Source organism: Bufo bufo, chromosome 1 (assembly GCF_905171765.1).
Source record: "Bufo bufo chromosome 1, aBufBuf1.1, whole genome shotgun sequence".
Classification (NCBI taxonomy): domain Eukaryota; kingdom Metazoa; phylum Chordata; class Amphibia; order Anura; family Bufonidae; genus Bufo; species Bufo bufo.
Window position 1 is genome coordinate 31,573,051 of NC_053389.1, and position 72,089 is coordinate 31,645,139.

The following is a 72,089-nucleotide window of genomic DNA, read 5'->3' on the forward strand; positions in this document are numbered from 1 at the left end:
ATACAAGATGAGATACGGCCTCTAGCTTGGATACAAGATGAAATACGGCCTCTATCCTGGATAAAAGATGAGATACGTCCTCTAGCCTGAATACAAGATGAAATACAGCCTCTAGCCTGGATACAAGATGAAATACGGCCTCTAGCCTGGATACAATATTAGATACGGCCTCTAGCATGGATACAAGATGAGATAAGGCCTCTAGCCTTGATCCAATATGAGATACGACCTCAAGCTTGGATACAAGATGAGAAAAAAATCTCTATCCTGGATACAAGATGAGATACAGCCTCTAGCCTGGATAAAAGATGAGATACGGCCTCTAGCCTGAATACAAGATGAAATACGGCCTCTAGCCTGAATACAAGATGAGATACGGCCTCTAGCCTGAATACAAGATGAGATACGGCCTCTAGCCTGGATACAATATTAGATACGGCCTCTATCATGGATACAAGATGAGATAAGGTCTCTAGCCTTGATCCAATATGAGATACGGCCTCTAGCCTGGATACAAGATGAGAAAAAAACCTCTATCCTGGATACAAGATGAGATACAGCCTCTAGCCTGGATGCAAGATGGGATACGGCCTCTAGCCTGGATACAAGATGAGATACGGCCTCTAGTCTGGATACAAGATGAGATATGACCTCTAGCCTGGATTCAAAATGAGATATAGCCTCTAGCCTGGATACAAGATGAGATACGGCCTCTAGCCAGGATACAAAATGAGATACGGCCTCTAGCCTTTATACAAGATGAGATATGGCCTCTAGCCTGGATACAAGATTAGATATGGCCTCTAACCAGGATACAAGATAAGATATGGCCTCTAGCCTGGATACAAGATTAGATACGGCCTCTAGCCTGGATACAAAATTAGATACAAACTCTAGTCTGAATACAAGATGAGAATCGGCCTCTAGCCTGGATACAAGATGAGATACGGCCTCTAGCCTAGTAACAAAATGTGATATACGGCCTCTAGCCTAGATACAAGATGAGATACGGCCTCTAGCCTGGATACAAGATGAGATACAGCCTCTAGCCTGGATACAAGATGAGATATGGCCTCTAGCCTGGATACAAGATGAGATACGGCTTATAGCCTTGATACAAGATGAGATACGGCCTCTAGCCTGGATACAAGATGAGATACGGCCTCAATCCTCGATACAAGATGAAATATGGCCGACAGCCTGGATACAAGATGAGATATATGGCCTCTATCCTGGATACAAGATGAGATACAGCATGTAGACTGGATACAAGATGTGATTCTGCCTCTAGCCTGGATACAAGATGATATACGGCCTATAGAATGGATACAAGATGAGATACGGGCTCTAGTCTGGATACAAGATGAGATACGGCTTATAGCATGGATACAAAATAAGATACTGCCTCTAGCCTGGATTCAAAATGAGATACGGCCTCTAGCCTGGATACAAGATGAAAAACGGCCTCTAACCTGGATACAAGATGAGATGTGGCCTCTAGCCTGGATACAATATGAGATACGGCCTCTAGCCTTGATAGAAGATGAGTTAAGGCCTCTAGCCTGGATGCGATATGAGATACAGCCTCTAGCCTGGATACAAGATGACATAAAACCTCTATCCTGGATACAAGATGAGATACGGCCTCTTTCCTAGATACAAGATAAGATTCGGCCTCTAGCCTTAATATAAGATGAGATATGGCCTCTAGACTGGATTCAAGATGAAATACAGCCTCTAGCCTGGATACAAAATTAGATACAAGCTCTAGTCTAAATACAAGATGAGATAAGACCTCTAGCCTGGATTCAAGATGAGATACGGCCTCTAGCCTGGATACAATATTAGATACAGCCTCTAGCATGGATACAAGATAAGATAGGGCCTCTAGCCTTGATCCAATATGAGATACGGCCTCTAGCCTAGATACAAGATGAGAAAAAAGCCTCTAGACTGGATACAAAATGAGATATGGCCTCTAGCCTGGATACAAGATGAGATACGGCCTCTAGCCTGAAAACAAGATGGAATACGGCCTCTAGTCTGGATACAAGATGAGATATGGCCTCTAGCCTTGATACAAGATTAGATACGGCTTCTAGCCTGGATACAAGATGAGATATGGCCTCTAGCCTGGTTACAAGATGAGATACGGCCTCTAGCCTGGATACAAGTTGAGATATGGCCTCTAGTCAGGATACAAGATGAGATATGGCCTCTAGCCTGGATACAAGATGAGATACGGCCTCTAGCCTGGATACAAAATGAGATATGGTCTCTAGCCTGGATACAAGATGAGATACGACCTCTAGCCAGGATACAAGATGAGATACGGCCTCTAGCCTGGATACAAGATGAAATATGGCCTCTAGCCTGAATACAAGTTGAGATATGTCCTCTAGCCTGGATACAAAATTAGATACAACCTCTAGTCTAAATACAAGATGAGATAAGACCTCTAGCCTGGATACAAGATGAGATACAGCCTGTAGCCTGGATACAATATGAGATACGGCCTCTAGTATGGATACAAGATGAGATAAGGCCTCTAGCCTGGATACAATATGAGATACGGCCTTTAGCCTGGATACAAGATGATATAAAACATGTAGCCCGGATACAAGATGAGATTCTGCCTCTAGCCTGGATACAAGATGAGATACGGCCTCTAGCCTGGATTCAAGATGAGATACGGCCTCAAACCTGGATACATGATGAGATACGGCCTCTAGTCTGGATACAAGATGAGATATGACCTCTAGCCTGGATACAAAATGAGATATGGCCTCTGCCTGGATAGAAGATGAGATATGGCCTCTAGCCTGGATACAAGATGAGATACGGCCTCTAGCCTGGATACAAGATGAGATAAAACCTGTAGCCTGGATACAAGATGAGATACAGCCTCTAGCCTGGATGAAAGATGAGATACGGCCTTTAGCCTTAATACAAGATGAAATACGGCCTCTAGCCTGGATACAAGATGAGATACGGCCTCTAGCCTGGATACAATATTAGATACGGCCTCTAGCATGGATACAAGATGAGATAGGGTCTCTAGCCTTGATCCAATATGAGATATGGCCTCTAGCCTGGATACAAGATGAGAAAAAAAACTCTATCCTGGATACAAGATGAGATACAGCCTCTAGCCTGGATGCAAGATGGGATACAGCCTCTAGCCTGGATACAAGATGAGATACGGCCTCTAGTCTGGATACAAGATGAGATATGACCTCTAGCCTGGATTCAAAATGAGATATAGCCTCTAGCCTGGATACAAGATGAGATACGGCCTCTAGCCTTGATACAAAATGAGATACGGCCTCTAGCCTTTATACAAGATGAGATATGGCCTCTAGCCTGGATACAAGATTAGATACGGCCTCTAACCAGGATACAAGATAAGATATGGCCTCTAGCCTGGATACAAGATTAGATACGGCCTCTAGCCTGGATACAAAATTAGATACAAACTCTAGTCTAAATACAAGATGAGATAAGACCTCTAGCCTGGATACAAGATGAGATTCGGCCTCTAGCCTGTATACAAGATGAGATACGGCCTCTAGCCTAGATACAAAATGAGATACGGCCTCTAGCCTAGATACTAGATGAGATACGGCCTCTAGCCTGGATACAAGATGAGATACGGCCTCTAGCCTGGATACAAGATGAGATATGGCCTCTAGCCTGGTTACAAGATGAGATACGGCTTATAGCCTTGATACAAGATGAGATACGGCCTCTAGCCTAGATACAAGATGAGATACGGCCTCAATCCTCGATACAAGATGAAATATGGCCTACAGCCTGGATACAAGATGAGATATATGGCCTCTATCCTGGATACAAGATGAGATACAGCATGTAGCCTGGATACAAGATGTGATTCTGCCTCTAGCCTGGATACAAGATGATATACAGCCTATAGAATGGATACAAGATGAGATACGGCCTCTAGTCTGGATACAAGATGAGATACGGCTTATAGCATGGATACAATATAAGATACTGCCTCTAGCCTGGATTCAAGATGAGATACGGCCTCTAGCCTTGATAGAAGATGAGTTAAGGCCTCTAGCCTGGATGCGATATGAGATACAGCCTCTAGCGTGGATACAAGATGACATAAAACCTCTATCCTGGAAACAAGATGAGATTCGGCCTCTAGCCTGGATTCAAGATGAGATACAGCCTCTAGCCTTGATACTAAATTAGATACAAGCTCTAGTCTAAATACAAGATGAGATAAGACCTCTAGCCTGGATACAAGATGAGATACGGCCTCTAGCCTGGATACAATATTAGATACGGCCTCTAGCATGGATATAAGATAAGATATGGCCTCTAGCCTTGATCCAATATGAGATACGGCCTCTAGCCTAGAAACAAGATGAGAAAAAAACCTCTAGCCTGGATACAAAATGAGATATGGCCTCAAGCCTGGATACAAGATGAGATACGGCCTCTAGCCTGAAAACAAGATGTAATACGGCCTCTAGTCTGGATTCAAGATTAGATACGGCTTCTAGCCTGGATACAAGATGAGATATGGCCTCTAGCCTGGATACAAGATGAGATACAGCCTCTAGCCTGGATACAAGTTGAGATATGGCCTCTAGTCTGGATACAAGATGAGATACGGCCTCTAGCCTGGATACAAGATGAGATACGGCCTCTAGCCTGGATACAAAATGAGATATGGTCTCTAGCCTGGATACAAGATGAGATACGACCTCTAGCCTGGATACAAGATGAGATACGGCCTCTAGCCTGGATACAAGATGAAATATGGCCTCTAGCCTGAATACAAGTTGAGATATGTCCACTAGCCTGGATACAAAATTAGATACAACCTCTAGTCTAAATACAAGATGAGATAAGACCTCTAGCCTGGATACAAGATGAGATACGGCCTCTAGCCTGGATACAATATGAGATACGGCCTCTAGTATGGATACAAGATGAGATAAGGCCTCTAGCCTGGATACAATATGAGATACGGACTTTAGCCTGGATACAAGATGAGATAAATCATGTGGCCTGGATACAAGATGAGATTCTGACTCTAGCCTGGATACAATAAAGAAGGAAAGACCGGCACTCGCGATGATGATGAATGTTGCGTTTATTCAGTCACATATTAACCTCCTCAGGACCGCCGTACGCAGGATTGCGTCTTTGCGGCGGCCCTGCTCTTCTGGGTGGACGCGCCGGCGCGTCCTCTCGCGAGACGCGAGATTTCCTGTGAACGCGCGCAAACAGGCGCGCGCGTTCACAGGATCGGAAGGTAAGAGAGTTGATCTCCAGCCTGCCAGCGGCGATCGTTCGCTGGCAGGCTGGAGATGTGATTTTTTTAACCCCTAACAGTTATATTAGACGCTGTTTTGATAACAGCGTCTAATATACCTGCTACCTGGTCCTCTGGTGGTCCCCTTTGTTTGGATCGACCACCAGAGGACACAGGTAGCTCAGTAATATGTTGCACCAAGCACCACTACACTACACCCCCCCCCCTGTCACTTATTAACCCCTTATTCACCCTTGATCACCCTTGATCACCCCATATAGACTCCCTGATCACCCCCCTGTCATTGATTACCCCCCTGTCATTGATCACCCCCCTGTAAAGCTCCATTCAGATGTCCGCATGATTTTTACGGATCCACTGATAGATGGATCGGATCCGCAAAACGCATACGGACGTCTGAATAAAGCCTTACAGGGGCGTGATCAATGACTGTGGTGATCACCCCATATAGACTCCCTGATCACCCCCCTGTCATTGATTACCCCCCTGTCATTGATCACCCCCCTGTAAAGCTCCATTCAGATGTCCGCATGATTTTTACGGATCCACTGATAGATGGATTGGATCCGCAAAACGCATACGGACGTCTGAATAAAGCCTTACAGGGGCGTGATCAATGACTGTGGTGATCACCCCATATAGACTCCCTGATCACCCCCCTGTCATTGATCACCCCCCTGTCATTGATCACCCCCCTGTCAGGCTGCATTCAGATGTCCGTATGATTTTTACGGATACATGGATCGGATCCGCAAAACACATACGGACATCTGAATGGAGCCTTATAGGGGGTGATCAATGACAGGGGGGTGATCACCCCATATAGACTCCCTGATCACCCCCCTGTCATTGATCACCCCCCTGTCATTGATCACCCCCCTGTAAGGCTCCATTCAGACATTTTTTTGGCCCAAGTTAGCGGAAATTATTATTTTTTTCTTACAAAGTCTCATATTCCACTAACTTGTGTCAAAAAATAAAATCTCACATGAACTCACCATACCCCTCACGGAATCCAAATGCGTAAAAATTTTTAGACATTTATATTCCAGACTTCTTCTCACGCTTTAGGGCCCCTAGAATGCCAGGGCAGTATAAATACCCCACATGTGACCCCATTTCGGAAAGAAGACACCCCCAGGTATTCCGTGAGGGGCATATTGAGTCCATGAAAGATTGAAATTTTTGTCCCAAGTTAGCGGAAAGGGAGACTTTGTGAGAAAAAAATAAATAAAATCAATTTCCGCTAACTTGTGCCAAAAAAAAAAAATTTCTATGAACTCGCCATGCCCCTCATTGAATACCTTGGGGTGTCTTCTTTCCAAAATGGGGTCACATGTGGGGTATTTATACTGCCCTGGCATTCTAGGGGCCCTAAAGCGTGAGAAGAAGTCTGGGATCCAAATGTCTAAAAATGCCCTCATAAAAGGAATGTGGGCTCCTTTGCGCATCTATACTGCAAAAAAGTGTCACACATCTGGTATCTCCGTGCTCAGGAGAAGTTGGGGAATGTGTTTTGGGGTGTCATTTTACATATACCCATGCTGGGTGAGAGAAATATCTTGGCAAAAGACAACTTTTCCCATTTTTTTATACAAAGTTGGCATTTGACCAAGATATTTATCTCACCCAGCATGGGTATATGTAAAATGACACCCCAAAACACATTCCCCAACTTCTCCTGAATACGGCGATACCACATGTGTGGCACTTTTTTGCAGCCTAGGTGGGCAAAGGGGCCCACATTCCAAAGAGCACCTTTCGGATTTCACAGGTCATTTTCCAACTTACAACACATTAGGGCCCCTGGAAAATGCCAGGGCAGTATAACTACCCCACAAGTGACCCCATTTTGGAAAGAAGACACCCCAAGGTACTCCGTGAGGGGCATGGCAAGTTCCTAGAATTTTTTATTTTTTGTCACAAGTTAGTGGAAAATGATGATTTTTTTTTTTTTTCTTACAAAGTCTCATATTCCACTAACTTGTGACAAAAAATAAAAACTTCCATGAACTCACTATGCCCATATAGCCAATACCTTGGGGTGTCTTCTTTCCAAAATGGGGTCACTTGTGGGGTAGTTATACTGCCCTGGCATTCTAGGGGCCCAAATGTGTGGTAAGGAGTTTGAAATCAAATTCTGTAAAAAATGACCAGTGAAATCCGAAAGGTGCTCTTTGGAATATGGGCCCCTTTGCCCACCTAGGCTGCAAAAAAGTGTCACACATCTGGTATCTCCGTATTCAGGAGAAGTTGGGGAATGTGTTTTGGGGTGTCATTTTACATATACCCATGCTGGGTGAGAGAAATATCTTGGCAAAAGACAACTTTTCCCATTTTTTTATACAAAGTTGGCATTTGACCAAGATATTTCTCTCACCCAGCATGGGTATATGTAAAATGACACCCCAAAACACATTCCCCAACTTCTCCTGAATACGGAGATACCACATGTGTGACACTTTTTTGCAGCCTAGGTGGGCAAAGGGGCCCATATTCCAAAGAGCACCTTTCGGATTTCACTGGTCATTTTTTACAGAATTTGATTTCAAACTCCTTACCACACATATGGGCCCCTAGAATGCCAGGGCAGTATAACTACCCCACAAGTGACCCCATTTTGGAAAGAAGACACCCCAAGGTATTCGCTGATGGGCATAGTGAGTTCATGGAAGTTTTTATTTTTTGTCACAAGTTAGTGGAATATGAGACTTTGTAAGAAAAAATAAAAAAAACATCATTTTCCGCTAACTTGTGACAAAAAATAAAAAGTTCTATGAACTCACTATGCCCATCAGTGAATACCTTAGGGTGTGGGGTGTTTGTACTGTCTGGCCATTGTAGAACCTCAGGAAACATGACAGGTGCTCAGAAAGTCAGAGCTGCTTCAAAAAGCGGAAATTCACATTTTTGTACCATAGTTTGTAAACGCTATAACTTTTACCCAAACCATTTTTTTTTTACCCAAACATTTTTTTTTTATAAAAGACATGTAGAACAATAAATTTAGAGCAAAATTTATATATGGATCTCGTTTTTTTTGCAAAATTTTACAACTGAAAGTGAAAAATGTCATTTTTTTGCAAAAAAATCGTTAAATTTCGATTAATAACAAAAAAAGTAAAAATGTCAGCAGCAATGAAATACCACCAAATGAAAGCTCTATTAGTGAGAAGAAAAGGAGGTAAAATTCATTTGGGTGGTAAGTTGCATGACCGAGCAATAAACGGTAAAAGTAGTGTAGTGCAGAAGTGTAAAAAGTGGCCTGGTCTTTCAGGGTGTTTAAGCACTGGGGGCTGAGGTGGTTAAGGACATATAGTGACGCGTTTCAGCACAACACGTGCTTTCTTCAGACTATACAATAAACTCCTATCACACCTCTTTTATACACAGAGAGAGGGAGGAGTAACAAAACAAAAGGGAAATGACATCATACTATGTAGCTCCACCCACCTCAGGGCTGACACAGGTGAAGTAATGAAAGATGCAATAAACCCAAAAAAAATAATAAAAAATCAATGTGAATACATTGATGAAAGAATGGAACAGTTGATAACAATTCAGGAATCAAGTCCGCTGAAAGAGACAAATGAAATATATATTATTATAATCTAAATTCTTATAATAAGAATAATATAGTCAAGAACTAAGTGAAACTGGAAATATTGTACTCGCGATTGAGCCCCCTTGGATCCACAGTTTGTAACCGGTGGATCCAATAAGCCTCACGCTTTAAAAGCAAACTATTCCTGTCGCCGCCACGGCGAGGTAAAGATACACTCTCAATCACTTGAAACCGCAACTGCGATATCGCATGACGCTTCTCATGGAAATGATGTGGTAGGGGTAACAGCAAATTCTCAGTGCGGATAGTGGACTTATGCTTACTTAGTCTATCTTTAATCCGCATTGAGGTTTCCCCTACATAGACCAAACCGCAGGGACATTTCAAAATATAAATGACATTTTTGCTGTCACATGTGAACATGCCTTTAATAGGAATTTGTTCTCCAGAATGAGGGTGGGTCAAGGTTGAACCTCTAATGACACTTGAACAGTTGTTACAATTTAAACACGGAAATGTGCCCTGACGCGGAGTAGTCAGTGTGGTTTGTCTGACTATAGGTTTGTTAGTGCCTATGTCTGCTCTAATAATTTTGTCACGAATATTATCCGCTCTTTTGAAACACATCATTGGAGAATTTAGAAATATCTCCATATGAGGATATGATCTGGACATAATGTGCCAATGCATATTGATTATGCCCCTTATTCTCTGTGTCCAAGGATGGTACTTCACTATTAATGGGATACGTGGTGGTTTAATAATCTTCTGTCCCTGCGGTTGATCTAACTTGTGCTTTTGAGATTGTAATAAGTGTAGGGGATAGCCTCTGTTGAGGAACTTTTTCGTCATCTCTTGCAACCTGATTTCGCAGGTGTCAGGATCAGTCACGATCCTTTTAACCCTCTAGTACTGTGAAAAAGGAATCGCCTTCTTGATTGCTGGGGGATGGCTACCAGTGTAGGTAAGTAGACTATTTCGATCTGTATCCTTGATATATAAATCAGTATACACTGTACCGTCGTCCTTGCGCTTCACCCATGTGTCAAGAAAGGATATTTGTTGAAAATCAAAGTGTATGGTAAATTGAAGTTCACTCCAAATGGAGTTAAGATGACTGTTAAATTCCATGAGGGATCGAAAGTCGCCTCGCCATACGCAAAACACGTCATCTATAAATCGACGCCAAAATATGCAATGCTTTAAATATAAAGAATTGGAATAAACAAATTCACTTTCAAACGATGACATATAACTGTTTGCGTACGGCGGCGCGACGTTCGATCCCATCGCGGTCCCGCGGCGCTGTTGAAAATAGCATCGTAATTTTCCTCTAACACTAGTTTTAAAAGTGTCAGAAAAAAAATCCTTCTGTGCTGATGTATAATGACTGGTATTTAATAGTCTGGATGCTGCCTCTAAACCCTTTTCGTGAGTAATGGAAGTATAGAGGCTGCATACATCAAAAGTGACCAGTATGCAGTCTCTATCTAGGTGAAGGGGACGTATTTCACTCAAGAAATGTCCTGTGTCTCGTAGGTATGAAGGAGATAACATGGTCAAAGGTGTGAGTACTTTCTCCAGAAAAATGGCTGGGGGAGAGAGGATTGAATCAGAGGAGGCCACAATAGGGCGTCCCGGTGGTCTGGTCATGGACTTGTGTATTTTCGGAAGGGTGTAAAACACCGGTGTAATAGGATGCTGATTTATCAAAAATTCACTCAATTTATTATCTATGATACCATCCTCTCTCGCCTCAGTCACTAAAATGTCATTTATATTTTGAAATGTCCCTGCGGTTTGGTCTATGTAGGGGAAACCTAAATGCGGATTAAAGATAGACTAAGTAAGCATAAGTCCACTATCCGCACTGAGAATTTGCTGTTACCCCTACCACATGATTTCCATGAGAAGCGTCATGCGATATCGCAGTTGCGGTTTCAAGTGATTGAGAGTGTATCTTTACCTCGCCGTGGCGGCGACAGGAATAGTTTGCTTCTAAAGCGTGAAGCTTATTGGATCCACCGGTTACAAACTGTGGATCCAAGGGGGCTCAATCGCGAGTACAATATTTCCAGTTTCACTTAGTTCTTGACTATATTATTCTTATTATAAGAATTTAGATTATAATAATATATATTTCATTTGTCTCTTTCAGCGGACCTGATTCCTGAATTGTTATCAACTGTTCCATTGTTTCATCAATGTATTCACATTGATTTTTTATTTATTTTTTTTGGTTTATTGCATCTTTCATTACTTCACCTGTGTCAGCCCTGAGGTGGGTGGAGCCAGGGCCGCTGATAGGCCAGTACAGCTGGCCCAGTTGTACCGGGCCCGGCTGGCAGGGGGGCCCGGGCTGCCGACTCCCAGTGGCGTCGCCAGGGGGGGGCCAGAGGGGGCCACGGCCCCCCCTACATCATGCTGTGCCCCCCCAACTAATATGACCCCCCCCAAGTGAGCCGCCGCCGCCGCCGCCGGGCACAGGGAGATGAGCGCTTCCATTGCGCTCATCTCCATTGTAAACTGCCTCCTGTGCCAGCGGAGGTGCAGGGGAGGGAGAGGCGTGTCCCTTCCCCTTCCTCTGATAGGCTGCAGGCAGGCCCCGAAGTGGAGAGGAGGCCCCGCCCCCTAATTGCTCCTGTTAATCTTTCTAAAGCTAAAGGACCTTTGATGATGTCATCACAGGTCCTGTAAGGGAACTGCACAGTGTAAAGTGTAGTTCCCAGGTTAGAACAGTGCATCTGCCAGGACCTGTGATGACATCATCTTCAACATCACAGGTCCTGCAGAATCTAGCAAAGGAACTGCACCAAAAATGGTGTAGTTCCTAGGTTTCAAAGGTATATCTGCCAGGACCTGTGATGACATCATCACAGGTCCTTCAACCCCTAACAGCAAGTATTAGAAGTTCACCAGCAGCTCTGCATTGATCCATACAGACTGGAATGGAGAGGTAAAAGGAGGTCCTCCACTTTTCATCATTTACCCCCCCCCCCCCCCCTCCATGCCCTGTTTTTACTCATTGCTCACTCATGTATAATACTTCAGACAGTTACAGTGACCACTACCTCATGTACCTCACACACACAGTGACCATAATGTATAAGGCTACTTTCACACGAGCGTTCGGGTGTCCGCTCGTGCGCTCCGTTTTAAGGGGCTCACGAGCGGCCCCGAACGCATCCGTCTGGCCCCAATGCATTCTCAGTGGAGGTGGATCCACTGAGAATGCATCCGCCTGCCAGCGTTCAGCCTTCGCTCCGCTCAGTGAGCGGACACCTGAACGCTGCTTGCAGCGTTCGGGTGTCCGCCTGGCCGTGCGGAGGCGAGCGGATCCGTCCAGACTTACAATGTAAGTCAATGGGGACGGATCCGCTTGAAGATGACACTATATGGCTCAATCTTCAAGCGGATCCGTTCCCCATTGACTTACAATGTAAAGTCTGAACGGATCCGCTCAGGCTACTTTCATACTTAGAAAATTTTCTAAGTTTTAATCCATACGGATCCATTCTGAACGGATGCGAACGTCTGCATTATCGGAGCGGATCCGTCTGATGAAACATCAGACGGATCCGCTCCGAACGCTAGTGTGAAAGTGGCCTAACTGACCACATATTTCTATAAACACTGCATCTCAGTATTATACCTTGTATGTGTCACATCAATACACTGCTCTGTGTGTAATATATATATATAGATACACACACATACATGCACACACACTGCATATATTACACAGTATTATACATGCAATATGTACAGATATATAGTATATACCGCAGTGTACTGATATGTGAGGTATGAGGTATAATAGATGCAGTGTGTACAGATATATAATATATACAGCAGTGTACTGATATGTGAGGTACAAGGTATAATAGATGCTGTGTGTACAGATATCAGTACACTTCTGTATATACTATATATGTGAGGTACGAGGTATAATAGATGCAGTGTGTACAGATATATAGTATATACAGCGGTGTACTGATATCTGAGGTACGAGGTGTCAATACACTGCTGTATTTACTATATACCTGTACACACTGCATCTATTATACCTCATACCTCACATATTACACTACTGTATATACTGTATACCTGTATACACTGCATATATTATACCCTGTACCTCACATATCAGTATACTGCTGTATATACTATATACCTGTATACACTGCGTCTATTATACCCTGTACCTCACATATCAGAACACTAGGGAATATACTATATACCTGTACACACTGCATATATTATACCGCGTACCTCACATAACTGTACACTGCTGTATATAATATACATCTGTACACACTGCATCTATTATACCTCTTTTGTGTGCCAGGGCTGTTTTGTAATCCCATTCCGGCCCTGATGGCATAAATTATAAAACGCAGCAGCAAGAATAGTTCATGGAACAAAGGGAGGGGCTATAAAAGGGGAATGGGGGCCCAATTTAGATTCCTGCTATGGGGCCCAGTGATTTTTATGTACGCCCCTGGCTGCAGGCACTAGGCCGGCAGCCTATCAGAGGCCGGCGCAATGATGTCATCATTCCGCCTGAGCCTTACATTACAGCGTGGGACACAGGAAGAGGCTGCATCGCATCGCTGACACTTAGGTAAGTATAAGTGGTTTTTTGTTGTTTTTTTTTACAATAGTGTTACTGGCACATTGGGGGGGCTTATTACAATACTGGCACATGATGATGGGGGGGGACTTTATACTGGCACATGATGATGGGGGGGGACTTTATACTGGCACATGATGATGGGGGGGACTTAATACTGGCACATGATGGGGGGACTTAATACTGGCACATGATGATGGGGGGGGACTTAATACTGGCACATGATGATGGGGGACTTAATACTGGCACATGATGATGGGGGGACTTAATACTGGAACATGATGGGGGCTTATTACTGGCACATGATGGGGGGCTTATTACTGGCACGTGATGGGGGGCTTATTACTGGCACGTGATGGGGGGCTTATTACTGGCACGTGATGGGGGCTCTTGTTACTGGCACGTGATGGGGGCTTATTACTGGCACATTGGGGGGCTCTTGTTACTGGCACGTTATTGAGGGCACTTATTACTGGCACATTATTGGTGGGCACTATAGGGGCATCTACTGAGGCCACAAAGAAGGGGTGTTTTATATGGGGGGCTCTGTACAGTAGCATTTTATACTGGGACACATTATGGTGGGTACTATGGAGAAGGGGAGAGAGGAGTACTATGGGCTCATCTACGGGGGGCACTAAGAAGGGGTATTTTATACTTGCAAATTATGGGGGACACTGAGGGCATCTACCGGGGCACGATATATGGGACATTTTATACTGGTACATTATGGGGGGCACTAGCAGGAAGGGGTGAGAGGAGCACTATGGAGGCATTTACTGGTGCACTATATAGGGGTATTTTATACTGCCACATTATGGGGGACATTAGCTCAACTGGCGGCATTACAAGGGGGTATGTTTTGCACATTATAAGGAGAATTATTTCTACTGGGGGGCATTATGGTGGGTTTTATTACTCCCCCATGGTATGACCCCCTATTAGCAGCACCGGCCTCTCCCTGCTCTGCTATTCCTCTGCCCCTTCTCCAAATACTTATTATGAAATCTTTCTCATTAGGATAAAACACAACTTCAGCTCCGCCGAGCCCCCGGCCAAAGTGTTGAAGGGGCGTCCGAGATCCCCAAGGGCCAAGCCAAGTAATTGTAAGTGTTCATGTGAAATATGTTTATTTTATATATGTACACTCCTGTGAGAGGCGGGGAGGGAGATCTGTGGATGACACTGTTATAGGGAGGGAGATCTGTGGATGACACTGTTATGGAGGGGGAAATGGGGATGACACTGTCATGGGGTGGATCTGTGGATGACACTGTTATGGGGGGGATCTGTGGATGACACTGTTATGGGGGGATCTGTGGATGACACTGTTATGGGGGGGATCTGTGGATGACTGTTATGGGGGGGATCTGTGGATGGCACTGTTATGGAGGGTATCTGACTGTGAATGGCACTGTTATGGAGGGGTATCTGTGGATGACACATAGCATAAGATGCTATATACGGTATGTGTCATCCACAGATCCCCCTCTATAACAGTGCCATCCACAGATCCTCTCCATAACAGTGCCATCCACAGATCCCCTCCATAACAGTGCCATCCACAGATCCCCTCCATAACAGTGCCATCCACAGATCCCCTCCATAACAGTGCCATCCACAGATCCCCTCCATAACAGTGCCATCCACAGATCCCCTCCATAACAGTGCCATCCACAGATCCCCTCCATAACAGTGCCATCCACAGATCCCCTCCATAACAGTGCCATCCACAGATCCCCTCCATAAAAGTGCCATCCACAGATCCCCTCCATAACAGTGCCATCCACAGATCCCCTCCATAACAGTGCCATCCACAGATCCCCTCCATAACAGTGCCATTCACAGATCCCCTCCATAACAGCGCCATTCACAGACGACCCCCCAGCGCCATAAATATCACTTGTAGACAAATCTGCATGTTGTTTCAAGGCGGCGTCTGGGGAGGGGCCAAGGGCGGGGCCAGGGGTGTGGCTGAAGGAGGGATCAGGGGGTGGAGCTGAAGGGGGCCCCGTCATGTATGCTGTACGGGGCCCCATGATTTCTATCAGCGGCCCTGGGTGGAGCTACATAGTATGATGTCATTTCCCTTTTGTTTTGTTACTCCTCCCTCTCTCTGTGTATAAAAGAGGTGTGATAGGAGTTTATTGTATAGTCTGAAGAAAGCACGTGTTGTGCTGAAACGCGTCACTATATGTCCTTAATATGTGACTGAATAAACGCAACATTCATCATCATCGCGAGTGCCGGTCTTTCCTTCTTTATTGCAAGTATTGGGACGTCTCCCCACTGACTCGTGCACCGCGTCCATTCCAGCAGTGCCGACCCTTTCCTATATAATCTAGCCTGGATACAAGATGAGATACGGCCTCTAGCCTGGATTCATGATGAGATACGGCCTCAAACCTGAATACATGATGAGATACGGCCTCTAGTCTGGATACAAGATGAGATATGACCTCTAGCCTGAATTCAAAATGAGATATAGCCTCTAGCCTGGATACAAGATGAGATACGGCCTCTAGTTTGGATACAAAATGAGATATGGCCTCTAGCCTTTATACAAGATGAGATATGGCCTCTAGCCTGGATACAAGATTAGATACGGCCTCTAACCAGGATACAAGATAAGATATGGCCTCTAGCCTGGATACAAGATTAGATACGGCCTCTAGCCTGGATACAAAATTAGATACAAACTCTAGTCTGAATAAAAGATGAGATAAGACCTCTAGCCTGGATACAAGATGAGATTCGGCCTCTAGCCTGGATACAAGATGAGATATGGCCTCTAGCCTAGATACAAAATGAGATACGGCCTCTAGCCTAGATACAAGATGAGATACGGCCTCCCGCCTGGATACAAAATGAGATACGGCCTCTAGCCTGGATACAAGATGAGATATGGCCTCTAGCCTAGATACAAGATGAGATACGGCTTATAGCCGTGATACAAGATGAGATACGGCCTCTAGCCTAGATACAAGATGAGATACGGCCTCAATACTCGATACAAGATGAAATATGGCCTACAGCCTGGATACAAGATGAGATATATGGCCTCTATCCTGGATACAAGATGAGATACAGCATGTAGCCTGGATACAAGATGTGATTCTGCCTCTAGCCTGGATACAAGATGATATACAGCCTATAGAATGGATACAAGATGAGATACCGCCTCTAGTCTGGATACAAGATGAGATACGGCTTATAGCATGGATACAAAATAAGATACTGCCTCTAGCCTGGATTCAAGATGAAAAACGGCCTCTAACCTGGATACAAGATGAGATATGGCCTCTAGCCTGGATACAATATGAGATACGGCCTCTAGCCTTGATAGAAGATGAGTTAAGGCCTCTAGCCTGGATGCGATATGAGATACAGCCTCTAGCCTGGATACAAGATGACATAAAACCTCTATCCTGGAAACAAGATGAGATTCGGCCTCTAGACTAGATACAAAATGAGATACGGCCTCTAGCCTAGATACAAGATGAGATACGGCCTCTAGCCTGGATACAAGATGAGATACGGCCTCTAGCCTGGATACAAGATGAGATATGGCCTCTAGCCTGGTTACAAGATGAGATACGGCTTATAGCCTTGATACAAGATGAGATACGGCCTCTAGCCTGGATACAGGATGGGATACGGCCTCTAGCCTGGATACAAGATGAGATATGGCCTCTAGCCTGGATACAAGATGAGATACGGTCTTTAGCCTGGATACAAGTTGAGATAAAACCTCTATCCTGGATACAAGATGAGATACAGCCTCTAGCCTGGATACAAGATGAGATATGGCCTCTAGCCTGGATACAAGATTAGATACGGTCTCTAGCCTAGATGCAAAATGAGATACGGCCTCTAGTCTGGATACAAGATGAGATATGACCTCTATCCTGGATTCAAAATTAAATATGGCCTCTAGCCTGGATTCAAGATGAGATACGGCCTCTAGTCTAGAAACAAGATGAGATAAAGCCTCTATCCTAAATACAAGATGAGATACAGCCTCTAGCCTGGATACAAGATGGGATACGGCCTCTAGCCTGGATACAAGATTAGATACGGCCTCTAGCCTGGATACAAGATGAGAGACAGCCTCTAGCCTGGATACAAGATGAGATATGGCCTCTAGCCTGGATACAAGATTAGATACGGCCTCTAGCCTGGATACAAAATTAGATACAAACTATAGTCAGAATAAAAGATAAGATAAGACCTCTAGCCTGGCTACAAGATGAGATACGGCATCTAGCTGGGATACAAGATTAGATACGTCCTCTAGCCTGGATACAAAATTAGATACGGCCTCTAGTCTGAATACAAGATGAGATATGACCTCTAGCCTGGATTCAAAATGAAATATGGCCTCTAGCCTGGATACAAGATGAGATATGGCCTCTAGCCTGGATTCAAGATGAGATACGGCTTCTAGTCTAGATACAAGATGAGTTAAAATCTATATCCTGAATACAAGATGAGATATAGCCTCTAGTCTGGATACAAGATAGGATACGGCCTCTAGCCTGGATACAAGATTAGATACGGCCTCTAGCCTGGATACAAGATGAGAGACGGCCTCTAGGCTGGATTCAAGATTAGATACGGCCTCTAGCCTGGATACAAAATTAGATACAAACTCTAGCCTGAATACAAGATGAGATAAGACCTCTAGCCTGGATACAAGATGAGATACGGCCTCTAGCCTGGATACAAGATGAGATACGGCTTCTAGGCTGGATACAAAATGAGATATTGCCTTTAGCCTGGATACAAGATGAGATATGGCCTCTAGCCTGGATACAAGATGAGATACGGCTTCTAGCCTGGATACAAGGTGAGATAAGGCCTCTAGCCTATATACAAGATGAGATACGTCTCTAGCCTGGATACAAGATGAGATACGGCCTCTAGCCTGGATACAAGATGAGATACGGCCTCTAGCCTGGATTCAAGATGAGATACGGCCTCTAGCCTGGATACAAGATGAGATTAGGCCTCTAGACTGGATACAAGATGAGATTAGGCCTCAAGCCTGGATATAAGATGAGATACGGCCTCTAGCCTTGATTCAAGATGAGATACAGCCTCTAGCCTGGATACAAGATGAGAAACGTCCTCTAGCCTGGATACAATTTGAGATGCGGCCTCTAGCCTGGATACAAGATGAGAAACGGCCTCTAGCCTGGATTCAAGATGAGAAACGGCCTCTAGTCTGGATACAAGATGAGATATCGCCTCTAGCCTTTCTACAAGATGAGATACGGCCTCTAGCCTGGATACAAGATGAGAGACGGCCTCTAGCCTGGATACAAGATGAGATATGGCCTCTAGCCTGGATACAAGATGAGATATGGCATCTAGCCTGGATACAAAATGAGATATGGCCTTTAGCCTGGATACAAGATGAGATATGGCCTCTAGCCTGGATACAAGATGAGTGACAGCTTCTAGCCTGGATACAAGATGAGATAAGGCCTCTAGCCTATATACAAGATGAAATACGTCTCTAGCCTGGATACAAGATGAGATATGGCCTCTAGCCTGGATACAAAATTAAATCCAAACTCTAGTCTGAATACAAGATGAGATAAGACCTCTAGCCTGGATACAAGATGAGATACAGCCTCTAGCCTGGATACAAGATGAGATATGGCATCTGCCTGGATACAAAATGAGATATGGCCTGTAGCCTGGATACAAGATGAGATATGGCCTCTAGCCTGGATACAAAAGGAGATACGGCCTCTAGCCTGGATACAAGTTGAGATATGGCCTCTAGTCTGGATACAAGATGAGATAAGGCCTCTAGACTATATACAAGATGAGATACGTCTCTAGCCTGGATACAAGATGAGATACGGCCTCTAGCCTGGATACAAGATGAGATACGGCCTCTAGCCTGGATTTAAGATGAGATAAGTCCTCTAGCCTGGATACAAGATGAGATACAGCCTCTAGCCTGGATACAAGATGAGAAACGGCCTCTAGCCTGGATAGAAGATGAGATACGGCCTCTAGCCTGGATACAAGATGAGAAACGGCCTCTAGCCTGGATTCAAGATGAGATTTGGCCTCTAGCCTGGATACAAGATGAGATATCACCTCTAGCCTGGATACAAGATGAGATATCACATCTAGCCTGGATACAAGATAAGATACGGCCTCTAGCCTGGATACAAGATGAGATACGTGTATATAGTGATGAGTACCACAACTGAGCATCTTCATTTTTGCCTCAGAGTCCGGTGACCTATGTATGGAGCACAATTAACACGCTGACAGACATTGCATCCTACTTCCTCAATATTAAATAATTTCAGGTCAAAGTGTGCAACAGAGAAATATGCAAATATGCAAATAATCATATAAGCAAATCTAACAGATCAGAGTCCTATAAGTCATTCCGTATAACTCAGTCCAGTAATCAGGACACAGACATCACCCCAGCTGAAAGGTGAAGATTAGGGATGAGCGAACCCGAACTGTATAGTTCGGGTTCGTACCGAATTTTGGGGTGTCCGTGACACGGACCCGAACCCGAACATTTTCGGAAAAGTCCGGGTTCGGTGTTCGGCGCTTTCTTGGCGCTTTTTGAAAGGCTGCAAAGCAGCCAATCAACAAGCGTCATACTACTTGGCCCAAGAGGCCATCACAGCCATGCCTCCTATTGGCATGGCTGTGATTGGCCAGTGCACCATGTGACCCAGCCTCTATTTAAGCTGGAGTCAAGTAGCGCCGCACGTCACTATGCTATGATCAGTATAGGGAGAGGTTGCAGCTGCGACGTTAGGGCGAGATTAGGCAGATTAACTCCTCCAAAAGACTTCATTCTGTGATCGATCTGCAGCTGTGGATCATTGAAGTGCTATTATTGACTTGCTCACTTTTTTGAGGCTGCCCAGAGCGTTTTTAGATCACTTTTTTTCTGGGGTGATCGGCGGCCATTTTGTGACTTGTGGTGCGCCAGCACGAGCTATCACCAAGTGTATTTAACCATCGATAGTGTGGTTATTTTGTGCTATATCCTACATCAGCTGCAGGCTGAGCCTGTGTCACCGAAGTGCATTTAACCATCAACAGTCTGGTTATTTTTTGGCCATATACTACATCAGCTGCAGGCTGAGCCTGTTTCACCCAAGTGCATTTAACCATCAACAGTCTGATTATTTTTTGGCCATATACTACATCAGCTGCAGGCTGAGCCTGTGTCACCCAAGTGCATTTAACCATCAACAGTGTGTTTATTTTTTGGCCATATATTACATCAGAGGCAAGTTGAGCCTGTCACCCAGCGCCTAAAAAATAGACCTGACATTTTATCACGGTCGGCGTGGCTATCACATACGTGACACAGAGGGAGGGAACGAGGAAGGCCCTGCCCAAGTGAGAGGGAAGGTGGTGACCCCTGACTCACCTTGCGGCTGGCACCTGGCTGCCCTGATGTCCCTAGACGGGTTCCTCACCCGTACGCCGATCACGTGCCTAAAGCCCTGGCTTTCCCTGAGCTGAGCCCTAGATAGTGAACAGGGCGGTGGGAACACTAGTCCGCACCACTAGCTCTAAGGGAAAACACCAAGGGGAGGACAGACAACACAGACTCAACATATAATCCCAGGTGGATTATAAGCCCAACAGGGATCAGGAGACAACAATAAGCCCAAAAAGGGATCCGGAGGGTAGCACTCTGGAACGACAACCAGGATTCACAACTCCAGTGGGTCAGTATAGATGTCCAGGCAGGAAGCTCTATAACTGGCAACTAGAGAAGTGTGAGGGGAGAATATAAGGAGGTTGGGAGTGGCAGACAAGAAACAGCTGAGGAGGAGAAGCTACGGATCCCTGAGTGAGACAAAAAGGATAGCAAGGCAAACACAGAAAACAATCACTAAGAAACAACGTGATCTTTAGATAAAGAGCGCGCAGCCACCCGCTGAGACTTCCTGACCCCGGGTATAACGGAGTCAGACGTGGCTCTTGATACCCTCGTGACAGTACCCCCCCTTTCACGAGGGGCCTCCGGACACTCAGGACCAGGTCTCTCCGGATGAGAGGCATGGAAAGTCTGAATTAACCTGTTGGCGTTTACCTCTGACGCTGGAACCCACATTCTTTCCTCGGGACCGTAACCCCTCCAATGCACCAGATACTGAAGAGAGCGGCGGACCCGACGAGAATCAACAATTCTGGCTATTTGAAACTCCAGATTACCAGCCACAATAACAGGAGGAGGTGGCAGCGGCGATGGTTCTAGAGGTGGAACATACTTCTTGAGTAACGATTTATGGAAGACGTTATGGATCTTAAAAGTTTGAGGTAGCTCCAGGCGAAAAGCCACAGGGTTAATGACGGCTACTATTTTATAGGGACCAATGAACCTAGGACCCAGTTTCCAGGAAGGAACCTGCAACTTAATATTCCTAGTCGACAACCACACATAGTCATTCACTCCTAGGTCCGGACCTGGCGACCGTTTCTTATCGGCCATGCATTTATATTTACCACTCATCTTTTTCAAGTTAACTTGCACCTTCTGCCATACCGATGAAAGAGATGAAGAAAACCTTTCCTCTTCGGGAACCCCAGAAGACCCCCCTCTTTGAAAGTACAAAATTGGGGATGAAAACCGTATGCACCAAGGAATGGTGACTTGCCAGTGGACTCCTGATAATGATTATTTATGGCAAACTCAGCTAACGGTAAATATGATGACCACAACTCTTGGTTTTCAGACACAAAACACCTTAAATATGTTTCTAGGTTTTGGTTGGTACGCTCAGTCTGTCCATTCGACTGAGGATGGAAAGCTGAGGAAAAGGACAAGTGAACCCCCAAACGGGAACAAAAAGCTTTCCAAAACTTAGAAATAAACTGGGTTCCCCGATCCGAAACCACATCGGAAGGGACCCCGTGAAGCTTCACGATTTCACTGATAAACACCTGAGCAAGAGTTTTAGCATTAGGAAGTGCGGGTAGCGCAATAAAGTGTACCATTTTGCTAAACCTGTCTACTACTACCAAGATAACTGTTTTACCCGCCGACAACGGTAAGTCAGTGATGAAATCCATTGACAGATGTGTCCATGGCCTATTGGGGATGAAAAGTGGCAATAAAGACCCTGCTGGACGTGTATGAGAGACTTTCGCGCGTGCACAAGTAGAACAAGTAGACACGAAATCCATTACATCCTGACGCAACCTTGGCCACCAAAAACGACGAGATAATAGCTCCAAGGTTGCTTTACTACCCGGGTGTCCAGCAAGTGCCGAATTATGATGTTCTTTTAATAATTCAAGAAACAGGTTTAACGGTACAAACAATTTCTCTGAGGGGCAAGAGGCCGGGGCGTCCCCCTGAGCCTCTAACACCTTTCCCTCTAGAACAGAGTGTACCGCAGAGACAACCACTCCTCTTTGTAAATAGGTACCGGATCACAAACATTACCCCCTCCAGGGAAACTACGAGATAATGCGTCTGCCTTGGTATTTTTTGCCCCAGGACGATAGGTGATTACAAAGTTAAATCTGGTAAAGAATAGCGACCACCTAGCTTGTCTAGGGGTGAGACGCTTAGCCGATTCTAGGTACAGAAGGTTTTTGTGATCCGTAATCACCGTGACGGGGTGGATTGCTCCCTCTAAGAAGTGACGCCACTCTTCAAGCGCCAGTTTAATCGCCAACAGTTCCCTATTTCCAATATCATAATTCTTCTCTGCAGAAGATAATTTTTTGGAAAAGAAAGCGCAAGGACGCCATTTGCCAGGAGACGGACCCTGAGACAATACAGCCCCCACTCCCACCTCTGACGCATCTACCTCGACAATAAAAGGCTGAGAGACATCAGGTTGAATTAGAACAGGTGCCGAGGTAAACCTCTCCTTAAGAGAGGAAAATGCATCTTTAGCGGCGTCAGACCATTTGGAAAAATCCATCCCCTTCCTAGTCATGTCGGTAAGGGGTTTAACGATCACTGAATAATTTTTAATGAACTTTCTATAGAAATTAGCGAAACCCAAAAACCGTTGTAGGGCTTTAAGGTTCTCAGGAAGATCCCAATCTAAAATTGCCTGGACCTTCCCAGGATCCATGCGGAAACCTGAAGCAGATAATAGATATCCCAGGAACTGTAATTCCTGAACGGCGAAGACAAATTTTTCAATTTTCGCATATAATTTATTCGTCCGTAGGACCTGCAGTACTTGCCTGACATGCACCTCATGTGTTTTCAGATCAGCCGAATAAATTAAGATATCATCTAGGTATATGACTACAAACCTGCCGATGAGATGACTAAAAATATCATTAACGAAATGTTGGAAGACAGCAGGGGCATTGGTCAGACCGAAAGGCATAACTAGATTTTCATAATGCCCCTCAGGGGTGTTAAAAGCTGTCTTCCACTCATCCCCTTCCTTGATACGAATCAGATTGTAGGCCCCCCTAAGATCAAGTTTGGAGAACCACTTAGCACCCGCAATCTGATTAAAAAGGTCAGGAATGAGAGGAAGAGGGTATGGGTCACGGATGGTTATCTGGTTTAACTCACGGAAATCTAAGCAAGGACGCAGGCCCCCATCTTTCTTTTTAACAAAGAAAAACCCTGCAGCCACGGGTGAAGAAGAGGGTCTGATGTGTCCCTTAGCCAGACTCTCGGAGATATAATCTTTCATGGCTTGTCTCTCGGGACCCGAAAGATTATACAACCTGGACTTGGGTAATTTTGCCCCGGGAATCAGGTTAACCGGGCAATCATAAGGACGATGAGGTGGTAGCTTCTGACAACCCTTTTCAGAAAAAACGTCCTCAAAGTCCGAAATAAATGTAGGTAGGGAAGCTATGGAGGCGATTAAGCAATTGTTATTTAAGCAATTCTCTCTGCAATGCTCACTCCACTCCAATATCTCCCTGGCCTGCCAATCCACCACTGGATTGTGCGCTACCAACCAGGGAAGACCCAATACCACCGTAGAGGGAAGGCCCTCCAGAACGTAACATGAAAGACACTTATTATGGTGGTCCCCTACCCGAAGGTGTAAATTATGAACAATGTGTGTGAGGTTTCTCTGAGACAGAGGAGCAGAATCTATAACGAATACGGGAATCGGTCTCTGCAGCGTACAGAGAGACAAACCCATAGTGCGGGCAAAATGGGCATCAATCAAGTTTACCCCTGCTCCACTGTCTAGGAAAAAAGAAATAGACTCCGTCTTAACACCAAAAACAATGACCGCTGGTAACACAAATTGAGATGTTCGTATGGAGGAAACGTATACCCCCCGGCTGACATCCTCCGCACAGCCCGGGGTTAGTAGTTTTCCGACGGTCTTTTGTTTTTGAGAAAGGAGGGACAGACATTAATGAAATGACCCTTCCCCCCACAGAAAAAACAAGCCCCCCCCTACGGCGAACCTCGGGAGGACGGACCTGACGAGAAGTTCCGCCTAGCTGCATAGGCTCATCTAAGTCAGTACAGGCTGACTGTTGCTTGGGAGAGGTAACCAATTGTTCAGGAATTTTCGATCTCTCCCTAAGACGTCTATCTATTCTGATAGAGAGGGACATAACAGCATCAAGGGAAAGGGGGGTCTCATACAGCGCCAGTGCATCCTTAACCCTTTCAGATAACACAGAGCAGAACTGACTCCTGAGAGCCGGGTCGTTCCACTGAGTATCCGTAGCCCACCTACGGAACTCTGAGCAATATTCCTCTGCTGACCGATCTCCCTGTAGGAGTCTCCGTAACTTCGACTCAGCCAGGGCGACTCGGTCAGGGTCATCATATATGAGACCCAAAGCCCCAAAAAATCCCTCCACTGACCGAAGAGCCTGAGAACCAGGGGGTAACGAGAACGCCCAGGATTGCGGATCCCCCTGAAGCAGGGAAATGACAATCCCTACCCGCTGTTCTTCATGACCTGAGGAGTAAGGGCGCAACTTAAAATATAATTTGCAGGCCTCACGGAACGTCGCAAATTTGTCCCTTCCCCCAGAAAATCTGTCAGGAAGAGCAACCTTGGGTTCTGTAACAACCTGGTTACCCATAGCAACCGCTGGGGGTGCGGTCTGCTGCATTTGCTGCTGTTGTTGGAGAACAGACGCCTTCAATCCTGCCACCTCCAAAGACAGGCTTTGAAGCTGTTCTGCCAAGGCATCAATAGGATCCATATTGGATTCTAAGTAGAGAAAAAAAACACAACAAAAAAATAAAAAATATTTTTTTTTTTTTTTTTTCTCAAAAAAGTAATGGCCAGTTATAATATCACGGTCGGCATGGCTATCACATACGTGACACAGAGGGAGGGAACGAGGAAGGCCCTGCCCAAGTGAGAGGGAAGGTGGTGACCCCTGACTCACCTTGCGGCTGGCACCTGGCTGCCCTGACGTCCCTAGACGGGTTCCTCACCCGTACGCCGATCACGTGCCTAAAGCCCTGGCTTTCCCTGAGCTGAGCCCTAGATAGTGAACAGGGCGGTGGGAACACTAGTCCGCACCACTAGCTCTAAGGGAAAACACCAAGGGGAGGACAGACAACACAGACTCAACATATAATCCCAGGCGGGCGACAACAGGAGACAACAATAAGCCCAACAGGGATCCGGAGGGTAGCACTCTGGAACGACAACCAGGATTCACAACTCCAGTGGGTCAGTATAGATGTCCAGGCAGGAAGCTCTATAACTGGCAACTAGAGAAGTGTGAGGGGAGAATATAAGGAGGTTGGGAGTGGCAGACAAGAAACAGCTGAGAAGGAGAAGCTACGGATCCGTGAGTGAGACAAAAAGGATAGCAAGGCAAACACAGAAAACAATCACTAAGAAACAACGTGATCTTTAGATAAAGAGCGCGCAGCCACCCGCTGCGACTTCCTGACCCCGGGTATAACGGAGTCAGACGTGGCTCTTGATACCCTCGTGACACATTTCTATTCAACCAAATCTGCAGTGTTTTAGCTGGTCAAGTTATTTGTAGTGACCGTCAAAGCAGACTTTTTGTTCTGGGTTGAAAAAGCATTCCCAAATTTGCCATTCTGAAAATAACTAGTTTGTGGTATTTCAGGCCTACTTGAAATCTATCCCAAAAAGAAAATCTGCCATTGAAGTTATTGATAGTATCATTCAGAAAAACCTAAGACACACGCTAGCGTGCTGATAGAAGTGTCATTCTGTGATTAAACCTATAACTGTCACACAGCGCAAAAAAAAACAAGTCTCACATCTCTATTCAACCAAATCTGCACAGTTTTAGCTGGTCAAGTTATTTGTAGTGACCGTCAAAGCAGACTTTTTGTTCTGGGTTGAAAAAGCATTCCCAAATTTGCCATTCTGAAAATAACTAGTTTGTGGTATTTCAGGCCTACTTGAAATCTATCCCAAAAGAAAATCTGCCATTGAAGTTATTGATAGTATCATTCAGAAAAACCTAAGACACACGCTAGCGTGCTGATAGAAGTGTCATTCTGTGATTAAACCTATAACTGTCACACAGCGCAAAAAAAAACAAGTCTCACATCTCTATTCAACCAAATCTGCACAGTTTTAGCTGGTCAAGTTATTTGTAGTGACCGTCAAAGCAGACTTTTTGTTCTGGGTTGAAAAAGCATTCCCAAATTTGCCATTCTGAAAATAACTAGTTTGTGGTATTTCAGGCCTACTTGAAATCTATCCCAAAAAGAAAATCTTACATTAAAGTTATTGATAGTATCATTCAGAAAAACCTAAGACACACGCTAGCGTGCTGATAGAAGTGTCATTCTGTGATTAAACCTATAACTGTCACACAGCGCAAAAAAAAACAAGTCTCACATCTCTATTCAACCAAATCTGCACAGTTTTAGCTGGTCAAGTTATTTGTAGTGACCGTCAAAGCAGACTTTTTGTTCTGGGTTGAAAAAGCATTCCCAAATTTGCCATTCTGAAAATAACTAGTTTGTGGTATTTCAGGCCTACTTGAAATCTATCCCAAAAAGAAAATCTTACATTGAAGTTATTGATAGTATCATTCAGAAAAACCTAAGACACACGCTAGCGTGCTGATAGAAGTGTCATTCTGTGATTAAACCTATAACTGTCACACAGCGCAAAAAAAAACAGGTCTCACATCTCTATTCAACCAAATCTGCACAGTTTTAGCTGGTCAAGTTATTTGTAGTGACCGTCAAAGCAGACTTTTTGTTCTGGGTTGAAAAAGCATTCCCAAATTTGCCATTCTCAAAATAACTAGTTTCTGGTATTTCAGGCCTACTTGAAATCTATCCCAAAAAGAAAATCTTACATTGAAGGTATTGATAGTGTGATTCAGAAAAACCTAAAACACACGCTAGTGTGCTGATAGAAGTGTCATTCTGTGATTAAACCTATAACTGTCACACAGCGCAAAAAAAAAACAGGTCTCACATCTCTATTCAACCAAATCTGCACAGTTTTAGCTGGTCAAGTTATTTGTAGTGACCGTAAAAGCAAACTTTTTGTTCTGGGTTGAAAAAGCATTCCCAAATTTGCCATTCTCAAAATTGTTGTGAACGGGAACAATGAGGAAAACATCTAATAAGGGACGCGGATGTGGACATGGTCGTGGTGGTGTTAGTGTACCCTCTGGTGCTGGGAGAGGACGTGGCCGTTCTGCCACAGCCACACGTCCTAGTGAACCAACTACCTCAGGTCCCAGTAGCCAGCAGAATTTACAGCGATATTTGGTGGGGCCCAATGCCGTTCTAAGGATGGTAAGGCCTGAGCAGGTGCATGCATTAGTCAATTGGGTGGCCGACAGTGGATCCAGCACATTCACATTATCTCCCACCCAGTCTTCTGCAGAAAGCGCACAGATGGCGCATGAAAACCAAGCCCATCGGTCTGTCACATCACCCCCATGCATATCAGGGAAACTGTCTGAACCTCAAGTTATGCAGCAGTCTCTTATGCTGTTTGAAGACTCTGCTGCCAGGGTTTCCCAAGGGCATCCACCTAGCCCTTCCCCAAGGGTGGAAGAGATAGAATGCACTAACGCACAACCACTTATTTTTCCTGATGATGAGGACATGGGAATACCACCTCAGCACGTCTCTGATGATGACGAAACACAGGTGCCAACTGCTGCGTCTTTCTGCAGTGTGCAGACTGAACAGGAGGTCAGGGGTCAAGACTGGGTGGAAGACGATGCAGGGGACGATGAGGTCCTAGACCCCACATGGAATGAAGGTCGTGCCACTGACTTTCACAGTTCGGAGGAAGAGGCAGTGGTGAGACCGAGCCAACAGCGTAGCAAAAGAGGGAGCAGTGGGCAAAATCAGAACACCCGCCGCCAAGAGACTTCGCCTGCTACTGACCGCCGCCATCTGGGACCGAGCACCCCAAAGGCAGCTTCAAGGAGTTCCCTGGCATGGCACTTCTTCAAACAATGTGCTGACGACAAGACCCGAGTGGTTTGCTTGCTGTGCCATCAGAGCCTGAAGCGAGGCATTAACGTTCTGAACCTTAGCACAACCTGCATGACCAGGCACCTGCATGCAAAGCATGAACTGCAGTGGAGTAAACACCTTAAAAACAAGAAAGTCACTCAGGCTCCCCCTGCTGTCTCTTCTGCTGCTGCCGCCTCGGCCTCTTCTGCTGCTGCCTCGGCCTCTTCTGCTGCTGCTGCCGCCGCCTCGGCCTCTTCCTCTGCCTCTGGAGGAACGTTGGCACCTGCCGCCCAGCAAACATGGGATGTACCACCAACACCACCACCTGCGTCACCAAGCATCTCAACCATGTCACACGGCAGCGTTCAGCTCTCCATCTCACAAACATTTGAGAGAAAGCGTAAATTCCCACCTAGCCACCCTCGATCCCTGGCCCTGAATGCCAGCATTTCTAAACTACTGGCCTATGAAATGCTGTCATTTAGGCTGGTGGACACAGACAGCTTCAAACAGCTCATGTCGCTTGCTGTCCCACATTATGTTGTTCCCAGCCGCCACTACTTCTCCAAGAGAGCCGTGCCTTCCCTGCACAACCAAGTGTCCGATAAAATCAAGTGTGCACTGCGCAACGCCATCTGTGGCAAGGTCCACCTAACCACAGATACGTGGACCAGTAAGCACGGCCAGGGACGCTATATCTCCCTAACTGCACACTAGGTAAATGTAGTGGCGGCTGGGCCCCAGGCGGAGAGCTGTTTGGCGCACGTCCTTCCGCCGCCAAGGATCGCAGGGCAACATTCTTTGCCTCCTGTCTCCTCCTCCTCCTACTCAGCTTCCTCCTCCTCTTCTTCCACCTGCTCATCCAGTCAGCCACACACCTTCACCACCAACTTCAGCACAGCCCGGGGTAAACGTCAGCAGGCCATTCTGAAACTCATATGTTTGGGGGACAGGCCCCACACCGCCACACCAGGAGTTGTGGCGGGGTATAGAACAACAGAACGATGAGTGGTTGCTGCCGGTGAGCCTCAAGCCCGGCCTGGTGGTGTGCAATAATGGGCGAAATCTCGTTGCAGCTCTGGGACTAGCCGGTTTGACGCACATCCCTTGCCTGGCGCATGTGCTGAATTTGGTGGTGCAGAAGTTCATTCGCAACTACCCCGACATGTCAGAGCTGCTGCATAAAGTGCGGGCCGTCTGTTCGCGCTTCCTGCGTTCACACCCTGCCGCTGCTCGCCTGTCTGCGCTACAGCGTAACTTCGGCCTTCCCGCTCACCGCCTCATATGCGACGTACCCACCAGGTGGAACTCCACCTTGCATATGCTGGACAGACTGTGCGAGCAGCAGCAGGCCATAGTGGAGTTTCAGCTGCAGCACGCACGGGTCAGTCGCACTGCGGATCAGACACACTTCACCACCAATGACTGGGCCTCCATGCGAGACCTGTGTGCCCTGTTGCGCTGTTTCGAGTACTCCACCAACATGGCCAGTGGCGATGACGCCGTTATCAGCGTTACAATACCACTTCTATGTCTCCTTGAGAAAACACTTAGGGCGATGATGGAAGAGGAGGTGGCCCAGGAGGAAGAGGAGGAAGAGGGGTCATTTTTAGCACTTTCAGGCCAGTCTCTTCAAAGTGACTCAGAGGGAGGTTTTTTGCAACACCAGAGGCCAGGTACAAATGTGGCCAGACAGGGCCCACTACTGGAGGACGAGGAGGACGAGGATGAGGAGGAGGTGGAGGAGGATGAGGATGAAGCATGTTCACAGCGGGGTGGCACCCAAAGCAGCTCGGGCCCATCACTGGTGCGTGGCTGGGGGGAAACACAGGACGATGACGATACGCCTCCCACAGAGGACAGCTTGTCCTTACCTCTGGGCAGCCTGGCACACATGAGCGACTACATGCTGCAGTGCCTGCGCAACGACAGCAGAGTTGCCCACATTTTAACGTGTGCGGACTACTGGGTTGCCACCTTGCTGGATCCCCGGTACAAAGACAATGTGCCCACCTTACTTCCTACACTGGAGCGTGATAGGAAGATGCGCGAGTACAAACGCACGTTGGTAGACGCGCTACTGAGAGCATTCCCAAATGTCACAGGGGAACAAGTGGAAGCCCAAGGCGAAGGCAGAGGAGGAGCAAGAGGTCGCCAACGCAGCTGTGTTACGGCCAGCTCCTCTGAGGGCAGGGTTAGCATGGCAGAGATGTGGAAAAGTTTTGTCACCACGCCACAGCTAAGTGCACCACCACCTGATACGGAACGTGTTAGCAGGAGGCAACATTTCACTATCATGGTGGAACAGTACCTGTGCACACCCCTCCACGTACTGACTGATGGTTCGGCCCCATTCAACTTCTGGGTCTCCAAATTGTCCACGTGGCCAGAGCTAGCCTTTTATGCCTTGGAGGTGCTGGCCTGCCCGGCGGCCAGCGTTTTGTCTGAACGTGTATTCAGCACGGCAGGGGGCGTCATTACAGACAAACGCAGCCGCCTGTCTACAGCCAATGTGGACAAGCTGACGTTCATAAAAATGAACCAGGCATGGATCCCACAGGACCTGTCCATCCCTTGTGCAGATTAGATATTAACTACCTCCCCTTAACAATATATTATTCTACTCCAGGGCACTTCCTCATTCAATACTATTTTTAATTTCATTTTACCCTTATATTGCAGGGCAACCCAAAGTTGAATGAACCTCTCCTCTGCCTGGGTGCCGGGGCCTAAATGTGTGACAGTGGCCTGTTCCAGTGGTGGGTGACGTGAAGCCTGATTCTCTGCTATGACATGAAGACTTATTCTGTGCTGACATGAATCCAGATTCTCTATTACGCGACCTCTCTCCTCTGCCTGGGTGCCTGGGCCTAAATGTGTGACAGTGGCCTGTTCCAGTGGTGGGTGACGTGAAGCCTGATTCTCTGCTATGACATGGAGACAGATTCTGCGCTGACATCAGGCCAGATTCTCTGTTACGGGACCTCTCTCCTCTGCCTGGGTACCTGGGCCTAAATGTGTGACAGTGGCCTGTTCCAGTGGTGGGTGACGTGAAGCCTGATTCTCTGCTATGACATGAATACAGATTCTGCGCTGACATAAGGCCAGATTCTCTGTTACGGGACCGCTCTCCTCTGTTTGGGTGCTGGGGCCTAAATGTGTGACAGTGGCCTGTTCCAGTGGTGGGTGACGTGAAGCCTGATTCTCTGCTATGACATGAATACAGATTCTGCGCTGACATAAGGCCAGATTCTCTGTTACGGGACCTCTCTCCTCTGCCTGGGTGCCTGGGCCTAAATATGTGACAGTGGCCTGTTCCAGTGGTGGGTGACGTGAAGCCTGATTCTCTGCTATGACATGAATGCAGATTCTGCGCTGACATAAGGCCAGATTCTCTGTTACGGGACCGCTCTCCTCTGTCTGGGTGCCGGGGCCTAAATGTGTGACAGTGGCCTGTTCCAGTGGTGGGTGACGTGAAGCCTGATTCTCTGCTATGACATGAATACAGATTCTGCGCTGACATAAGGCCAGATTCTCTGTTACGGGACCGCTCTCCTCTGTTTGGGTGCCGGGGCCTAAATGTGTGACAGTGGCCTGTTCCAGTGGTGGGTGACGTGAAGCCTTATTCTCTGCTATGACATGAATACAGATTCTGCGCTGACATAAGGCCAGATTCTCTGTTACGGGACCTCTCTCCTCTGCCTGGGTGCCTGGGCCTAAATATGTGACAGTGGCCTGTTCCAGTGGTGGGTGACGTGAAGCCTGATTCTCTGCTATGACATGAATGCAGATTCTGCGCTGACATAAGGCCAGATTCTCTGTTACGGGACCGCTCTCCTCTGTCTGGGTGCCGGGGCCTAAATGTGTGACAGTGGCCTGTTCCAGTGGTGGGTGACGTGAAGCCTGATTCTCTGCTATGACATGAAGACTGATTCTGCGCTGACATAAGGCCAGATTCTCTGTTACGGGACCTCTCTCCTCTGCCTGGGTGCCTGGGCCTAAATGTGTGACAGTGGCCTGTTCCAGTGGTGGGTGACATGAAGCCTGATTCTCTGCTATGACATGAAGACAGATTCTGTGCTGACATCAAGCCAGATTCTCTGTTACGGGACCTCTCTCCTCTGACTGGGTGTCTGGGCCTAAATGTGTGACAGTGGCCTGTTCCAGTGGTGGGTGACGTGAAGCTTTATTCTCTGCTATGACATGAAGACAGATTCTGCGCTGACATAAGGCCAGATTCTCTGTTACGGGACCGCTCTCCTCTGTCTGGGTGCCGGGGCCTAAATGTGTGACAGTGGCCTGTTCCAGTGGTGGGTGACGTGAAGCCTGATTCTCTGCTATGACATGAAGACAGATTCTGCGCTGACATGAAGCCAGATTCTCTGCTATGGCATGAAGAGACTGATTCTCTGCTGACATGAAGCCAGATTCTTTGCTATGGCATGAAGAGACTGATTCTCTGCTGACGTGAAACCAGATTCTCTGCTATGGGACCTCTGTCCAATTGATATTGGTTCATTTTTATTTTTTAAATTTTAATTTTAATTCATTTCCCTATCCACATTTGTTTGCATGGGATTTACCTTCATGTTGCTGCCTTTTGCAGCCCTCTAGCTCTTTCCTGGGCTGTTTTACAGCCTTTTTAGTGCCGAAAAGTTCGGGTCCCCATTGACTTCAATGGGGTTCGGGTTCGGGACGAAGTTCGGATCCGAACCCGAACATTTCCGGGAAGTTCGGCCGAACTTCTCGAACCCGAACATCCAGGTGTTCGCTCAACTCTAGTGAAGATATTTATATTATCTATCTATCTCTCTTTCTATCTATCTAACTCATATATATCTATCTCATATCTATTTATCTATCTCATATCTATCTATCTATCTATCTATCTATCTATCTATCTATCTATCTATCTATCTATCTATCTATCTATCTATCTACTGTATCTATCTATCTATCTATCTATCTATCTACTTTATATATATATTATCTATCTACTGTATCTATCTATTATCTATCTACTGTATCTGTCTATTATATACCACCTATCTATCACATTTCTATCTATCTAGCTCAGGGGTAGGCAACCTCCGGCACTCCAGCTGTTGAGAAACTACAACTCCCAGCATGCATACTTGTTCTGCTCTTCTTAGAACTCACATCGAAATGAATGGAGCATGCTGGGAATTGTAGTTTCACAACAGCTGGAGTGCCGAAGGTTGCTGATCCCTGATCTAGCTCATATTTATCTATATCTATTTATCTATCTATCTATCTATCTATCTATCTATCTATCTATCTATCTATCAAATCAGCTTTATTGGCAGGACTAAATACATTTTAGCATTGCCAAGGCAAGTGGGAAATAATTGGGTAGGGTTGGGGGATGGTGACATATACAGGGTGGGGGTATAGGAGTCCATGGTATATCAGGCTCCTCTTAGTCTATGACAGGCAGTAATATATTGATCTGCTGTGGCTGCTGTGTTCTCCTCTTCTCCCAGCAGTATGGAGAGTCTCTCTTCCTCCTCCATGGAGGTGAAGTCTAGGCAGAGATCAGACAGTTTCCTGAAATGAGCCTCCCTCACTGCTGAGTATTTGGGGCACCGCAGCAGGAAATGAGCCTCATCCTCCACGGCCTCCTGGTCGCACTGCTGGCACAGTCTGCTCTCCCTGGGCATGTACCTCTGTCGGTGACGCCCGGATTCAATGAGCAGGCTGTGAGCGCTCAGTCTGTACCGGCTCAGAATCAGTCGGTTTTTTGGATTGGGGAGTTTCTCCAGATATGGGGCAGTTTGTACTCCATCTGCAGGGTCTGGTATACTGTCAGCTTCTGTGATGTTCGTATGTCGCTCCTCCAGATGCTAATCTATCTGTCTAATGTATCTATCTATTTATTTACCACCTATCTACAGTCAGGTCCATAAATATTGGGACATCAACACATTTGTAGCATTTTTGGCTCTATACACCACCACAATGGATTTGAAATTAAACTAACAAGATGTGCTTTAACTGCAGACTGTCCTCTTTAATTTGAGGGTATTTACATCCAAATCAGGTGAACGGTGGAGGAATTACAACAGTTTGCATATGTGCCTTCCACTTGTTAAGGGACCAAAAGTAATGGGACAATTGGCTTCTCAGCTGTTCCATGGCCAGGTGTGTGTTATTCCCTCATTATCCCAATTACAATGAGCAGATAAAAGGTCCAGAGTTCATTTCAAGTGTGCAATTTGCATTTGGAATCTGTTGCTGTCAACTCTCAAGATGAGATCCAAAGAGCTGTTACTATCAGTGAAGCAAGCCATCATTAGGCTGAAAAAACAAAACAAACCCATAAGAGAGATAGCAAAAACATTAGGCCTGGCCAAAACAACTGTTTGGAACATTCTTAAAAAGAAGGAACCCACCGGTGAGCTCAGCAACACCAAAAGACCCGGAAGACCACGGAAAACAACTGTGGTAGATGACCGAAGAATTCTTTCCCTGGTGAAGAAAACACCCTTCACAACAGTTGGCCAGATCAAGAACACTCTCCAGGAGGTAGGTGTATGTGTGTCAAAGTCAACAATCAAGAGAAGACTTCACCAGAGTGAATACAGAGGGTTCACCACAAGATGTAAACCATTGGTGAGCCTCTAAAACAGGAAGGCCAGATTAGAGTTTGGCAAATGACATCTAAAAAAGCCTTCACAGTTCTGGAACAACATCCTATGGACAGATGAGACCAAGATCAACTTGTACCAGAGTGATGGGAAGAGAAGAGTATGGAGAAGGAAAGGGACTGCTCATGATCTTAAGCATACCACCTCATCAGTGAAGCATGGTGGTGGTAGTGTCATGGCGTGGGCATGTATGGCTGCCAATGGAACTGGGTCTCTTGTATTTATTGATGATGTGACTGCTGACAAAAGCAGCAGGATGAATTTTGAAGTGTTTCGGGCAATATTTTCGGCTCATATTCAGCCAAATGCTTCAGAACTCATTGGACGGCGCTTCACAGTGCAGATGGACAATGACCCAAAGCATACTGCAAAAGCAACCAAACAGTTTTTTAAGGGAAAGAAGTGGAATGTTATGCAATGGCCAAGTCAGTCACCTGACCTGAATCCGATTGAGCTGCATTTCACTTGCTGAAGACAAAACTGAAGGGAAAATGCCCCAAGAACAAGCAGGAACTGAAGACAGTTGCAGTAGAGGCCTGGCAGAGCATCACCAGGGATGAAACCCAGCGTCTGGTGATGTCTATGCGTTCCAGACTTCAGGCTGTAATTGACTGCAAAGGATTTGCCACCAAGTATTAAAAAGTGAAAGTTTGATTTATGATTATTATTCTGTCCCATTACTTTTGGTTCCTTAACAAGTGGGAGGCACATATGCAAACTGTTGTAATTCCTGCACCGTTCACCTGATTTGGATGTAAATCCCCTCAAATTAAAGCTGACAGTCTGCAGGTAAAGCACATCTTGTTCGTTTCATTTCAAATCCATTGTGGTGGTGTATAGAGACAAAAAATTTAGAATTGTGTCTATGTCCCAATATTTATGGACCTGACTGTATCTATCTCCCTATCTATCTATCTATCTATCTATCTATCTATCTATCTCATATCTATCTACTATATCTAATCCCTTTGTTTTAGTCCATCACTAGTTGTACTATATTTCTTCTTGTGCTTTCCATAGATGCATAGCTTATCACTAGTCTGTATTGTTCTCCTCAGTCACCTCCACTTTCCTATCTGCTGAAAACATGGTTTTCCTGAGAGTTTCTGTGGTCTTCTTGGTGGCTGGTGAGTATTTATGGGGCTTTTGGGGGCTCATAGTAGAGATGTAGGAGCGCATATCATCCCCCCCATCATGTCCGCAGTCCTATACATTCACTGCTGACTCCAGAAAGCACTTCAGAATGTAGAATAGGATCATATTGATATTAGAAAAAGCCCCCCCCCCTTCCCATTGTATAGAGTTTCTTAGTTTCTTCTTTAAAGTGGTTGCCCACCTTTAAAACCATGTTATGTTAGATTACTGTTCATATCTTTGGTGGATTATTTATGTCATGATCTGCTGCACTTCATATAATGTGTAAGATGACGTTTACAAGCTTACTGACTGCTGCATGTGGAATAAAACCATTGCTTTGTATCTAAATTAAAAACAAAAAATGCAATAATAACAACTAGAAAAATATAGAAATGAGGGGGCACTCTCAAAAGGGATCACTTGATATAATGCAGATATTTATTAATATATTAAGAACATACCCTTAAAAATCATTAAAACATACATAAAACAAATGTGCAAAACGTCACTGGTGATGATCCTACCACCAACTCTAGATGTGAATAGGGGAATGCCAACAGTATAGCAATATGATGGCAAGATGAATGTCCCAATGAGAGTTCTGTTCCACAAAAGTGTAGGAATGACACTAAAGCCAATGGCGTTAGAACAAAAGTGATACAGTCGGTACCGGCCCTGTGGCACAGTCCTAATGGAGCGATGATAGAGTTAATGTCCCTTTGTCCGATATTCTGGACATACAGAGGTATAGGACAAGTTAGACTCCAGTACTCACAGTCTCTTGTCGCTTGCGATGTTCCAGTCTTACCCTTCTGGCTGACTCTCCGCAGCGCTGATTTTCCAGGCGGCCGTACACTCACAGCGTCCCGCGTAGTGTACTCGGCCAAGACGTGGCATCCCACGTGACCTGGTAGTCTAGGGTGCCGGCTGGACGCTGAGCTGACGTCACTGGTGTGCGACTTGAGCTCCGGTTCAATGCCGGAGACGAATCTCGTATGTTAGTATCTTTCAAGTGAAGAGCTTTCTTGTTCTTTTCAGGAATCCACGCTCACTCTGTCTTTGCCAGACGCGTTTCAGGGTCATGCACCCCTTCCTCAGTGGCCAACTGAGTGAGTGGATTCTCACTCCTTATATATGGGTTTTTGCTTTTCCCACAATCCCACTTTTCTGGGCTTCTCCTAATAAGTGGGATGGATTGCATTGTTGCTTACTTGTATCACTGTTCGCAGCATAAAACATATTTAAATGAAAGTTATAACCATAAATAACATCCCATACATTTATTAATAATAAAAACAGGTCTATGGAGAAGACTACACGGTCAGAATGACATTTTGGAGAAAACCGCATCAAAAACGCATCCAAAACGCAATCAGTATGAACTGCGCCTTATATGCGTTTTCGATATTTTGATGCTTTCCAGGGTCTTACAATGAAGCCTATCCATGTGTGTTATTTTGGCATGTATCGGTTAGTGGTTTTCTTGCCATATTCATTGATTGTATTTGAGAGGAGCCTTCCCATGGGGAGGGGAGATCACAGCGCCGATAATCGGCAAACTGCGATGTCCCATCCCCACCGGACGACCCCCCAATATTCACAGAAACCCAAACACCTCCATCTCGGCATTGAGGCCTCTGGGAACAATGGTGTCATATTCGAAGATTCTGCGGGATTCTTGTCTAGACATGTGTGCAATATGGTTACCCCCTCTCCATAATTTCTTGACCCTTTCTATAGCCGTGAATCTAAGGCTGGTTGGATCGCAATTGTGTTGAACTTTAAAATGTTTCGATAGGGAGTGTGTCTCTAGACTTTTTAATGTTTGCCACATGTTCCGCTACCCTCTTTTTAAGTGTTCTTTTTGTCCTACCTATGTACTGTTTCCTACATCCACATTCCAATAGGTATATGACGTCAGTTGAATCACAGGTTAAACACTCTCGTATTTCCAGACTGAAAGAGTTTACTGTGGATACTACTGTAGTAGTTTTTTTGGGGAAATTTGTAATTTTACAATTCGCACACCTGCCACACTTAAAAAACCCTATTTATTGCCAGCCAGTTATTTTTCAATTGTTTCTGATTATCTTTATTGACTTTAACAGTTGGGGCTACTTTCCCCGCTAGGCTATTGGCCCTTGTGTATGTTATTTTTGGTGTATCACTCAAAAGGGGCCCAACTAGCTTATCATTCAGCAGATGTCCCCAATGTTTTCGGATACTCCTTTCCACCACTTTATATTGGGAACTGAATGGAAGGATAATCCTTATTGTCTCATCTTGTGATTGTGGCTCGCTTGTCACAAAGAATTGTTCCCTTTCCATCTTTTTTACTTTTTCCAATGATTGGTTTACAACTTGGACTGGATAATCTCTATCCAGCAGTTGCTGTTTCAAGGCAGTTGCCTCTTCATCAAATTTTCTGTCAACCGTGCAGTTCCGCTTGAGTCTGCGGAACTGACTGGTTGGTATGTTGATCAGCCACCGTGGAAGGTGGCAACTAGCAAACCTGATGAAGCTGTTTTTGGCCACTGGCTTGAAAAATGTGTTGCATTGCAACTGACCTTCCTTGATCCATATTTCCAAATCGAGGAATTCAACCTTTTCTTTGCTAATGGCAGGACTAAATACCAAATTCCTATCATTGTTGTTGATATTATTTAGAAACAGATCAAGGGATTCGGCTGTGTCCTGCCAAATAAATAAAATATCGTCAATGTATCGTCGCCACTGCACCAGATCCGCCCCCAGCCTGGGTAGAATGGTTTCCTTCTCCCACTGTGCCAAAAATAAATTGGCATAGCTGGGGGCGAATCTGGTGCCCATGGCGGTCCCGGTACATTGCAGATAAAATTCATTGTCAAAAGCAAAATAGTTGTGAGTTAAGATGTATCTCACGCCATCTAATAGAAATGCTAGCTGTTCACTGGGGAGCCCGGCATCACCCGATAATTGTTCATGCAATGCCTGAATCCCCCCAGTGTGTTCTATCACAGTGTAGAGAGATCCAACATCCAGTGTCCCCAAGATCCATCCATCCACCCATTTGACATTCTCCAATGTTTTAATAATGTCGGTGGTGTCTCGAATGTAAGATGGCACCCGTTTGACGTACGGCTGAAGCCATTGGTCAACGTATCTAGATAGATTACATGATATGGACTGGATACCCGACACTATTGGGCGGCCTGGTGGTGCTTCCAGGCTCTTATGGATCTTGGGGACACAGTAGAACATTGGAATCCTCCCCTCGGTGTCCAGGATAAATCTAGCTTCCTGTTCCGAAAGGAAACCTGCTTGTGTTCACCTTATACAGTAGCCCTTCAGAATATTGTGGTACTCTTGTGTAGGATCTCCTTTTAGCCTCTGATATGTATTCTCTGATCCTAGTTGTCTACGACATTCCTGTGTATAGTCTGCCGTATTGAGTATCACCACGGCCCCGCCTTTATCTGCTGGCCTAATTGTGATATTATTCACTTCTTGTAGTGATTTAATGGCCTTAATTTCCTCTTTGTTCAAGTTTGTATTGACCCTACGACTTTTAATTTTTCTCAGATCACGTTCTACATTGTTCTTGAATGTGGTCATTTCACTACTAATCTCCTGTCTTGGAAATTTTTTTGACCTGGCTTTTAGATCTGTATGTGGGTATTTGGCAGTATTCCCCATCAAATCCACCTCCCTATTTATTGGATTTTTCAGGAAATATTTTTTAAGACATAGGCGTCTAATAAACTTTTCCACACCAATGTATGTGGCAAATTTATCCATAGGATTAGTAGGAGCAAACTTTAAACCTTTGTTCAAAAGCTGCACCTGAATGTCTGTGAGGACAGTGTCACTGATATTTATTACATTGGTAGGTATTGCGGCTAATTTCTGTGTTTTCTTCTTTTGTGCATGTCGTCCTCTCCGCGTTGTTCGTTGTGCTCGTGTCTCTGTCTGTTCATTATTGGTGTGTGGTGATGTGCTGTGTTCTGATAGTGTCTGTGTTCCTGTCTGTGTGTTTGGTGATTCCCTCTGCTCTGTGCATACTCCCTCGGACGCTCCCTCAAATTGTAATCGTGGGCATAACCCTGTGTTGAATGATTGTGTATTTGTATCTCCTGTCGTGGTGGAGTGGGAGTGCGTGTGCTCCTCGTACGTGTTTTGTGATGTGGGGGTGTAAAATCTAAAAAATGAGGTGTTGCAAGTGTCTCAAATCTATTTGTGATTTTGACATTATCAAAATGTCCCTGTGCTGTGGTGTGCTCTACTTCCCTTTGTTCATACCTATCAGTGACCACCTTCCTCTCCATATGGTATAGTTTTCTTGATTTTCTGCCTATTATTTCCCTTTCTAATGTGTCCAAATTCTTGCAAATTCTCTCATGCCATTTGCGAACTGCATCCGTGTCTGGGAATGCTTCCATTTCTTTTTTTAGGATGTCTATTTGCCCTGTCATCTCGTCTGTCATTTGTATCCTTCTTTTAATAATCATCTGTATAAGGGCCCCTGATTGTATTTTCAGGAAGCCATCCCATTCTTTTTTGAATTTGTCATCCACCAAGTCTGATGCAGGTGTCTTGGTGAGTGACAAACCTCTGGGGATGAGGCCCTTATCTAGATATTGCGCAAGTGATCGAATCTCCCACTTGTTGCGCAGCTGCCGTTGAAGAGTCTTCTCCAGAGCCCTAAAAACATCATCCATTGATCTATTTGTATCTATTGATGCTTCACCTTCTAAATTGAAGGTAAAAGCTTCAATTTTTCTGTATTTGTTATCCAAATGTTCCCAAATGTCCATCTCGCAACAAGGGGAGCTCAGCTGTTGAGGGTACTGTATTGAGAAAAACGTAAAGCGTACAGCGGCTCACCCCCGTAGCGTATGGGTAGGTGCTCACCCTCTGGTCCTACCCTCAGGACCCAAGAGAGAAAATGGAAAAATATAGAAATGAGGGGGCACTCTCAAAAGGGATCACTTGATATAATGCAGATATTTATTAATATATTAAGAACATACCCTTAAAAATCATTAAAACATACATAAAACAAATGTGCAAAACGTCACTGGTGATGATCCTACCTAAAGGCAAGCTGGTAGCTCAGTGGTAATGCTGTTGCCCCATGTCCAGGCTTTATGAGTTCAAAACCCCTTTCAGCCTCTAAAAAATGTTTATATTCTCTTATGGAAGGCTCCTCTCAAATACAATCAATGAATATGGCAAGAAAACCACTAACCGATACATGCCAAAATAACACACATGGATAGGCTTCATTGTAAGACCCTGGAAAGCATCAAAATATCGAAAACGCATATAAGGCGCAGTTCATACTGATTGCGTTTTGGATGCGTTTTTGATGCGGTTTTCTCCAAAATGTCATTCTGACCGTGTAGTCTTCTCCATAGACCTGTTTTTATTATTAATAAATGTATGGGATGTTATTTATGGTTATAACTTTCATTTAAATATGTTTTATGCTGCGAACAGTGATACAAGTAAGCAACAATGCAATCCATCCCACTTATTAGGAGAAGCCCAGAAAAGTGGGATTGTGGGAAAGGCAAAAACCCATATATAAGGAGTGAGAATCCACTCACTCAGTTGGCCACTGAGGAAGGGGTGCATGACCCTGAAACGCGTCTGGCAAAGACAGAGTGAGCTTGGATTCCTGAAAAGAACAAGAAAGCTCTTCACTTGAAAGATACTAACATACGAGATTCGTCTCCGGCATTGAACCGGAGCTCAAGTCGCACACCAGTGACGTCAGCTCAGCGTCCAGCCGGCACCCTAGACTACCAGGTCACGTGGGATGCCACGTCTTGGCCGAGTACACTACGCGGGACGCTGTGAGTGTACGGCCGCCTGGAAAATCAGCGCTGCGGAGAGTCAGCCAGAAGGGTAAGACCGGAACATCGCAAGCGACAAGAGACTGTGAGTACTGGAGTCTAACTTGTCCTATACCTCTGTATGTCCAGAATATCGGACAAAGGGACATTAACTCTATCATCGCTCCATTAGGACTGTGCCACAGGGCCGGTACCGACTGTATCACTTTTGTTCTAACGCCATTGGCTTTAGTGTCATTCCTACACTTTTGTGGAACAGAACTCTCATTGGGACATTCATCTTGCCATCATATTGCTATACTGTTGGCATTCCCCTATTCACATCTAGAGTTGGTGGTAGGATCATCACCAGTGACGTTTTGCACATTTGTTTTATGTATGTTTTAATGATTTTTAAGGGTATGTTCTTAATATATTAATAAATATCTGCATTATATCAAGTGATCTCTTTTGAGAGTGCCCCCTCATTTCTATATTTTTCCATTTTCTCTCTTGGGTCCTGAGGGTAGGACCAGAGGGTGAGCACCTACCCATACGCTACGGGGGTGAGCCGCTGTACGCTTTACGTTTTTCTCAATAATAACAACTAACTTTCCCCCCTTTAGTCTTGCAGTGGCAGGCGGACTGCAACGTCTTACCAACCTCAGGTAAGCAGAATGTACAGTTATGTAGAAACAATGTAACACATTCTAATAAACTAGAGAGAGAGTAGAGAGAGCGGCTTTTCAGATAACACGTGAAAGAGAGGAGGGCTGCTGCAAATAGAATGAGAAAGAGAGAGAGAGGGAGGAGGAGACATGCTGCAAAGAGTAGTAAATAGAAAGGGGTGAGCTGCTGCAAAGAGAGAGCAGAAAGAGTGAAAAGAGGTGAAGAGGTGCTGCAAACAGAGAGAAAGTAGAGAAGAGTGCTGCTGTTGAGAGTAAACAGTGTGAAAGCGGCTGAAAAAAGAGAGAGGAGAGGGCTGCTGCAAAAAAAAAAAAAAAAGAAAGAAAGAAAGAAGAGACATGCTGCAAAGAGCAGTAAACAGAAAGGGGTGATCTGCTGCAAAGAGAGAGCAGAACGAGAGTGGAGCCACTGCTAAGAGTAATAAAGAGAACAGTGAAGGAGTGCTGCTGTTGAGAGCACACAGGGGGAAAGCAGCTGAAAATACCAGAGAGGAGAGAAATGCTGCAGAGTGAAAAAGAGAAAGATGGAGCGCTGTTGCAGGGGAAAGACAGAGAGAGAAAGGAGCCTGTGCAGAGGTAGCGAAGTGAGAGGGTCCAGCCACTGCCAAGAGTGAAAAATGAAGAGCTGCTGCAAAGGGAGAGAAAGAGAGAGCTGCTAAACATGCAAAGAGAGAGGAGAGAGCTGCTCCAAAGATAGAGACTGTGAGAAGAGAGACTGCTGCTGAAAATACAAAGAGAGGAGAGAGCTGCTGCAAAGACAGAGAAATAAAATTATATAGAGGTTGATGCACAGAAAGAGTTGGTGGAGAGGGAACCTTTGCTGCAAAGAGCCAGGTAGAGAAAGAAAAGAGAGAGAGAGAGAGAGATATGGGAGAGCGGAGTCACATAGAGAGAAAGAAAGAAAAGGAGAAAAAGAATGACAATGGCATAAGTCTAAGAAAGTAGAAAAACAGAAAATGAGAATGAACCTAAACTAATACCGTGTATCCCAATACATATAAAAATATCTAGAATCATCATGTTTACAAACTACTAATATAAGCAGGCTCAAGCGATACTGTATATACCTTCGCCACGTGCAGTGTGGTCTTGTAAATGGCCCCAAAGCATGGACTGTATTTTGTGTACTATAGTATATCCCTTGATGAATTTTTATATGTCTTTTTTACTATAGATATCAGATTGAATTAATTCTCATTTTTCATTTTTAATTATTCATTTCTGCGATATTATTTGGTGGGAGCCCATGATATTGAAATCCTCCGCTAATAAAACATAAATATATTCCCTTGTGTTTTAATATCATTTTTTGAAAAGTAAATCTTTGGCGGTAGTAGCTTACTTGCTGTGAGCCAAAATGGAGAGCAGTGACCGTCACAGTGGCAGCTTCATCTGTCCATGTATTACACACTTAATACTTCATTCCCTCTATAGTGGCCACCACAGGGGAACTTCTTCTGCAATATCAGCCGATTGCCAGGGGGCTCAGGAGCCAATCAGTATGTTTTTAGAATTTGTGGGATTAAACTTGAGAACCCGTAGAGAACCCACAAAACATCAGGAAATTATTTGTGAGACTTGTTAACTACCATATAGAATTTACAGAAGACCCCAATGTTCACCAGTGTCCTACCATATTAAAAAGGAGAAATAGAAAATTCTACTTCTGTAAAACTGACCTTGTCATTGGTAACAATTTTCTAACACTAGATGTTCTGTCTTCAGCAGTTCCACAATGTCCACCAGACCATCATTATGGACTAATTAGAGGATGTGATCTAACATGTGACTCTGTGGACCTTGGAACTATGTGCCCACCTTATGAATATTGGGGCTGTAGATGCAATGTTGGGCTAATACCACAGAGTGGAACCGGTGAATGTGTTAAGCCAGAAGATTGCAACGCAAAATGCGGACCCAATAAGCACTATGAACCCTGTGGATCAAACTGTCAACCTAAATGTGGCAACCCAAATGTCCCTTCAGACTGTGGATGTTCTCCAAGATGTGTCTGTGATGAAGGCTACATATTATCTGGTTTTGATTGTGTGAAGAAAACTGATTGTCCTACTGATCCCAACTCTAATTAGCCATAGCTTGTTGGTAGGTCTATAGTCATGAACCACTAGACAATGAGCATTTAGGTTGGGCTCTGTAGCCAAGATCAGAAAGTTTCATATAACAATGTTCCTATAATATTCAGTGTGCAAGTTACTCTGTTTCTCACATGATACATGATTGAATCTTAAATTATGTTATAATTTAATCAAGGATTCTGATTCCATTATATGTAACAATAAAAACTGACTGATGATAGACATGTGGATGTGATAGATTTTGTTGGACCCCACAGGAACTTCATAGAGTTTATTAGAAATGCTCCATAAAAATTAAAAATAAGATGTTTCCAATACCATGTCGTTTTACATCAAAACATTTCATTTGCATAAGGGTTAACAGAAGAAAAGGCAATCACACAAATTGCTCCATAATTTCTTCTCTTAGTACAGCAATACCCCATATTTGGTCATAAACTACTGTATGGGCACACATTAGGGCTCAGAAGGGAAGGAGCACCATTTGGCTTTTGAATTTCTGATTTTGCTAGAAAGGGTTGAGCGTACCATAACACATAACACCCCTAAGATACATGTTAGAGATCAGAGAAGAATTAAATTTTTTTTCGCTTTGTGACGAATTACTTCTTCATGAAGTGCATTTATTTCTAAGTAGTGGGTGCAATGACATGGTGTGGCAATTGTGTCATCACTGTACCCCTCGGATGCCATATTCATACATAATCATGGCGATGTGATAGCAATAATCGGTTTAAAAAAAAATCAATAGATTTAATCATACTTATCTCATCCATTTGCCCTTGACAGTCCAAAATCTTGTTCAGTCTGTGATGGCGTCACCACGGAGGCCGGGGTGGTGACGGATTTCTTATGAGATCTTCAATCAAGATGGCGGCGGCCGGACCGTCGAGAGTAGGGATGAGAAAATCGACTTCGGATGAAACATCTGGAGTCGATTCACATAAAACTTTGTTCTAATCATGTACGGAGCAGTATTATAATGTATTGACTCGAGCTGAAGCTATTGCTTCGCGAAGTCTCGCAAGACTTCGCACAATAACTTCATAAATTAATTTGTACTGTGAAAAAACATTTCCCGAACTCGGGTATTGTTCCAAGCAATAACGAAGCAATAACGTTGGCTCATTGGAGACAATACATTCTAATACTGTACGGAGCTCCGGCTCCGTACAGTATTAGAACAAAGTTTTATGCAAATTGACTTCGGATGTTTCATCCGAAGTTGATTCGCTCATCCCTAGTTACGAGCAAATGGATGAGATAAGTATGATTTTTTTTTTTTTTTTTACACTATTTCAGTGAAAATCGATTCGCTACCATGAAGCACGAGGAAATTTGGCTTCACGGAGAATCAAATTTGCCCTGAAATTTGCTTCGCTCAACACTAATGCCTGTACAGTGGAAACTAGTGATGGACGAACATCGGCCGGGACGGTGCGAGAAGGCGATCAAATGTTCATGAACCGCAAGTTTGCGGCGGGCCCCATTCACTTTAATGGCAGGCGAACCTGAAATACCTTCAGCTCATATTTGCAGCCACCAAATAATTACAAGAAGTGCTCAAATCGTCCCACAACATGGACAGTGACATACCAGAGAGGGATCAATGGCAAAAATTCCCACAAAAAATATGTATTTTAATCAGGGGCCATTTTTATGCGTCTTAAATTGAAACTCTCAAAAATGTGCCCTGCTGGAGCCTTGTCAATTTTTATTTTAGGTCATGGGAGTCCAGGCCCCAAACATTAGGCATTCACCGGACAGAAAACATCAAGTGATTATGTATCTGGGGGTATATTAGACGGTCTTTAGATATATTTAGATATCAATTTTACTGCAGGCCAGTAGAGTACAGGCCCCAAAAATTATTCATTAAATGTACAGAAAAGAACAAGCTTTGTCTTCTTCTCATTGTCTGTCGCTAGTAGAGGCCTAAGCCTGGCAGGCAGGTTCCCCCAGAAGTATCTTACTGGATGAGCAGCCAATACCGCAATTGCATCAATCTTGACAGGAGTCGGCTCCAGGTGTAGAGGAATTGTTTTTTTGGAATGCTTTCTCCATCGCAAAACCCTCCACGTCGCTGAAAAAACTGAAGACTGAAGACTGGCGGATTCTCTCCTAAGAAAAAAAATAAAAGTTATTATAACATTTTTTTAACCTTTTATTATGAAATTCATTCCATTTATATTATAAAATTCGGTGTCTCCATGATCAATCTGCAGTGTGGGGTTTCCACACGGGTTCTACACACTTCCAAAATAAAGTGGGGCGAATAGATGACGGATGAGCTTCCCAGGAGCTGCTTTTGGGAGCCGCGGTTCATTTCTGAGATGTCTGTGTGGGAATCCGAAGACCATCTCCGTGCACCACAGGATGTCCTCCTCCTCCTGTGTTAGGAAAAATTTAATTTTTATTATAAAATGTATTAAATTACATTTTATTATTAAATTTATTAAATATAATAAGGATGCCCTCCTTTCCATTCCATGATGACTGTGAACCCCTGATGAAGAGACTGGGCCCTGGTTGGTTTGAATCTTGATTGAATTCGCAACTCTTCCGGGCTCCAAGCAATCTTGAAGCTTTGTCTTCTTCTCATTGTCGCTAGTAGAGGCCTAAGCATGCCAGGCAGGTTGCCCCAGAAGTATCTTGCTGGATGAGCAGTCAATACCGCACTTGCATCAATCTTGACAGGATTGGGCTCAAGCGGGAGAGCAATCTTTTTTGTTGGAATGCTTTCTCCATCGCAACACCACGTCGTTGAATAAAGAGAAGACTGGCCGATTCTCTCCTGTCTTACGCAACATTTAATTTTTATTATTAAATTTATTAAATATGTTAACATTAATTTTATTAAACCAAAACTTGATTAAATTATAAGAAAGTATACTTAAATTTGCCAAAACTGGCCTAATAAATGGCCTCAAGTATGAACTCAGCCTTACAGGTCGATGTTAGCGCCCAGAAGAAGCGCACTCCTTTTACACCGTCGTCAGCTGATTCCTGTCACGGCCTATGGTGTGTTTTGTGACACTTTCCTTCACTTGGTTGCCCATGGCAACGTTTAGTGTTGTTTGCATGTGGTGGCAGTGTCTCAGCCCTATGGCTGATCCCCAGGACATGGTTGCCACGCATGCCGTTGCCCGCGGCAACAGGTGAAGTTTGTGTGTGTACTTCCCCTTTAAGTTGATGTCTTCCCTTCCCTGGTGTTGGAAGGGTTAACTTCCTTCCTAGTGTGTGTGCACTGGGTGTGTCCGATTGTGGGTGTGGCTGCATGGGCTATAAAGCCTCAGTTAAGACATGATGTCTGAGGGGTACTCCAGCCTTGTTGTAAGCTGGAGGAACTCTCCTGGTCTCATTTCCATCTGCCAGTGAGGGCCACCCTTGTGGTCATAAATTGTGATTCACTATGTTATGAAGATGTGTGTTTACTTCATTTATGGTGTTTGGTAGATGTTTGTTTGGTCTTTTCTTATTGCAGCATATGGTTTCCTGTGATGTGTGTGGTGTGCTCTGTCTTTGGTGTTTGGGGACAGCAGCACTTGGGTTCCAGGTAGTGTGTCTGTGGCAGGTAAGTGTGGTACTAGGCTCACTTACCTGTCATTGCCATATGTCTGTTTATGTTCCCCTGTCTGTGTTGCTTGGCCACTTTAGACTCCTGTTCTTCCGTGTCCAGGAGGAACGGGCTGTCTACCCAGCTCCTAGTTTAGGGCCATCTTGAGCAGGGACTTCAAGGTTCCGGAGCATGAGCCCTCCTACCATCAAGGTTGGCTCATGTAGCTAGGAGTCAGGGTCAGGTTAGGGATGCGATTAGGAGGTGACCTGCTCCCTAATCCTGTTGTCCTGGTCGAGCAGCGACCACTCCATCTGCTGATACCGCACGGCTGAGGGTTTTCCCCATCCTCAGCCGTGACAGTATGACCCAGTGGCGCAGCTATAGGGGTCGCAGCGGTCGCAATTGCGACCGGGCCCTTGAGTCAGGGGGGCCCACGGGGGCCCCCTCAAGCCAGGAGAACGCAGCCCCAGCTGAATAACTAAAATACGATTTACAGGGGGCGGAGCGGAGGCCGAGAGGAGAGGCCCTGCGTGACGCGCACTGTGCAGGGCAGCTGGGCAGGCGAAGTGAGGAGGAGGGGCCGGGGGAGCGGCTTCAATTGAGGTGCGACGCAGGACTTAGTCACGTACCTCACTGTGACCTCCTGCGTCGGATCTCGCGAGATGATGCGGCGCGGGAAGGCACAGTGAGCGAGGCATTGGTGACCGCCTGTACCAGGATGCCACAAGCTGTGAAGGAGAGAGAGGTAAGTATTAATTTTTTATTTTTTTTTATGTACCCTTACGTTCTACCCTTATTGCAGAGGCACTGGGGGCACGAGAGGAGGACCACTGACAGTACTCAGTCAGTGGACATCATAGTATTAATAAGAGTGGAGACTGGAGAGACTACCATTATATTAATAACAAAGAGGGGGCTATTATATTAATAACGAGGGGGACATTATATTAATAATAAAGAGGGGGCCATTATATTAATAATAAAGAGGGGGCCATTATATTAATAATAAAGAGGGGGCCAATACATTATTATTAATGTAATGTCCCCCTCTTTATTATTAATATAATGTCCCCCTCTTTATTATTAATATAATGTCCCCCTCTTTATTATTAATATAATGGCCCCCTCTTTATTATTAATATAATGGCCCCCTCTTTGTTATTAATGTAATGGCCCCCTCTTTATTATTAATGTAATGGCCCCCTCTTTGTTATTAATATAATGGCCCCCTCTTTGTTATTAATATAATGGCCCCCTCTTTGTTATTAATGCAATGGCCCCCTCTTTATTATTAATGTAATGGCCCCCTCTTTATTATTAATATAATGGCCCCCTTGTTGTTAATATAATGGCCCCCTCTTTATTATTAATATAATGGCCCCCTCGTTGTTAATATAATGGCCCCCTCTTTATTATTAATATAATGGCCCTCTCGTTGTTAATATAATGGCCCCCTCTTTATTATTAATGTAATGGCCCTCTCGTTGTTAATATAATGGCCCCCTCTTTATTATTAATGTAATGGCCCCCTCTTTGTTATTAAAGAGGGGCCATTATATTAATAATAAAGTGGGGGCCATTATATTAATAATAAAGTGGGGGCCATTATAATATACAGGGGGAATAATATTATGGGGAATGGGGGACTATCTGTCTGGCTCTAGCACAATATTGGGGGGCAGCAGGAGGAGTTGTTGAGACACCAGGAAGGAGAGGATGAGAGTAAAGTGAGGAACCTAAAAAATAATCTGTGAAACTCTGCAGAGACGAGAAGCGGCTGAAAGAAGGTGTCATGGCGGTCTTATCTCTGGATGAAGACGTTGAGAAAAGTCTACATCACAGGAGACGTCACTGGATGTAACAGGTATGGTGCGGTATTCTACTGTAATAATATTACCCATGCACATATCTGTTTCTCGGTAGGGTAAGGGGTATATAGAATTTGACCCACACTGCCGCATCCGGCCCCAGACTTCAGGTAACACTGTGTTCTGAATTCTGGGGCCTCACACCCATCTACAACATTATCTGTACTCAGAGAGTTATCACTGTGTTACATAGGACTGCTAGTGATCTACTACAGTATTTGTTAAAAGGGGCGTGCCCGGGGTAGGGGGGTGGCACAATTTTTGGCTTTCCCCGGGTGCAGGCAACCCACGCTACGCCACTGCTCTCCTATCCTGTGAGTGTGACTGCGAGACACACTGACTGACTTACTGAGGTGAGCGTCCGACCGACCAGGGTCCTGGTCCGGTTGGTCCAGTGAGTGAGTGACTGCGACTCTGTGTCTGTCCTGAGTGAATCCGGGCTCTGACCCGCCTGGTGGGAGCGCCGGTGAGATTGTGATAATAAGCCCCATGCCAGGGGGTCCCTGATGTATTAACTGACCAATAACATAGAGATCCCAGTGCCAACTGCCTTGCTGGTGAACGATTGGCATATACTTCTGCTGTGGAGTAGGGGGGGCCCAAATTGAACTCTTGCACCAGGGCCCATGAGCCTATAGCTACGCCCCTGGTATGACCACAAGGGTGGCCCTCACTGGGCAGATGGAAATGTGACCAGGAGAGTTCCTCCAGCTTACAACAAGGCTGGAGTACCCCTCAGACATCATGTCTTAACTGAGGCTTTATAGCCCCTGTAGCCACACCCACAATCGGACACACCCAGTGCACACACACTAGGAAGGAAGTTAACCCTTCCAACACCAGGGAAGGGAAGACATCAACTTAAAGGGGAAGTACACACACAAACTTCACCTGTTGCCGCGGGCAACGGCATGCGTGGCAACCATGTCCTGGGGATCAGCCATAGGGCTGAGACACTGCCACCACATGCAAACAACACTACACGTTGCCATGGGCAACCAAGTGAAGGAAAGTGTCACAAAACACACCATAGGCCGTGACAATTCCACATAGATGTCTACAGAACCTGTTCTATTAAACGCTTATACAAATAGAGCCCCCCGACAGAGTGGAGAGGGTGTCAGCAGTAAGTTTGTGTTGATGTCACTGATTAATTTGCCCTTCCTCTGATCCGTCAGAACAATAACCACCAAAAAACGTATCCTGTCTTTTGAGCTAAAATAGAGATAAATGGAATATTTGCATTTCTTCTGTGTTTTGTACCCACTCCTGCTTTTGTCTACCAAATCATAAGCCAATTCTGATGGGACCGTACAGGCCTTACTGCTGCTACACAGACAGGATCCAGTGTGCGCCTCATTTTTATTTCATTCTGACAGATCAGAAGAAAGGTCAAATAAATGATGATGTCAGCCAGGCCGAAAGGCAAAATAGTGGCCCAGTCATGAAGTGGGGAGGGGGTTGAACAGCATGTGAAGTCCACAGAGTGTCCCTATGACAGAGCGGTGAGGTGGAAGCAGCATGAGGAGACCACACAGTGGCCCAATGACAAAGTATGGAGGTGGCGGCAGCATGAGGTGTGGAGGTGGCAGCAGTATGAGGAGGCCACCGAGTGGCAAAATCACAGAGTATGTAGTTGGCAGCAGTATTTGGAGGCCAGCGAGTGGCCAGGTCACATAATGTGGAGATGGCAGCAGCGGCAGCATGATACAACAGAGTGGCAAGGGGACATAGTGTGGACATGGCAGCATCAGTAGGTCACAGAGTGGTAAGGTGACAGTGTGGAGGTGGGTGGCAATACTAGTACTCGCTGAAGCTGATGGGTGAAAGAAGGAGCACTTGGCATCAGATGTTTGGCATCAGGCGGTTAACAGCATCAGAATAGTAGCTGAGGCAGGTAGCCAGAAGAAAACGGTCTCTTTTGTCAAAATGTTGGTGTGGCACCATGGATGATCTAGTCTGATGCATCAGGCATTGGTGTGTTGAAATCCTGGCTGATTCATCTTGATGCAGTGTCCCATTATGTGCTATATGTGGGCACTTTAAACTCTTGCTAAATGTCATATCAAATGTATTGTGGTATCATGCTGTAGTTCCCTTTAACAGGCTGGCAGTATTATTTACCTTTATTCGCTCCTAGGTGGTGCAGGAACCACTTAGATATGTAGCTGGGGGGGAGGGGGTTAAAGTTAGTGTGTCTTTCCACCAAAATATTTCAAAAGAGATTTTAGCGCACATCAGTGCAGCGCTTAACGTCGAATACAAGATTTTTTCTGAAGTGTACGGGACATAGCGGAGGAAGTAGGTCCGCGCTGGAAGAGCGAGATGCGGACCTCGTGTGGTTTCTGTGCTGCAGAAAGTCCCCGTAGTGTCCAGCAAGCAATACCGTAGATGGATGCGGGCTGGTGTGAATTATTTAGCATTTTTGTGCAGGGTTAGTGCATAGTGTTTTTACCTGTATTGGTGCGCCGCTCTTATGGACGCCGTAACGTAAGTGCGCAGTGTGTGAAACGTAAATACAAAATTTTAACACAACGTAATTCAGTCCATACAGCAAAAAGGACTTTCCCACATATAACTGCAGTGCTGAACGCTGAATATATCTTGATTTTTGTTTAGAAATATGCCGGCAATTGCAGCGGGGCCGGTGCAGTCACTGTACTCCGGCCCCGCCGCTCCAGTGCTGCACAATACAAATTTAAAATGTCTCATTCAATTAAAAGTGATTAAACATGCCCCCCCACTTTTAATATTACCGTACACCCTAACAGCTTCTGTAGAATGCAGGCAGGCAGGCCGGGTGGGCGGCAGCGTAACTCCCTGATGTCACATGCCTGCGCCGCCTACTTTATGAATGAAGCAGGCGGCGCAGGCACGTGACGTCAGTGAGTGACGCCCGGCCTGCCTGCGTTGTACAGAAGCTGTTAGGGTGTACGGTAATATTAGGAGTGAGCGGCATGTTTAATCACTTTTAATTGAATGAGACATTTTATATTTGTATACTGCAGCACTGGAGCGGTGTGTGTGTGGGGGGAATCTGTGGATGACAGTTTTATGTGGATGGCACTGTTATGGGCTGGGGGGGTCTGTGGATGGCACTGTTATGGGGTGGGGGGGTCTGTGGATGGCATATATAACAGTGCCATCCACAGATCCCCCATAATAGTGCCACCCACAGATCCCCCATAACAGTGCCATCCACAGATCCCCCATAACAGTGCCATCCACAGATCTCCCATAACAGTGCCATCCACAGATCCCCCATAACAGTGCCATCCACAGATCCCCCATAACAGTGTCAGCCACACTTTTCTACTGCTATACGTGAATAAAGTTTTTCAAGATATAAGTGCAGTAGCGAATTGCGAATTTATATTTCTTTTTCTACTGCTATACGCCAGTAAAGGCTTTACCAGATACAACTGCAACAGTAAACTGAGAATATATTTTTCTTGTAGTACTGAAATACGCCCCTATACGCTTTCACCAGAAATAACTGCAGAAGTGAACTGAAAATGTATTTTTCTTGTTGGACTGAAATAGTCCACTATACTCTTTCACCAGCAGTGCGTATGTATTTTTATTTTTTTTATGAAATAATACCCTATACTCTTTCACCAGAAATAAATGCAACCATGCAGTGCATTTAAATGTTTTGTTTATTACTGAAATACCACCCTATGCTCTTTCACACGAAATGACTGCAAATGATTTTAGCGTAAATAACACCACAATCAGTTTTTTGGGGGGGGCAACTAGTATATCACACCAGTAGAAATTATTTGTTTCAATGGCGTTTGTCACTATCTGTAGCTGAGGTAACGCAGCTAAACCGCAAACAAATGCTGCACTACCTAAATGCACTATATAGAAAGTATATTATTGGTATATAACACCCCTGCTTCAATCAGTTTTTATGGGGGGAACAGGTATATCACACCAGTAGAAATTATTTGTTCCAATAGCATTTGTCCCTCTATATAGCTGCAGTATCTCAGCAGAACCGCACACAACTGCTGCACAATACAAATGCACTATAATATACTTTCTATGTTAGAAAGTATATTATAGGTATATCACACCCCTCAGTATGTCACACCTATCGATAGCACAACGTTACCAGTCCTTAACACGTTCAGGACCTTGGACGAGAATGCTCGTCCTAACTTGCAGTTACTTAACGCACTACGACGAGCATTCTCATCCTAGGGTTAACGCGTTGCCCGACAACTGCTGCCGTGATCAGCAGCAGGGGCCCGGCTGATACTGACAGCCGGGCCCCTGCTGTATCTGCCAGCATCGGTGAAAACACTGATTCCGGCGGATTAGCCCCCTGTATGCCGCAGTTTGCGGCAGCTTGTACATCCTCATCGGGTCCCCGTGCTGCGGTGACGGGGAACCGAGGGTTGCTATTGCAGGTCAGATGCCTTGAACAGGCATCGGGACTGCCAGCTATGGAAGCCCAGGAGATCCAGCCCCAGACACTGACAGTTAAATACAGCACAATACAGATGTATTGTGCTGTATTGAAACAGGGATCAGACCCTGTCCCATAGTGGGACAAAAAAGAAAGTGAAAAAAGAAGTTGAAAAAAGAAAGTTTTACAATTATTATTTTTTTAAATAGGGAAAAAAAGAAAAGTAAACATACTAGGTATCAACGCGTCTGTATCAACCGGCTCTATAAAATATCACATGACCTAACCGCTCAGATGAACACCGTCAAAAAATAAAATAAAAATCTGTGCTAAAAAAACACAAAGCGATCAAAAAGGCGTATGCCCCGCAAAATAGTACCAATATAACCATCTCCTCATCCCGGAAAAAATGAGCCCTTACCTAAGACGATCGCCCAAAAAATAAAATAGAACTATGGCTCAGAATCTGGAGACACTAAAACATCTTTTTTTTGTTTTAAAAATGCTGTTATTGGGTAAAACTTAAGTAAATAAAAAAAGTATACATGTTAGGTATCGCCGTGTCCATAAGAACCTGCTCTATAAAAATATCACATGACCTAACCCCTCAGGTGAACACTGTAATTTTTTTTATAAAAAAGGTGTAAAAAAAAGCCATTTTTTGTCACATTACATCACAAAAAAGTGTAATAGCAAGCGATCAAAAAGTCATACGCACCCCAAAATAATGCCACTAAAACCGTCATCTCATCCCGCAAAAATGATACCCTACCTAAGATAATCGTCCAAAAACTGAAAAAACTATGGCTCTCAGAATATGGAGACACTAAAACAGGATTGTTATTGTTTCAAAAATGAAATCATTGTGTAAAACTTAAATAAATAAAAAAAGTATACATATTAGGTATTGCCACGTCCGTAATGACCGACTCTAAAAAAATACCACATGAGCTAACCCCTCAGGTGAACACCGTAAAAAAATAAAAATAAAAACGGTGTAAAAAAAGCAATTTTTTGTCACCTTACATCACAAAAAGTGTAACAGCAAGCGCTCAAAAAGTCATATGCACCCCAAAATAGTGCCAATCAAACCGTCATCTCATCCCACAGAAAACATATCCTACTTAAGATAATCACCCAAAAACTGAAAAAACTATGGCTCTCAGAATATGGAGACACTAAAACATGTTTTTTTTTTGTTTCAAAAAAGAAATCATTGTGTAAAACTTACATAAATTAAAAAATGTAGACATATTAGGTATCGTCGTGTCCGTAATAACCTTCTCTATAAAAATATCACAAGACCTAACCTGTCAGGTGAATATCGTAAAAAAAAATGGTGTAAATAAAGCCATTTTTTGTCACCTTACATCACAAAAAGTGTAACAGCAAGCGATCAAAAAGCCATATGCACCCTATAATAGTAACAATCAAACCGTCATCTCATCCCCCAAAAAAATAAGCCCCTACACAAGACAGTCACCCAAAAAATAAATTAAACTTCGGCTTTCAGAATGTGGAGACAGTAAAAAATCTTTTTTTTTCAAAAATGCTTTGTTATGTAAAACTGAAACATACAACCAAAAAAAAGTTGTTATATTTGGTATTGTCGCATCCGTGACAACCTGCTCTATAAAAATACCACATGATCTAACCTGTCAGATGAATGTTGTAAATAACAAGAAATTTAAACGGTGCCAAAACAGCTATTTCTTGTTACCTTGCCTCACAAAAATTGTAATATAGAGCAACCAAAAATCATATGTACCCTAAAATAGTACAAAACAAAACTGCCACCTTATCCCGTAGTTTCCAAAATGGGGTTACTTTTTTGGATTTTCTACTCTAGGGGTGCATCTGGGAGGCTTCAAATGGGACATGGTGTCAAAAAAACAGTCCAGCAAAATCTGCCTTCCAAAATCTGTATGGCATTCCTTTCCTTCTGCGCCCTGCCGTGTGCCCGTACAGCAGTTTACGACCACATATGGGGTGTTTCTGTAAACTACAGAATCAGGGCTATAAATATTGAGATTTGTTTGGCTGTTAACCGTTGCTTTGTAACTGGGAAAAATTGATTAAAATGGAAAATCTGCCAAAAAAAGGAAATTCTGAAATCTCATCTCTATTTATCATTAATTCTCGTGGAACACCTAAAGGGTTAACGATGTTTGTAAATCAGTTTTGAATACCTTGAGGGGTGTAGTTTGTAAAATTGGGACATTTTTCAGTGGGTTCTATTATGTAAGCCTCACAAAGTGACTTAAGACCTGAACTGGTCCTGAAAAAAAAATGGGGTTTTAGAAATTTTCTGAAAAATTTCAAGATTTGCTTGTAAACTTCTAAGCCTTGTAACATCCCCAAAAAATAAAATGGCATTCACAAAATGATCCAAACATGAAGCAGACATATGGGAAATGTAAAGTAATAACTATTTTTGGAGATATTTGAAAATAAATAAATAAAAATTGACTCAATTTCACCGCTGTCATGAAGTACAATACGTGACGAGAAAACAGTCTCAGAATGGCCTGGATAAGTAAAAGCGTTTTAAAGTTATCACCACTTAAAGTGACACATGTCAGAGGTGAAAAATGGCAGGGTCCTTAAGGGTTTAAAACGATTTTTGTGGCCCTATTAGCTAGCGTTTTGTGTCCCTAACAGTCTGTCCCTGCTCCACACAGCAACCTCTCCCTACACTGGCAAAAGACTGAATGAAAAATGGTGGCCAGATCGTGTTTATTTATAAGGTAGGGGGTGTGTCCATGTGCTGAAACGTCTCAATTGGCTGTCCTGTACCACCTGATGGATATGACATGGTTCAAAGTTCTTCACAATGTAAAAGAATATGGGGGTCGCGAATATCGCCATATGTTTGCCCGTTCAGCGAACAGCGAACGAGCAAAGTTCGCCGCGAAATGACCGCCGGGAGAAACGCAAGGCAATCTCTAGTAATGATGCCCACAATAATATACCCCAGTTGTAATATTGCGCCATAATGTGTGCCAGTAGAAAAAAAAACTTATAGTGCCCCCAGTACTACAAATGCCACCTTATAGTGCCCCCAGTAATGATTCTTTCTCCTTATGTGTGGCAGTACAAAATATGCCCACTTATAGTACCCCCAGTTATAATGGTGCCCATCCCTCTCGCCCAACAGCATGCTGTAAAAATAAACACAAATACTTACCTCCATGCCGCTGTCAGCAATGTGATACAGGACACAGACCTTTTCTGAGCTAGGTCCTTAGTTGCTTGCAGTCCGTCTCAGGTGACACGATGATGATGATGTCATCGCGCCACCTGAGACATCGGCTCCCGTGCCAAACATACAACTGACTCGCCCTCTTGAGTAAGGTGAAAACCCAGTAATGAAAATTACACTGTGGCAAGTACCCCTTGGGCTAGGCGTACCGCAGGTTGAGAAACACTGTTCTAGACGATGATAGGGAGAATGTAGGGACAGAACGTAACACAAATGTTTCATTCTGGGTGGATGGAAAGTAGGGATGATGCAAACGACTCAACAGATGATTCAAAACAAGAAGACGACTCATGGACAACTTACCTTTTGAGTTCTTTAGGCTCATTAACATGCACTGCCTGCTGCATTTGCATATGAATGAAATTAATGTGACCTCTCTACAATTCTTCATAGATGATGACGATCCGGAAACAGGAAGCCTCAAGGTCCTGATATGAGGAAGTAAAGTGTGACCTCAATGTGATGATTCCAGTCACTGAGAGCTAAAAAATCTAAAAATATCATTAAAAAAACCTGAGGAGCAGGACGGGACAGGTGAACTGTCTGCAATCACACGACACACAGTAGAAACATCTACCTGTAGTTTGCACTAGCATACATGATATTGCCCCTTCATTCATGAACACTGGAGGGCCTGCCCCCTGCTGACCATACTGTGCAGTTACCCATCTCTACTTTTTTATAAAGATGTATCATGATCTACAGTCCATGATTTATTCTGCATTCATTGATGAGAGAAATCCAGCACTAAGAAGTTGTTTTTGGAATGAAGCTTTCTCTGTGTGACTGCAATGATGATAAATGGAAGTGAATACAATATAAGGGCCTCCAGCTTGGATATAAAAAAAAGATACAGCCTCTAGTCTGAATACAAGATGAGACACGCCCTCTAGCCTGGATACTAGATGAGATACAGCTTTTAGCCTGGATACAAGATGAGATACGGCCTCTAGCCTGGATACAAGATAAAATACGGCCTATAGCTGGATACCAGATGAGATACGGCCTCTAGCCTGGATAAAAGGTGAGATATGGCCTCTAGCCTGGATATAAGATAAGATACGGCCTCTAGCCTGAATACAAGATGAGATACGGACTCTAGCCTGGATATAAGATGAGATATGGCCTCTAGCCTAGATACAAGATGAGATACGGCCTGTAGCCTGGATACAAATTGAGACACGGCCTCTAGCCTGGATACAAGATGAGATACGGCCTCTAGCCTGGATACAAGATGAGATACGGCCTCTAGCCTTTATACAAGATAAGATACAGCCTCTAGCCTAAATACAAGATGAGAAACGGCCTCTAGACTGGATACAAGATGAGATACGGCTTCTAGCCTCGATACAAGATGAGATACGGCCTCTAGCCTGGATTCAAGATGAGATACGGCCTCTCTCCTGGATACAAGATGAGATATGGCCTACAGCTTTGATACAAGATGAGATATATGGCCTCTAGCCTAAATACAAGATGAGATATATGGCCTCTAGCCTGGACACAAGATGAGATACAGCCTCTTGCCTGGATACAAGATGAGATACGGCCTCTAGCTTGGATACAGGATGAGATACGGCTTCTAGCCTGGATACAAGATGAGATTCGGCCTTTAGCCTGGATACAAGATGAGATACATCAAGTAGCCTGGAAACAATATGAGATACTGCCTCTAGCCTGGATACAAGATGAGATACGGCCTATAGCCTGGATACAAGATGAGATCTGGCCTCTAGCCTTAATTCAAAATAAGATACGGCTTCTAGCCTGGATACAAGATGAGATACGGCTTCTAGCCTGGATATAAGATAAGATACGGCCTCTAGCCTGAATACAAATTTAGATACAACCTCTAGCCTTGATACAAAATTAGATACAACCTCTAGTCTAAATACAAGATGAGATAAGACCACTAGCCTGGATACAAGATGAGATACTGCCTCTAGCGTGGAAGCAAGATGAGATACAGCCTCTAGCCTGGATACAAGATGACATACAGCCTCTATCCTGGATACAAGATGAGCTCCGGCCTCTTGCCTGGATACAATATGAGATACGGCCTCTAGCCTGGATTCAAGATGAGATACAGCCTCTAGCCTGAATGCAAGATGAGATACAGCCTCCAGCCTGGATACAAGATGAGATACAGCCTCTAGCCTGGATTCAAGATGAGATACGGCCTCTAGCCTGGATACAAGATGAGATAAGGCCTCTAGCCTGGATACAAGATGAGACATGGCCTCTAACCTGGAGACAAGATGAGATACGGCCTCTTGCCTGGATACAAAATCAGATACAGCCTCTAGCCTGTATACAAGATGAGATACGGCCTCTAGCCTGGATACAATATTAGATACAGCCTCTAGCCTTTATACAAGATGAGATATGACCTCTAACCTGGATACAAGATGAGATACAGCTTATAGCCTTGATTCAAGATGAGATACGACCTCTAGTCAGGATACAAGATGAAATACGGCCTCTATCCTGGATGCAAGATGAGATACAGCTTATAGCCTTGATTCAAGATGAGATACGGCCTCTAGCCTGGATACAAGATGAAATAGGGCCTCTATGCTGGATACAAGATGAAATTTGGCCTCTAGCCTGGATACAAAATGAGATACAGCATGTAGCCTTGATTCAAGATGAGATACGGCCTCTTGCCTGAATACAAGATGAGATATGCCCTATAGCCTGGATAAAAGATGAGATACGGCCTCTAGCCTGGATACAAGATGAGATAAAACCTCTATCCTGGATACAATATGAGATACAGACTCTATCCTGGATACAAGATGGGATGCGGCCTCTAGCCTGGATACAAGATGAGATACCGCTTCTAGCCTAGATACAAGATGAGATACGGCCTCTAGACTGGATACAAAATTAGATATAACTTCTAGTCTGAATACAAGATGAGATAAGATCTCTAGCCTGGATACAAGATGAGATACAGCCTCTAGCCTGGATTCAAGATGAGATACGGCCTATAGCCTGGATACAAGATGAGATAAGGCCTCTAGCCTGGATACAAGATGAGACATGGCCTCTAACCTGGAGACAAGATGAGATACGGCCTCTTGCCTGGATACAAAATCAGATACAGCCTCTAGCCTGTATACAAGATGAGATACGGCCTCTAGCCTGGATACAATATTAGATACAGCCTCTAGCCTTTATACAAGATGAGATATGACCTCTAACCTGGATACAAGATGAGATACAGCTTATAGCCTTGATTCAAGAAGAGATATGACCTCTAGTCAGGATACAAGATGAAATACGGCCTCTATCCTGGATACAAGATGAGATACAGCTTATAGCCTTGATTCAAGATGAGATACGGCCTCTAGCCTGGATACAAGATGAAATAGGGCCTCTATGCTGGATACAAGATGAAATTTGGCCTCTAGCCTGGATACAAAATGAGATACAGCATGTAGCCTTGATTCAAGATGAGATACGGCCTCTTGCCTGAATACAAGATGAGATATGCCCTATAGCCTGGATAAAAGATGAGATACGGCCTCTAGCCTGGATACAAGATGAGATACAGCATCTACACTGGATACAAGATGAGATATGACCTCTAGCCTGGATACAAGATGAGATACGGCCTCTACCCTAGATACAAGATGAGATACGGCCTCTAGCCTGCATACAAAATGAGATATGGCCTCTAGCCTGGATACAATATGAGATACGGCCTCTAGCCTGGATACAAGATGACATAAAACCTCTATCCTGGATACAAGATGAAATACGGCCTCTAGCCTGGATATATGATGGGATACGGCCTCTAGCATGGATACAAGATGAGATATGGCTTCTAGTCTGGATACAAGATGAGATATGACCTCTAGCCTGGATACAAAATGAGATATGGCCTCTAGCCTGTATAAAAGATGAGATATGGCCTCTAGCCTAGATACAAGATGAGATACGGCCTCTAGCCTGGATACAAAATTAGATACAACCTCTAGTCTGAATACAAGATGAGATAAGACCTCTAGCCTGGATACAAGATGAGATACGGCCTCTAGCCTAGATACAAGATGAGATACGGCCTCTAGCCTAGATACAAAATGAGATATGACCTCTAGCCTGGATTTAAGCTAAGATATGGCCTCTAGCCTGGATAAAATATGAGATACGGCCTCTAGCCTGGATACAAGATGAGACATGGCCTCTAACCTGGATACAAGATGAGATACTGCCTCTAGAGTAGATACAATATGAGATGCGGCCTCTAGCCTGGATACAAGATGAGATAAGGCCTCTAGCCTGGATACAATATGAGATACGGCCTCTAGCCTGGATACAATATGAGATACGGCTTCTAGCCTGGATACAAGATGAGATACGGCCTCTAGCCTGGATACAAAATTAGATACAACCTCTAGTCTAAATACAATATGAGATAAGACCACTAGCATGGATACAAGATGAGATACGGCCTCTAGTTTGGATACAAGATGAGCTATGACATCTAGCCTGGATACAAAATGAGATATGGCCTCTAGCCTGGATTCACGATGAGATACGGCCTCTAGCCTGCATACAAGATGAGATACGGCCTCTAGCCTGGATACAAGATGAGATAAAACCTCTATCCTGGATTCAAGATGAGAAACATCCTCTAGCCTTGATACAAGATGGGATATGGCCTCTAGCCTGGATACAAGATGAGATATGGCCTCTAGCCTGGATATATGATGGGATACGGCCTCTAGCCTGGATACAAGTTGAGATATGGCTTCTAGTCTGGATATAAGATGAGATATGACCTCTAGCCTGGATACAAAATGAGATATGGCCTCTAGCCTGTATAAAAGATGAGATATGGCCTCTAGCCTAGATACAAGATGAGATACGGCCTCTAGCCTGGATACAAGATGAGATAAAACCTCTATCCTGGATACAATATGAGATACAGACTCTATCCTGGATACAAGATGGGATGCGGCCTCTAGCCTGGATACAAGATGAGATACGGCTTCTAGCCTAGATACAAGATAAGATACTGCTTCTAGACTGGATACAAAATTAGATACAACCTCTAGTCTAAATACAAGATGAGATAAGATCTCTAGCCTGGATACAAGTTGAGATACGGCCTCTAGCCTAGATACAAGATGAGATACGGCCTCTATCCTAGATACAAAATGAGATATGACCTCTAGCCTGGATTTAAGATAAGATATGGCCTCTAGCCTGGATAAAATATGAGATACGGCCTCTAGCCTGGATACAAGATGAGATATGGCCTCTAACCTGGATACAAGATGAGATACTGCCTCTAGAGTAGATACAATATGAGATGCGGCCTCTAGCCTGGATACAAGGTGAGATAAGGCCTCTAGCCTGGATACAATATAAGATACGGCCTCTAGCCTGGATACAAGATGAGATACGGCTTCTAGCCTGGATACAAGATGAGATACGGCCTCTAGCCTGGATACAAAATTAGATACAACCTCTAGTCTAAATACAATATGAGATAAGACCACTAGCCTGGATACAAGATGAGATACGGCCTCTAGTTTGGATACAAGATGAGCTATGACATCTAGCCTGGATACAAAATGAGATATGGCCTCTAGCCTGGATTCACGATGAGATACGGCCTCTAGCCTGCATACAAGATGAGATACGGCCTCTAGCCTGGATACAAGATGAGATACGGCCTCTAGCCTGGATACAAGATGAGAAACATCCTCTAGCCTTGATACAAGATGGGATATGGCCTCTAGCCTGGATACAAGATGAGATATGGCCTCTAGCCTGGATACAAGATGAGATACGGCCTCTAGCCTGGATACAAGATGAGATATGGTCTCTAGCCTGGATACAAGATGAGATACGGCCTCTAGCCTGGTTAGAAAATGAGATATGGCCTCTAGCCTAGAAACAAGATGAGATATGGCCTCTAGCCTGGATACAAAATGAGATATGGCCTCTAGCCTGTATAAAAGATGAGATATGGCCTCTAGCCTAGATACAAGATGAGATACGGCCTCTAGCCTGGATACAAGATGAGATAAAACCTCTATCCTGGATACAATATGAGATACAGACTCTATCCTGGATACAAGATGGGATGCGGCCTCTAGCCTGGATACAAGATGAGATACCGCTTCTAGCCTAGATACAAGATGAGATACGGCCTCTAGCCTAGATACAAAATGAGATATGACCTCTAGCCTGTATTTAAGATAAGATATGACCTCTAGCCTGGATAAACTATGAGATACGGCCTCTAGCCTGGATACAAGATGAGATATGGCCTCTAACCTGGATACAAGATGAGATACTGCCTCTTGCCTGAATACAAGATGAGATATGCCCTATAGCCTGGATAAAAGATGAGATACGGCCTCTAGCCTGGATACAAGATGAGATACAGCATCTACACTGGATACAAGATGAGATATGACCTCTAGCCTGGATACAAGATGAGATACGGCCTCTACCCTAGATACAAGATGAGATACGGCCTCTAGCCTGCATACAAAATGAGATATGGCCTCTAGCCTGGATACAATATGAGATACGGCCTCTAGCCTGGATACAAGATGACATAAAACCTCTATCCTGGATACAAGATGAAATACGGCCTCTAGCCTGGATATATGATGGGATACGGCCTCTAGCATGGATACAAGATGAGATATGGCTTCTAGTCTGGATACAAGATGAGATATGACCTCTAGCCTGGATACAAAATGAGATATGGCCTCTAGCCTGTATAAAAGATGAGATATGGCCTCTAGCCTAGATACAAGATGAGATACGGCCTCTAGCCTGGATACAAAATTAGATACAACCTCTAGTCTGAATACAAGATGAGATAAGACCTCTAGCCTGGATACAAGATGAGATACGGCCTCTAGCCTAGATACAAGATGAGATACGGCCTCTAGCCTAGATACAAAATGAGATATGACCTCTAGCCTGGATTTAAGCTAAGATATGGCCTCTAGCCTGGATAAAATATGAGATACGGCCTCTAGCCTGGATACAAGATGAGACATGGCCTCTAACCTGGATACAAGATGAGATACTGCCTCTAGAGTAGATACAATATGAGATGCGGCCTCTAGCCTGGATACAAGGTGAGATAAGGCCTCTAGCCTGGATACAATATGAGATACGGCCTCTAGCCTGGATACAATATGAGATACGGCTTCTAGCCTGGATACAAGATGAGATACGGCCTCTAGCCTGGATACAAAATTAGATACAACCTCTAGTCTAAATACAATATGAGATAAGACCACTAGCATGGATACAAGATGAGATACGGCCTCTAGTTTGGATACAAGATGAGCTATGACATCTAGCCTGGATACAAAATGAGATATGGCCTCTAGCCTGGATTCACGATGAGATACGGCCTCTAGCCTGCATACAAGATGAGATACGGCCTCTAGCCTGGATACAAGATGAGATAAAACCTCTATCCTGGATTCAAGATGAGAAACATCCTCTAGCCTTGATACAAGATGGGATATGGCCTCTAGCCTGGATACAAGATGAGATATGGCCTCTAGCCTGGATATATGATGGGATACGGCCTCTAGCCTGGATACAAGATGAGATATGGCTTCTAGTCTGGATACAAGATGAGATATGACCTCTAGCCTGGATACAAAATGAGATATGGCCTCTAGCCTGTATAAAAGATGAGATATGGCCTCTAGCCTAGATACAAGATGAGATACGGCCTCTAGCCTGGATACAAGATGAGATAAAACCTCTATCCTGGATACAATATGAGATACAGACTCTATCCTGGATACAAGATGGGATGCGGCCTCTAGCCTGGATACAAGATGAGATACCGCTTCTAGCCTAGATACAAGATAAGATACGGCCTCTAGACTGGATACAAAATTAGATATAACCTCTAGTCTGAATACAAGATGAGATAAGATCTCTAGCCTGGATACAAGATGAGATACGGCCTCTAGCCTAGATACAAGATGAGATACGGCCTCTAGCCTAGATACAAAATGAGATATGACCTCTAGCCTGGATTTAAGATAAGATATGGCCTCTAGCCTGGATAAAATATGAGATACGGCCTCTAGCCTGGATACAAGATGAGATATGGCCTCTAACCTGGATACAAGATGAGATACTGCCTCTAGAGTAGATACAATATGAGATGCGGCCTCTAGCCTGGATACAAGGTGAGATAAGGCCTCTAGCCTGGATACAATATGAGATACGGCCTCTAGCCTGGATACAAGATGAGATACGGCTTCTAGCCTGGATACAAGATGAGATACGGCCTCTAGCCTGGATACAAAATTAGATACAACCTCTAGTCTAAATACAATATGAGATAAGACCACTAGCCTGGATACAAGATGAGATACGGCCTCTAGTTTGGATACAAGATGAGCTATGACATCTAGCCTGGATACAAAATGAGATATGGCCTCTAGCCTGGATTCACGATGAGATACGGCCTCTAGCCTGCATACAAGATGAGATACGACCTCTAGCCTGGATACAAGATGAGATAAAACCTCTATCCTGGATTCAAGATGAGAAACATCCTCTAGCCTTGATACAAGATGGGATATGGCCTCTAGCCTGGATACAAGATGAGATATGGCCTCTAGCCTGGATACAAGATGAGATACGGCCTCTAGCCTGGATACAAGATGAGATATGGTCTCTAGCCTGGATACAAGATGAGATACGGCCTCTAGCCTGGTTAGAAAATGAGATATGGCCTCTAGCCTAGAAACAAGATGAGATATGGCCTCTAGCCTGGATACAAAATGAGATATGGCCTCTAGCCTGGATAAAAGATGAGATATGGCCTCTAGCCTAGATACAAGATGAGATACGGCCTCTAGCCTGGATACAAGATGAGATAAAACCTCTATCCTGGATACAATATGAGATACAGACTCTATCCTGGATACAAGATGGGATGCGGCCTCTAGCCTGGATACAAGATGAGATACCGCTTCTAGCCTAGATACAAGATGAGATACGGCCTCTAGCCTAGATACAAAATGAGATATGACCTCTAGCCTGTATTTAAGATAAGATATGACCTCTAGCCTGGATAAACTATGAGATACGGCCTCTAGCCTGGATACAAGATGAGATATGGCCTCTAACCTGGATACAAGATGAGATACTGCCTCTAGAGTAGATACAATATGAGATGCGGCCTCTAGCCTGGATACAAGGTGAGATAAGGCCTCTAGCCTGGATACAATATGAGATACGGCCTCTAGCCTGGATACAAGATGAGATACGGATTCTAGCCTGGATACAAGATGAGATACGGCCTCTAGCCTGGATACAAAATTAGATACAACCTCTAGTCTAAATACAATATGAGATAAGACCACTAGCCTGGATACAAGATGAGATACGGCCTCTAGTTTGGATACAAGATGAGCTATGACATCTAGCCTGGATACAAAATGAGATATGGCCTCTAGCCTGGATTCACGATGAGATACGGCCTCTAGCCTGCATACAAGATGAGATACGGCCTCTAGCCTGGATACAAGATGAGATAAAACCTCTATCCTGGATTCAAGATGAGAAACATCCTCTAGCCTTGATACAAGATGGGATATGGCCTCTAGCCTGGATACAAGATGAGATATGGCCTCTAGCCTGGATACAAGATGAGATACGGCCTCTAGCCTGGATACAAGATGAGATATGGTCTCTAGCCTGGATACAAGATGAGATACGGCCTCTAGCCTGGTTAGAAAATGAGATATGGCCTCTAGCCTAGAAACAAGATGAGATATGCCTCTAGCCTGGATACAAGATGAGATACGGCCTCTAGCCTGGATACAAGATGAGATATGGCCTCTAGCCTGGATACAAGATGAGATACGGCTTATAGCCATGATACAAGATGCGTTACGGCCTCGAGCCTGGATACAAGATGAGATATGGCCTCTATCCTGGATACAAGATGAAATATGGCCTACAGCCTGGATATAAGATGAGATATATGGCTTCTTGCCTGGATACAAGATAAGATACAGCATGTAGCCTGGATACAAAATGAGATTCTGCCTATAGCCTGGATACAAGATGAGATACGGCATCTAGCCTGGATACAAGATGAGATACGTCTTCTAGCATGGATACAAAATGAGATACGGCTTCTAGCCTGGATACAAGATGAAATACGGCCTCTACCCTGGGTACAAAATTAGATACAACCTCTATTCTGAATACAAGATGAGATAAGACCTCTAGCCTGGATATAACATGAGATGCTGCCTCTAGCCTGGATACAAGATGAGATATGGCCTCTAGCCTGGTACAAGATAATATACGGCTTCTAGCCTGCATACAAAATAAGATATGGCCTCTAGCCTGGATACAATAAGAGATACGGCCTCTAGCCTGGATACAAGATTAGATAAAACGTCTATCCTATATACAAGATGAGATACTGCCTCTAGCCTGGATACAAGATCAGATATACGGCCTCTAGCCTGGATACAAGATGATATACAGCCTTTAGACTGGAGACAAGATGAGATACGGCCTCTAGCCTGGATACAATATGAGATACGGCCTCTTGCCTGGATACAAGATGAGATACGGCCTCTTGCCTGGATACAAGATGAGACATGACCTCTAGCCTGGATACATGATGAAATACGGCCTCTATCCTGGATACAAGATGAGATACGGCCTCTAGCCTGGATTCAAAAATAGATACAACCTCTAGTCTGAATACAAGATGAGATAAAACCTCTAGCCTGGATACAAGATGAGATACGGCCTCTAGCCTGGATACAAGATGAGATACGGCCTCTAGCCTGCATACAAAATGAGATATGGCCTCTAGCCTGGATACAAGATGAGATATGGCCTCTAGCCTTGATAGAATATGAGATACGGCCTCTAGCCTGGATACAAGATGAGATATGGCCTCTAGCCTGGATAGAATATGAGATACGGCCTCTAGCCTGGATACAAGATGAAATACGGCCTCAAACCTGGATACAAAATGAGATATGGCCTCTAGCCTGGATACAATATGAGGTACGGCCTCTAGCCTGGATACAAGATGACATAAAACCTCTATCCTGGATACAAGATGAGATACGGCCTCTAGTCTGGATACAAGATGAGATATGACCTCTAGCCTGGATTCAAAATGAGATATGGCCTCTAGCCTGGATACAAGATTATATATGGCCTCTAGCCTGGGTACAATATGATATACGGCCTCTAGCCTGGATACAAGATGAGATAAAACCTCTAGCCTGGATACAAGATGAGATACGGCCTCTAGCCTGGATACAAGATGAAATACGGCCTCTAACCTAGATACAAAATGAGATATGGCCTCTAGCCTGGATACAATATGAGATACGGCCTCTAGCCTGGATACAAGATGACATAAAACCTCTATCCTGGATACAAGATGAGATACGGCCTCTAGTCTGGATACAAGATGAGATATGACCTCTAGCCTGGATTCAAAATGAGATATGGCCTCTAGCCTGGATACAAGATTATATATGGCCTCTAGCCTGGGTACAATATGATATACGGCCTCTAGCCTGGATACAAGATGAGATAAAACCTCTATCCTGGATACAAGATGAGATACAGCCTCTAGCCTGGATACAAGATGGGATACGGCCTCTAGCCTGGATATAAGATTAGATATGGCCTCTAGCCTGGATATAAGATTAGATATGGCCTCTAGCCTGGATATTGGATGAAATACGTGTATAGAGTGATAAGGGCCGGCGCCACCTGTAAGGCGACCTAGGCAGCCGCCTAGGGCGCAATTTTGCAGGGGGCGTCGGCCCCGTGCAGTTTAAAAAAAAGCGTTGCCGCAAGTTTTTTTTTTTAAAAGTACGGCGGGCGGCGGCGGGCCGTCCCCTGCACCGGGCGGCTGCTGCACTGCCCAGAGAGAGGGACTGACAGAAGGGAAGCGCCTCTAATGTATTGTGGCCGAGCTCTGTTCAGTCCGTGGTACAGGAGCATTTGTTTTCTGTACCCGGCCGGACTGACAGGAAGTGCTCACTTAGTGTGCACTTCCTTTTAGTCCGGCCGGGTACAGGAAACAAATGCTCCTGTACCGTGGACCGAACAGAGCTCGGCCACACTACACTAGAGGTGGGGGGGAATGAGAGTGAGAGTGACAAGGGAGTGGGGGGGGGGAAATGATGAGAGTGACAAGGGAGTGGGGGGGATGAGAGTGACAAGGGAGAGGGGGAGGAAATGATGAGAGTGACAAGGGAGGGGGGGGAGGAAATGATGAGAGTGACAAGGGAGTGGGGGGGGAATGAGAGTGACAAGGGAGGGAGGGTAGGAAATGATGAGAGTAACAAGGGAGGGGGGGAAGGAAATGATGAGAGTGACAAGGGAGTGAGGGGAAGAATAAGTGTGACAAAGGAGGGGGATGAGAGTGACAAGGGAGGGGGAGAGGAAATGATGAGAGTGACAAGGGAGGGGGGGAGTAAATAATGAGAGTGACAAGGGAGTGGGGGGTAATGAGAGTGACAAGGGAGGGGGGGAATGATGAGAGTGACAAGGGACGGGGGAGGAAATGATGAGAGTGGGAGTGAGGGGAAGAATGAGGGAGTGAGGGGAAGAATTAGAGTGACAAAGGAGGGGGGATGAGAGTGACAAAGGAGGGGGGGATGAGAGTGACAAAGGAGGGGGGGAATGAGAGTGACAAGGGAGGGGGGGAGTAAATGAGAGTGACAAGGGGGGGGTAAATGAGAGTGACAAGGGAGGGGGGGAGAGAGTGACAAGGGAGGGGGGTATGAGAGTGACAAGGGAGGGGGGGAGAAGAGAGTGACAAGGGAGGGGGGAATGAGAGTGACAAGGGGGGGGAGAGAGAGTGACAAGGGACGGAGGGGGGGAGAAGAGAGTGACAAGGGAGTCCCCAGAGGCAGACCAAGAGCCAGAGACCAGATCATCTCATTGTCCTGGTGGTAAGTAGACAATGCAATATGTTTATTATTTAATTGTTTAGTTATTAATACAACATTGGAAACTAATTTACCTCACATTAAGGCTCCATTCACACGTCTGCAAAGTGTTTTGCGGATACACGGAGCCGCGGATCCGCAAAACACTGAAAGCGGCAATGTGAGTTCCGCATTTTGCGGATCGCACATTGCCGACACTAATAGAATATGCCTGTTCTTGTCCGCAATTGCTGACAAGAATAGGACATGTTTAGGGATGAGCGAACCCGAACTGTATAGTTCGGGTTCGTACCGAATTTTGGGGTGTCCGTGGCACGGACCCGAACCCGAACATTTTCGTAAAAGTCCAGGTTCAGGTTCGGTGTTCGGCGCTTTCTTGGCGCTTTTTGAAAGGCTGCAAAGCAGCCAATCAACAAGCGTCATACTACTTGCCCTAAGAGGCCATCACAGCCATGCCTACTATTGGCATGGCTGTGATTGGCCAGTGCACCATGTGACCCAGCCTCTATTTAAGCTGGAGTCACGTAGCGCCGCACGTCACTCTGCTATGATCAGTATAGGGAGAGGTTGCAGCTGCGACGTTATGGCGAGATTAGGCAGATTAACTCCTCCAAAAGACTTCATTCTGTGATCGATCTGCAGCTGTGGATCATTGAAGTGCTATTATTGACTTGCTCACTTTTTTGAGGCTGCCCAG

At 44.7% G+C, this 72,089-nt stretch overlaps 1 protein-coding gene across 2 annotated transcripts; it reads left to right on the forward strand.

The window, feature by feature from the left end:
* The first annotated feature begins 36,600 nt into the window (after positions 1 to 36,600).
* On the forward strand, positions 36,601 to 45,541 carry LOC120986806 (zonadhesin-like). 2 transcript variants are annotated; one of them, XM_040415508.1, is made up of 3 exons: positions 36,601 to 36,713; positions 43,166 to 43,207; positions 44,951 to 45,541. In XM_040415508.1, the coding sequence occupies exons 1-3, from the start codon at positions 36,674 to 36,676 to the stop codon at positions 45,313 to 45,315; spliced, it is 447 nt and encodes a 148-aa protein (XP_040271442.1). In that variant the 5' UTR covers positions 36,601 to 36,673; the 3' UTR covers positions 45,316 to 45,541. The 2 variants fall into 2 exon arrangements, with proteins under 2 accessions (XP_040271442.1, XP_040271443.1); XM_040415509.1 differs by having other exon boundaries at positions 44,954 to 45,541.
* Positions 45,542 to 72,089: the final 26,548 nt, after the last annotated feature.

Excerpts from the sequence above, each read along its gene's own strand:
- LOC120986806 (XM_040415508.1), top strand. The coding sequence starts at position 36,674 with ATGGTTTTCCTGAGAGTTTCTGTGGTCTTCTTGGTGGCTG. Across the intron at positions 36,714-43,165 it reads TGTGGTCTTCTTGGTGGCTG|TCTTGCAGTGGCAGGCGGAC; the intron begins GTGAGTATTTAT and ends TCCCCCCTTTAG. Across the intron at positions 43,208-44,950 it reads CAACGTCTTACCAACCTCAG|CAGTTCCACAATGTCCACCA; the intron begins GTAAGCAGAATG and ends TTCTGTCTTCAG.